Source organism: Amborella trichopoda, chromosome 6 (genome assembly GCF_054954075.1).
Source record: "Amborella trichopoda isolate Santa Cruz 75 chromosome 6, AtrichopodaSantaCruz75HAP2 v2.0, whole genome shotgun sequence".
Taxonomy (NCBI): Eukaryota; Viridiplantae; Streptophyta; class Magnoliopsida; order Amborellales; family Amborellaceae; genus Amborella; species Amborella trichopoda.
Window position 1 is genome coordinate 43033389 of NC_142341.1, and position 72089 is coordinate 43105477.

The 72089-nt window shown below is 33.8% G+C and overlaps 2 protein-coding genes and 1 pseudogene across 3 annotated transcripts; 2 read left to right on the forward strand and 1 right to left on the reverse strand.

Moving 5' to 3' along the window:
• Positions 1-3766: 3766 nt before the first annotated feature.
• Positions 3767-15677, forward strand: LOC18438708 (cytochrome P450 71AP13-like; annotated as a pseudogene). The gene is made up of 2 exons (XR_016058618.1): positions 3767-4748; positions 14731-15677. The product of XR_016058618.1 is annotated as a cytochrome P450 71AP13-like (transcript).
• Positions 15678-34595: 18918 nt separating this feature from the next.
• On the forward strand, positions 34596-46401 carry RBP31 (31-kDa RNA binding protein). The gene is made up of 4 exons (XM_006848894.4): positions 34596-35288; positions 35703-35804; positions 45100-45372; positions 45934-46401. The coding sequence occupies exons 1-4, from the start codon at positions 34749-34751 to the stop codon at positions 45997-45999; spliced, it is 981 nt and encodes a 326-aa protein (XP_006848957.1). The 5' UTR covers positions 34596-34748; the 3' UTR covers positions 46000-46401.
• A 10205-nt stretch (positions 46402-56606) lies between these two features.
• Positions 56607-58538, reverse strand: CYP86C1 (cytochrome P450, family 86, subfamily C, polypeptide 1). The gene has a single exon (XM_011626808.3). The coding sequence runs from the start codon at positions 58431-58433 to the stop codon at positions 56862-56864; it is 1572 nt and encodes a 523-aa protein (XP_011625110.1). The 5' UTR covers positions 58434-58538; the 3' UTR covers positions 56607-56861.
• Between the last annotated feature and the right edge of the window lie 13551 nt (positions 58539-72089).

The following is a 72089-nucleotide window of genomic DNA, read 5'->3' on the forward strand; positions in this document are numbered from 1 at the left end:
GACTATGTATTATTGACCTCAACAACTTATGAAATGACTTTATATCTCTCTCTCACATCATCGTCTCTCTCTCAAAACTCCATTCTCTCTAAAACCTAAACTTCATCTCTCTCTCACATCATCGTCTCTCTCTCTCTAAAACTCTCTCTCTCTAAAACCTAAACTCTATATCTCTCACTCTAAAACTCCATCTCTTTCTCACACATAAGAAAGAGCGCTCATGTTCGAGCTCAAGCTAAACCCCTTGGCTTATAAACTCATCCAGAAGCGAAGAGAGAGAGATGGAGTTTTAGAGAGAGAGATAGAGCTTGAATAGGGTATCATTTTAGTATTTGTTTGAATCAAAAATTTATGGTCAAAGGGATCTAGGGGATTGTAATATAAAAACGATGGAGACATTTTGCTTACAAGTAATATTTTCAATTATTGGATCTCATGAGATATGGAAGTTAAAAATAAGGGATAAGGAGATATTTTCCCTTTTTGTTTACTATAGTCAGCTTAAAGCATTTAATGAGAAATTTATGGTGTGATTCTTTAACCATGCCTTATCTTTGATTTCAAATTTTTCTAGTAAATTTTATATTTAATTTTGGCTGATAGGATAAAAATAATGATACATGAGACATCTAAATTAATTGACTTAATTATCTTAATTTAATAAAGTTTATATGGATGAATTAGTTGTTCATGACTTTGCAATAGTTTTATTTTTAGAATTTTAAAATTTCAAAATTTTTAAACTTCTCCATTTTTTTAACTTCGATTTTTTTAGCCTAATCCGATATATTAACTATACTTTTACCAAAAGTATTTATGCTGATCTGTATTTTTGAGACGATTTTTTCACCTGACGTTTTTAAATAATTCCGATTTATTTCAGATTTTATGGTGAACCGTATATTAATACTCCCCGACTTCCTAGCTATGGCCATACCTATTTCTCGGCGGCAGGTAAGCTGGATTCTAACTCCAATATGAACTTATTTTTGCATCACAAAGTGTCCAACTTTTTTTTTTTTTTTTTTTAACTTTTAGCATTAACCGTGAAATTGAGCATGTAACACGGATACATGTGTTTATGATTTTTGCACCCGTGTCCACAAGCTAAAGACGTCACACATTTGACTTCCTCTTTAAAAACTGTTAGATGTTTCTTCGGAGGGTGTGGTTTCTACAAGGATGCAATTTAAAATAATCAATTAAGGCGCACCTCCAAATCTTGTCATAACACAAATTTTTTTTTTTAAATTATCTGAAAATCTATTTTCATATCTAATTATACAATTTTAAATTTAAAAAATAGTTAAAATCTAATAGATCAATAAACATATGAAAATATTGAAAATTAACGGTCTAAATAATGTCGATACACTATTTTTAGGACTCAAAATCTTTTTATATATATATATGTATATATATATGGGTTTGTCTAGAGTTAACAACCCCTTAAAATATAAAAGTTCAAGTTAGCAAGAGTTGTGATGGATGTATTTATCAAAACAATCATTACTTTTTTATTAAAAAATTATTTAAATAGATAACCTTATCATTAAATAAAGGAAAATTTGAAATTTTCATAAAAATACAATGGCATTTTGAAAATTAGTAACCTGAAACTTTATTCGGAGAGTGTTAATGTATTTTACTTAAAATTTCAACTTTAACCTTTATAGAGGTGACAAAAGTACCATTTGTTTTGTAATAATATTTACAAAATTGCCCTACAAAAGTACCTGTTTTAAAAAAAAAGACTACAAAATTAATAAATCCACCATTCACAACTCTCTCTATCTTGAACCTTTGTAATTTGAAGGGTTGTGAAATTTAGATTATTCTTTTATATATATATATATATATAATTTTTCTAGAGTTAACAACCCATCAAAATACAAAAGTTCAAGTTCGAAGGGGTTGTGATGGGTGTATTTATAAAAATAACCATTACTTTTTGTTTCAAAATATATTTTAATAAGTAACTTTATCATCAAGCAGTGACAAATTTGAAATTTTTACAAAAGTACAATGACATTTTGGAATTTCTTATATAATACAAAATTAATAAATCTACCATTCACAACTCTCTTTATCTTGAACCTTTGTAATCTGAAGGGTTGTGAAGTTTAGATTATCTCATATATATATATATATATATATAAAAGTAATGACCCTATGAGACCCCCCCATACTCTTGTGTGTAGGATCCCAAAAGATCACCATTAAATTTGATATAGATCTCTAAAAAAATTATCACATGGGTGTGGCACTTAACTTTTCTAGAGATCTATGTCAAATTTAATGGTGATCATTTGAAGTCCTACACACAGGGGTGTGGGAGGGTCTCACATGATCATTAATATATATATATATAATACGCAACGCCTATAGATGAAAATGAACAGTGATTTCGCTTATGTTTATCACTGCCCAAAGTTCATAATACGCAACGCCTATAGATGAAAATGAACAGTGATTTCGCTTATGTTTATCACTGCCCAAAGTTCATCATACGGTCATCGTTGTCCAGTACTGTTTCAATTTTCATTTTTTTTATAAATCGGAATGATCTAAAATTTGGGGCGTGTGTTCATAAAAAATCGGAGAATGTAATAAAATATAAAAAAATAATTTATAGAATATAAATTGATCAAAATACCCATGAAAAATTATAGGGGTATTTTAATCAATTTATATTTTACAAAATATTTGTTTCATATTTTTATTATGTGCACCTCACTAATATGTACACACGTTCCAAATTTCAGAGGATTCCAATTTATAGAAAAAAAAAATGAAAATTGAAATACTACTGGGCAATCGTGGCCATGCGATGAACTTTGGACGGCGATGAACATAGGCGAAATCACTGTTTATTTTCGTGTATATTCCATATATATTTATATATATATATATATATATATATATATATATATATATATGAGTAATGATCTTATGAGACCCTCCCATACCCCTAGGACCCTAAGGATTACTGTTAAGTTTGGCACGGATCTCCAAAATAGTTAAATCCCATACTTATGTGATAACTTTTTTAGAGATCTATATCAAATTTAATAGTGATCATTTGAAGTTTTATACAAATGGATGTGAGAGGGTCTCATTGGATCATTTTCCTATATATATATATATATATCTATGTAATTTTTGAACATGAAAAACAACTTTTTTCAAGAGATTTACGAGGCGCACCTCTATTTCTAACTTTTTCCTTCTTCTAAAGAATCAATACTGTTCCACTTCTAGCCTCAACATAAAATATCAGGATTTCGATTAAATTCCCACGTTTTACCATTTTAAATGGTGGACGAAATACCAACGTGTCTGTCCGTGAGCCATCGGCATTTCTGAAAGCCTCGATTCGAGTCTACTACTTGCCCGAGTCCAAATAACTCAGCCGACAACGGCCGAGTACTTCAGCACTTAAAAATTATTAAAAATAATAAATATAAAAATATTTAAAAATAAAAAAAGTCTATGCAAAGTAATATTTAACATAACGGGTTAAAAATATCAAAAAAATAAAAAAATAAGTTTGTGACAGGAGGGTTTTTTTATTTTTTATTTAAAAAAGATAGAAAGATATAAAATAGGTATTTATGGCTTTTGAATCTTTGAAAAAAATGATAGAAAATAAAAATAAAAATATTAGAAATACATTGGTTATTTTCTTTTAAATTTTATAATTTAAAAACAAAATTTTAAATTTTATTTAAGATCCAGTCCAACTAGGGACAACCCTAGCAAGGGCCCGAGCACCTGTCGAAGCCGGTATATATAACATGGAGCTGAAGTAAATATAAGCATTCTTGAATCCCAATCCTCTTGTCTCCTCTCTGCTCCCCTCAATGGAGCCATCTTCCCTCTCGATGCCCTTCTGTCTGGCACTCTTATTCATACTCCTCTCCCTCTTCTGCCTCACGGCCATGAAGAAGAAACCATCGAGCCCCAAGCTTCCTCCAGGTCCCCCTAAGCTCCCAATAGTGGGAAACTTACACCAGCTAACGAACCACCCGCACCGCGCCCTGAGAGACCTTGCCCTAAAGCATGGCTCACTCATGTACCTCAAATTGGGTCAGATCCCAACCCTCGTGGTCTCCTCTCGATCCATGGCCGAAGCGCTCATGAAAACCCATGATTACAATTTCGCCAGCAGGCCATCTCTCACCACAGGGAATCACCTCCTCTATAACTGCACCGATATTGCCTTTGCACCCGCTGGGGCTTATTGGAGAACCATACGCAAGATCTGTGTGCAGGAGTTGCTCAGTGTCAAGCGCGTCGAGTCGTTCAGTGCAGTAAGAGAAGAAGAGGTTGGGAGATTGGTGAGGGCAGTCGAGAGCTCAGAGGGTGCAATAGATTTGAATAAGCTCTTCCTCTCTCATACAATTGACGTGATTTGCCGGGTTGCATTTGGGCGCCGATATGACGAGGGCGGGCCGAGTGAGGTAGAGCGTCTGTTCAGGGAGCGGACAGTGCTATTGGGGGGATTCAACTTCGGGGACTTGTTTCCCAGTGTAGAGTGGCTAGATCTTGTTTCGGGCCTCAGGAGGAGAATGAGGAGAGCTTTTGAAGAGATTGATGAATTTTTGGAGCATGTGCTGGAGGACCATCGTGGGGGAACTGCTGAGACTCAGAATCAAAGGGACCTGGTGGATGTTCTGCTCCAACTCCAGAAGGATGCCTCTTTGGATCTTCCTCTTTCAGATCAAAATCTCAAGGCAGTCCTCACGGCAAGCTCTCTCTCTCCCTCCCTTTCTCTCTCTCTCTTTCAGATATCTAACAGAACAGTTTGGTGGTGGGAATTTGAAACAATAAACTCAAACTCGTTGAAGGGATAAATCAATAGGCAGTATAACATCGATGAAATTAAATTGACGAACCTATTGATGTCAAAACCAACGTTTAGAAAATCAACTCGACTAAGGTACTTTGGCACTGCCTGAGGCGATTTTCTCATGCGATTTTGAGTAAGTCGCCCAAGTCGAGCTCAATTGTTTTTTACACAAAATCACGATAAAAATATTTTATATATGTAATGAGCGGCAATTTTAAGCTTGCCGCGTTGGTTATTTAATCGCAATAGGTTGTGGGATCCAATTTCAAACTTTTTTTTTTTTTTTTTAGGGGAAACTTTCTATTTAACCCCTGCAACATATAAGTTATATATGACAACTACTTAGCTGTTCAATCTGAATTGAACGGTTATGATTGTTCATACCTATGTCACCCAACAACATATAAGTTATACATAACCCACTACTTAGCCGTTCGATTTGAATTGAACAGTTATGATTGAACGTACCACAATATGATGCCTAATATTGTTTTATTCTTCAATTTTTTTTTCAATTCATTTTTGGATAAAATTTTAGGCATTCCAAACATGGAAAAAATAAAAAATAAATATTTCCCATAAAAATAAATGACCAAAATACCCTTGCGATTTTTAGGGGTATTCTGGTAGTTGTTTATCACTGAAAATAATTTTTTATTTATTTTTATCACGTATTGTCAGATATCTGCATGCCCCAAATTTTGATTTAAAATGATTTATAGAATCACAATTAAAAATAAAAAATTATGAGCCGTCCAATCAAGATCTGACGGTTAAGAGCTAACTTGTGACATTGTGACTCAAGCCATCTCAACCATCTACTCAGATCTAATAGCTGAGATCAGGGGTCACATATACTTAATAAATGGGTGGGGTTCTATAGAAACATTTTCCTTTTTTTTCCATAGAGCAAATAAAGTTTACGCTATAAATAATAGGGATTGTAAATAATGATACCAGTTACCTTTAATACAAAGTGGTCATAATTACTTACAACCAACCGATGTGAAATTTGATAGCTTGGATGTGTCACAAAGTTCGAGAAAATTTCTTTTGAAGTTTGAGTTTAGTTAATTGTAATAATTGCAACCACTCAATTTCAAATTTAATGGTCAAGATTAATGTGACTACCATGTACTAAAGGTAAATGGTCTCATTCTATACTTTCTCTAAATAATATATGGTCTGCCTTTGCTATTATATTTATGTGTGGCATGTTGGTTAGTGCTTTTGCCTTTTTTTATTTTTTTCATAGAGCAAAAATATAGGGTCCACCTTTATTATTATAATTATGTGTGGCATGTTGGTTAGTGCTTTTGTCGTTTAAATGTAAACAGGCAGTGAGTTCCATTCCATGGATGCTATATTTTTTTACTATTTTTCTTAATGGTTTGGATTTATTTTGAAGTTTTTATTTTTATAACTCTATTAAAAAATATATTTTTCTTAATGGCTTGGATTTATTTTGGAGCTTTTTGTTGTATATATATATATATATATAAACTCTTATGTCTTGTGAGGCTACACGAGGTCTTGAGTTCGACTGGGTGGTGGGGGGAGTACATTTTTTTTGGAACTCCTTTTATCATAACTTAAAAAAAAAAAAAAAAAAAACATATCTTATATCTTGTGAATTCTAAAAAAAGGACCTCTTATTTTTTTCATAATTGCTACTTTTTTGGAGGTTTTTTTTACAAGTCTTAAAAAAATAAAAAAATTAATAAAATAAAAAATAAAAAAATCTTACATCTTATGAGGTCTAAAAGTCATCGAAGTGATGAAAAATGCATGCGCACTCTAGCAAAAATAACATTTACTTTTGGAATTAATTAAATATAACTAATTTTAATAATTTATCTTGTTCACTAAATAAATATGTTTCCACGACAAAAATTACATCTAACATGCATCTTTTTCAGTAAATCAAAACAAAAAAAAAGCACTAGGAAAAAATGAGTGACAATGGAGTTAAGGCTCTGCTTGGGTCTCGCTATCAAAGTGGGGGACCTCGACAAAAAATCTATGACAATGAGGGAGCCGTCCCTATCCTGGCTGTACCACCCTGCCAATCTGGAACATTTGATAAATTGTTCCCTAAGCTATATTTCCTAAGACTCGTTTAGCCCTCACGTTCCCTCCCAGTTGGATTGTCTTCTTCACCGACATTGCCTTGCTCCTTAGCATATTGACTATGTTGTTTGCTACGACGGTGGCACAAATGCTTGCTGCAGCGCTCACCAAATGGGCTACAATCTCGATAACTACATCTCTCTATCGCATATGCATGCCGACCACCTTGATCCTCCTCCTCAGTGGTGGGTCCCATAGCCTTCCCCCCCCCCACCCACCTCTCTCTCCTGCATGTCCACCTGGATGTTCCCCAAGGCTGCCACATCATCTTCTAAATCTTGAACTTGTACTTCTAAATGGTCCATGTTCACTATCGGTGGCTGCCCCTCCCGTTGCTCCTTCTCTACTACCCATTCCTCTATGAGGTCCTCTTGAAATATATAGTTTAGGTTAATTGAGTCGTAACTTATAGATTCCCTTCTAGCATCTTCTGCCCTAGATTAAGATTATAGTGCACATAAACCTGATGCAGCCTCTCAGTTTTCGACATGTTCCTTCTTAGGGTATGAATCCATTGAACCGTGCTCCACCTTTTCCCATATCCAGATGATTGCGATCCTTTTCAGATGTGGGGTTTGGAGTGCATATAAATCCCACTATGTAGCTGTCATGAAATAAGTTAGAATATTAATCAATTGATAACTAAAATAAGAAATACAATTATTCCATGACTAGTTATATTAGAAAATAGTAATTCATGGAATTTGTTAACTAACCTGGATCTAATGTGCTTCTCGTCATTATAGCCATGGTAGTACCAAATTCTCCTTGTGTATCTGTATACATAGGAAGCTAAGGGCGTGTTTGATAAGTCGAAGTTTTTGGAAGTGGGAGTTAAATGTCCCACTTCCATGTGTGATATTACGGTGTGGAAGCTGTAAAGTGGAAGGGCAACCTTCCATGCAGCTTTGTTTTAGTGTTACAATGGGTTCATTTTTGGAAGACCTATCTTCCATAAAAAATGATGGAATAGCAATCTTCCATAATTTGTGGGAGAGTCCCTTCCACTCCACGTGTGATATTACGGTGTGGAAGCTGTAAAGCGAAAGGGCAACCTTCCATGCAACTTTTTTTTAGTGTTACAATGGGTTCATTTTTGGAAGACCTATCTTCCATAAAAAATGATGGAATAGCAGTCTTCCATAATTTGTGGGAGAGTCCTTTCCACTCCCAAAAACTCCATGTGTCAAACACACCCTAAAAGACAAAAATTCAACATCGGTAATAGAAGTAGCGCATAAGAAACTACATTGTTGCGTAACAATTAAAACATATCGACTAAAACTTACATCTTTCAACGCATTAATTTGGGACTCTTCATCAGGCTCAAATGGTTCAATAATGTACCTCACACCTATCATGATCACACCTATCATGATTTCTTGGTGATTGCTTTGACTCGATCTATAATGATAATCCGGGTTAAAGAAGAAGCATGAACATAGTGTAAGTATAAACATAGATATCCCAATAAGAATAAGAAATCTGCAATAAATTATGAAATAGAAATTTAAAATTAGAATTACTTGCTGCATGTATATGGTGATGCAAAAATGTGACCCACCTAAAGTCGATAATCTCCCAAGCCTTTTCATAAAATTAACAATTATCCCTAAGAGCTTGTTTTGCTCAGTCCAGTGCCTCATAGAGTAATCCCATGGTTGGCCTCCGGTCGGGATCAACCACAATCAGTACCAGCACTAGTGGTGTTGTCGCCCAAACGACCCCGTTGCATCTAGCCTAGCATCGACAGCTACTGATAATCTTATGTACATCCATTCCAGCCTCAGTCATTCCTTCATTTGACTCAGCCCACTCTGTTGATATCCCCCAACTCTCTCAATCCCTTTTGTTGCTTCAAGATCGATTTATTGTTAAGTATGACGTGATAAACCTTGTGATGGCAGGTCTGACAAGATCTCCATCACAATACGTTCTCATTCATGCAAGAATATAAGAGTGGTTGTATATAAATGTGGTTATCTTCACCACGTTTATTTCATTAATGTACTATAGTATTAGATCTATGGAGTGGCCAACGCCCGGGGTCCAAACTAAAAGCAATCTATTTATCAAAAAGAATTCCACTGCCTTGATATGGCTTTTGTGATTATCTATGATTAACTGAACCACTTTGTCTTCCCTAATATCTTCTACAACTTTCTCGAATTCAATGAATAATAATCTGCCTATCCTCCTCTTATGTGAATGATCTATACTAGAGTGGGAAAAAATACCCTTGGTATAACATATTAAAAAATTCACTATATGCCTCATTCATCTATCCTTCCAGTCATTTGACATAAGCGTGACCCCAATATTATCCTATGTCATTTTCAATTATTTAACGTGCGATTGTATTAGGGTAATCTCATCATCAAGGAATTTCTTTGTAAGCTCATGTGCCTTAGGGGGTCCAGCTCCTATCCCAACATCAGCTATATCATGCACCATGAGTCGAAAATATGGGGATTTAGCTACTATAAATGGGGGTGGCGGTATGATAAAAAAATCTTGCAATTGTCTTTCTCATAGTTTTGGCCATTTTTTCCCCTACGAGAGATTTAAGTTTCTTTTGAGGATATTGAGGTACATGGGGGTCAAGTCTAGAGGGCTCAGATCAGGTGTTGGGGTCGATGTATGATTGAGGGTCAGGAATAAGATGGGTCGGTAGGTAGTATATTGTAACAATCCTAAAATTTCAAAAAAAAAAAAAAAAAAAAAAAAAAGGATAAAATATGCTTTTAAATAGGTGATGTTCTGTTTGAATATGATGGTCCTTGAGGACCATCACTATTTTCAAAAGATTTGCCTTTGCCTTTACTTTTTCCTTTTGCCAGCTTTTGCCTCCTGCTGCTTGCAGCTGGCAACGTCCTTTAGCGGACGTGGTTTTCGTACGATAAAAGTCTGCTTTTAACGCGACACCTCAGGTATGAGGTAGAGCGTAATAAAACAATATAATAATACGTTATAAGAATTTAAATAGGGGATGTGAGCACTCCCACCCTAAAACAAAATTTTGAGATCTCTCTCTCTGGTCGAAACACAGTGAACTCCCCTCTCGAACCGAATTTTTTATCGGAAGCATCCTCTCAAATAATTGTGGGTAAGTGACATCGTCTTTCTGAAAAATAGTCTATTTTTAATAAATAGTGATATTTTCGTCTAGGATATTTATTTTATCAGTTTTGTGTGTAAGTGACATCGTCTTTCTGAAAAATAGTCTATTTTTAATAAATAGTGATATTTCCGTCTAGGATCTTTATTTTATCAGTTTTGTGTGTAAGTGACATCGTCTTTCTGAAAAATAGTCTGTTTTTAATAAATAATGATATTTCCGTTCAGGATCTTTATTTTATAAGTTTTGTGTGTAAGTGACATCGTCTTCCTGAAAAATAGTCTATTTTTAATAAATAGTGATATTTCCGTCCAGGATCTTTATTTTATAAGTTTTGTGTGTAAGTGACATCGTCTTCCTGAAAAATAGTCTATTTTTAATAAATAGTGATATTTTCGTCCAGGATCTTTATTTTATAAGTTTTGTGTGTAAGTGACATCGTCTTTCTGAAAAATAGTCTATTTTTAATAAATAGTGATATTTCCGTCTAGGATCTTTATTTTATCAGTTTTGTGTGTAAGTGACATCGTCTTTCTGAAAAATAGTCTGTTTTTAATAAATAATGATATTTCCGTTCAGGATCTTTATTTTATAAGTTTTGTGTGTAAGTGACATCGTCTTCCTGAAAAATAGTCTGTTTTTAATAAATAGTGATATTTCCGTCGAGGATCTTTATTATTTAAAAATTGACATTTTTGCAATTGATTATAGTATTGTTGTGAAATGTTTATTTGTGAACTGATATTCCATATATTGTGATAATTCCGTATTCTTGAATTTTTATAAGAGTTTTTCTATACATATTAAATTGGCAATTATGCTAGAATGGCTTTACAAACTGCTACCTTTCTAAATTTGAGCCCAAAATATTTGATTGGTTATTTTTGAAATATTATAGAGAGTGACTGTTATTAATGGTTCAAGTGAAATTCATATTAATGGTTTCAGTGATATGTTGAGTATATGATATTGCTGCTTTTGAATGTTTAAAGAGATTTAGAAATAATTTAAGTATGCAAGTGGACTCATCCGGTTCGCCGGTGAGGTATAAGTGGACCTATTTGGGACGCCGGTAGGGATTAAGTGGACTCATCCGGTACGCCGGTGAGGTATAAGTGGACCTGCAGGGATTAAGTGGACCTATCTGGGACGCCGATAGGGATTAAGTGGACCCATCAAGATGTTGATGGGGTATATAGGTGACCTACTTGGGACGCCAGTAGGGTATTTTGTGAAATCCTTTGAATTATGTACTGCCGTTAAAAGTGTTATAAGCATTTCAATTGCACGGATTTTACTTAATTGTGCATTTATTGAAAGTGAAACTATTGATGCATTTCTGTTAATAGATCTCATTTTGGAAAATATTGATATCTTTCAACCATGATTATTTTTAGGATTATGATGATCACTTACTGAGTAGCCAAACTCATCAAACTATGGTAAATATTTTTCAGGATAACTGCGGTTTCATTTGTGTTTTCGTCAAGATCAACTTTGGGAAGATATTGAAGTTGTGCTTAAACTTTCTTTTGTTACTTTTTAAAAATTCGTCATTGTAAATTTGTCCTAAAAAGAGATGTATATATATGTTTTGACTGCCACATCTCAGGAATATCAGTATTGTAAATTCTTGGGGTGTGACATATATGGTTGGTCAGTAGTAGCAGGCCGTGACGAAAGAGATCATCTCAAAACTAGAGACTCAGATATACTATAGGCTCTGGAGCGTCAGAACTAGAAACTCCTACCCATCTAGCAAACATCATGTCGATTTGTATCTACCTATCGTGATACTCTGCTAGACTAGCCTCTGCCTAGCCTGCTCCATCTGAGCATCAAACTCCTCCTCCTCGTCAGGGGAAGTGGGTTGATAAAATCCCCTCCCTACATCATCAACTATCATCTCTCTGTACATTTTTCCCTTTGGCAATCTCCATTGCCTTTTGAATCTCTTCTTTAACAACCACAAGCACCTTGCCACATGACTTTGCATTACCTTGAATTCCAACAAGATGATGTTTCAGGCGATTAATGCTGTCAGTCATCTCTTTCCACAAAAATTACACCGAACCCACCCATTCCCCTTACCATCGAGCTTATCCCCATAATGCTAAAATAGATCCTCCCTTGTTATCTCTTAGATTGTTAAAGCTGAAAATTATATCAAGAAAAATGTATACTGCAAAGTTTATGTTCTAGTTGCTTCCAAAACAATGCCTATGTCACTTTGGGTTAAAAATTTAGGTTTGTATTATCTCTATGATGCACTAAATCAATAGATATTGGAGCAAAAATATGCAAACCAATATAGGAGATTTGAAGTTTATTTTGATATCTTAAAAAATAATAATAATCATAAAATTATCGTTGAGAAATTAGAGATAAATAATAGATTTTGCAATTTTTTGGCAATTCATCGGTATTACCACTTTGATGCACGAAATCAATTGATATTTGAGCAACAAAAAGGACAAATCTATAGAGCTCTTTTGAAGCTAATATCAATAGATTCGAAACAAATAAAAACTCAAAAAACATTGTTGAGTAATTCGGGGGAAACAATATATTTAGTAGAACTTTTACAATTCATTTATATTATCTCTATGATGCATGAAATCAATCTATCTGGAGCAAAATAACGCAAACCAATATAGGGGTTTTCAAGTTATTTCAATATCTTAAAAAAAACTAATAATGACATTATTGTTGTGAAATTAGAGACAAATAATAGATTTTGCAATGTTTTGATAGTTCATTTATACTACCTCTTTGATGCAGGAAATCAATTGATACAGGAGGAATAAAACCAAGGATTTGTAGAGGGCTTTTGAAGATAATTTCAAAAGCATAAAAAAAAACTTTAAAGAAAAAGAAAAAAATTTGTTGAGTAATCAAAGAGAAATAATAGATTTGACATTTTTTTTACAAATTATCAATATTACCTCTTTGATGCGCAAAATCAGTCAATATTAGAGCAAAAAAAACCACGGATCTGTAGAGGGATTTTGAAGATGATTTCAAATGCTTCAGAATTAACTTAAAAAAAAAAGTTGATTAATTAGAGAGAAATAATAGATTTGATGATTTTTTTGACAGTTTATCGATACCTCTTTGATACATGAAATCATTTGATAATGACAAAACAAAATCGTGGACCTCATCCGATTTGGCACAGAAATGAGAGAGAACAGAGAGGTTTGGAAAAAAAAAGAAATTCACACAAAAACCCTAAAGCCAATAAATTTCTGATGAAAACTTGTTTGATTTGGCTTTTTATGAACCCAAATCATATCATATAGATTAGATTATTGTCAAAACACATAAAGGTTTTCAATAATCAGTCCAAAATTTCGATTTTCTGTTCAATAAACTTTCCATTTTATGAAAACCGAGACTTCTACCGGAAAATTGCATAATCTGGCGAGTCTTACTGATTTGGCCGTGAAAAATTCTACCGAGTCATGCTCATTCAATGGGTATGAACCATGCATAAAAGACTTGTACTATTGACTCGGGCTACTTGGCCGAGTCTAAGAACCCTGCATAAAACAGTGTGTCTCCAGGGATAAATGATCTGCATAACTTAAAACACTTCTCTTTTTAGGCACATCAATAACTGATCAATTGAGAATGGGGCTCTTGACTTGGCGGTAAGGGTGATGAAAGCCACAAGGTAACTTGTTTTAGGACTCCTCACAATCCACTTGGCGTATGGCCATGGCAAGTTTAGTCGCCAACAAAGGCCCTTTTTTGAAATGATTAAAAGTGCCTAATTTTTGAAAAAAAAAAAATCTTAATTAAATATTGCTGGGAATTTATCGTAATTGGGAATTTTTATGAAAATAATCTAATTTTTTATTGATTTATTTTTTTAATATTTTAAGGAATAAATCAAAATTTTCAAGCATCCATCTTTTATATACATTTTTTAAATTTTATGGACTTTCCTTTCTTTTTTTTCTCTGATCTTTAAGTATTTTAGCAAATTTCTTACATTTTTATCTTTAACCTTTGATGTTTTATATCATACTCGGCCAAGTCCACTCGTACTCGGCCAGAGTTTCTTGGCCCGGGCCTGGAGTGAGAGCGAGCCTCTATCCGAAGTTTAAAACATTGAATTATGACTCTCCATTCCCCTGCTTAAATCCTAGAAAAATGAATTGACTTGTTATCTCTTTTATGTGGAAAAAGATGAATGTCACAATACTGGACCAATCCGCTTCTCAATTAATGTTACAATGTCACACTAGCCCAAGACTCACAACCAAAGAGATAGAAGAAAAATAATCAAGATGAGGTGAAAGATAAACTTGCATTCAAAGATAAAAAATGAGATACACAAAGGCATTACAATCTTGACACACAATATTAACCTTAATACACGTGACCCAAATTTCCCATTACATACCTCTCCTTAAATAGATGGTCTTACGATCATATTTACTACAATAACCACCTACTTACTACAATAAGTACTAACCACCTAGTTGTTCGGTAACTGCTTATTATCCAAAATTATAAATACAGCCTCACTACATCACTCAAAATAAATTAAAATAAAAACTACTATGATTTCTATAAAACACGCTTTAACAATTTTAACATTTAATGTTCATATTATTTGTAGGACATGTTCATTGCCGGGACAGAGACGACTGCCACTGCCCTTGAATGGGCATGACCGAGCTAGTGAGGAACCCTAAAGTCATGGAGGAAGTCCAAAACGAAGTAAGGCTTGTTGCTGATGGAAGAGAGAGAATCGAAGAGGGGGACCTGCACAAGCTTGAGTACTTGCAATGCGTAGTGAAGGAGACTCTTCGACTGCACCCGCCGGTTCCCTTATTGCTTCCAAGAGAATCACTTGGGGAATGCAACATCAATGGCTATGAAATACCGGCTAGAACAAGGGTCATGGTGAATGCATGGGCCATAGGAAGAGACCCTGGAACTTGGGGGAAAAACTCTGAAGAGTTCAAACCAGAGAGATTCATGAATAGTTCAGTGGATTATAAAGGGACTGATTTTGAGTTTATTCCTTTTGGGGCAGGTCGCAGAAGGTGCCCCGGTATTTCTTTTGCAATGGTATCATTTGAGCTGGTTTTGGCAAATCTTCTCCTCCGTTTCGACTGGAAGTTAGCAACAGGAGCTGATGTAGACATGACTGAAGAATATGGCCTTGTATTGGAGAAGAAGGTTGCTCTCTTTCTCATTCCAATTGCATCCAAGCCAAGCAATAACCGAGATAAGAGGAAGAGAGATCCGGTTTAGATCTCATGATATGATGTTAAGAGAACAAAGATATAATTTAGGCTTTTAAATGTGCTTATACCTATTTGATCTTAGCGTGAGAGAATGAGTTATGCCATTACACCAACATATGCGAGGGAAATGAGAGAAAGACAGTTGCATATTCTCATTTACTCCAATAGGTTTGCTATATTCAAGTAGGTCCTTAAGGCTCCAAAACCTGGTGGTTCTTTTGAACATCTTTAAAGGATTGTATGCAAATCTTCCAATTTGCCCTTTGTTTTAGAGATGACATAACTGAAATGGTTCTATACATTTCTAATCTTCTATTCAAGTAAAATTATTTATTAGAAATAGGTTATACAAAGGTTGAGGCTCCAAACAATCAAATTAAGGTTGGTTGTTTCGATGTCGAAAAATTCTCAAATTGATCATCTTGACCTCGAGATATATAGATAAAAAAAAATGGATTTCAAATCAGAAATAATACCCCTTTCCATCTCATCCTCTTTCACATGCTCACAAACAATGCCCTAACTTCTTTTAACTGTTTCTCCTTAATGATTGATTCAATTTTTATAGTAACCTTGATTAGCTATATATGTGTTACATAATTGAACTTTATATATTCGTCGATATTGAACCCAATTCTTGCATATCCATTGAGGGATGTTCTCTTCAATTTTCACTTGTGGTGATTATTTAAAAAGATGCCCAATTTTTTTTTATAAATTCTTTAGTATTACCATAGTTTTTGTAAATATCACATTTTTATAAATTTATTTCTCATAATATGAGATAGTTTTTGTAAGGAGACCTACGAAGAAGATGCATCTTACTGGTCTACATTTAAGTTACAGTTAATGGATGGGCACTTGTCGCAATAATAAAAGGGGATTCTACAAAGAGGAAGAAGATATCTATCTATACCATATTCAGCAACAATTAAGGGGTGGATGAGTAGTGGTTCCTAAATAGGTATGATCTCTATATTCCAATTTTATTGATATCTAAGATTTTGTTTTCTATTTATATCACTTTCCAATTTCTGGGTTTATAAGAAAATTAAATACTATAAAAAATTATTTAGAGTAAGATAGAAATAGCGTGAGATCCTTATTCTTTTGGGATTTGTAAAGGATGAAATAAAATTCAGAAATGAAAATCTATTTATATAGAAAGCCTATTTCAAAAAAAAAGGGAAAAAAGGATGTGTTAATAAAATTTTAAAAAGTTAACTAATTGCAAGAGCCTTTATGCTTTGCTGTTGTATTTATATGATTTTAAAATAATTTACAATTAAAATGAATTTTCTTTTTAATTATTAATTTTAAAAAAATTTAAAAAAATTTAAAAAAATTGCTTAATTATTATTTTCTTTTACAATTTTTTCTTTCTTTCCTTTCTAATTATGATATAATCATATAAAAATGGTTTTAAAATATTTCATAATTTTAAATCTTGAATTTTTAACAAATTCGAATTTCATCCTTGAATAATTTAATAGTTTTCAAAGAGTGCTTTTCCATGAAGTTTTAATATTTAAAAATACTTTGCATAATTTTTTTAAGATATTAAATTATTTTTAAAACTGGAATGTTCAATACTTATAAATTTCATTTGTGCTTTTGAAAAACATAAAGACTAAAGTAATCTTTACAACAATAATTTCATACTTTGTAATAGCATTTGACCAATTTTCAAATTACTGGTTACTTTTATATATGTCACTGCTTATCTACATGCATCGCACATAAATCAGCAAGTCTAAAATGCATTATTGAACTGCAGATAAGGGGTTGACACATATCACAACAATAAAAAAAGTGCCTCTTGCTAAAAAGAATGTAGGTTTGGTAACTCTTGAAGAGAAATATCTCAAGAATGGATATAGCTCACATTCCCTATCTTTGGCAAGAGAGAGAAAAGAGAGAGAGAGCAACTAGTTTAGTTATGGGCATTCATTTTTGTATATTTAAATGATTTTTAATTTTTAATTTTTAATTTTTAATTTTTAATTTTTAATTTTTAATTTAAGATTTACTTCGAATTTGGCTTACGTAAGTGGGTAAGTTCTCTTCAATGTACACTGACACGAGATCACTGAAGTAAACATTTAGAGAGACAGTGTGTGAGAGAGAGGTGTGGATATGTATGTTCAACTTAGATCACTGAAGTAAACATTTAGGGAAACAGTGTGTGAGAGAGGTGTGAATATGTATGTTCAACTTCTAAAAAGTAACATGTACATATGATAGGGAAAAGGATGTCTCAAGCTTTTTATATATATATATATATATATTTTGTTAGCCCTTGAGCTGAAAGCTACAGTATTAGTCAACGGCTCAGATTCAATTTGAGCCCAATTCAATGTTCAGGACTTCATTCCGTATTTCAATTTTTATTTTTTTTATATATATCCAAATCACTTGAAATTTTGAGTGCCTATTATTTAACGATTGAAGAATCTATTAAAAATATAAAAACAATGATTTGAAAAATATAAATTGACCAAAATACCCTCAGAACATTTTAGGGGTTTTTTGATCCAATTATTTTTTGATTTTTTATTTTTATTTTTATTAGGTTCACTTTAATGATAAAAATAAACTCCTAAAATTTCAAGTGATTTGGATTTGTAGAAAAAAAATGAAAATTCAAATATGAAATGAGGTTGTAATCGTCAGATTGGCCCAGATTAAATATACACCACTGACTAACACTGTCGGCCCGTGGGCTGACATGATCTTTTTTAATATAGGGCAAGTTTTCTATGCTTCCCCTACAGCGTAAAATTATATGCTTCCCCTTATCTAGCCATCTATTTTGAATGGGGGGCTAAGATTTTTCCAATCACAATGTCACGTCTTTACACTATTTTATTTTTTATTTTTTTTCCATAAACTATTTTGACACTAAATTTTGTACGTCCAATTCTCTATTAAACTTGCATAAGATAAAAATATATAAAAATATTTCTAATAAAATAAAATGATCAAAATACCCCTGAAAGTTTTAAAAGAAATTTTCGTAATTATATTTTATCCAAAATTTATTTTTAATATTTTTTATAGGTGCGCCCCAATGAGAAAATGACACGTACCAACTTTTATATTCATAAAATTAGTATTAAAAAAAACTAAAAATAAAAAACTTTGAGAAATTAAATCTAATATCAAACAGTAAGTGGCTCTCTTGATCAAAATTGGACAGCTGGATGGTAGGGGAAACATATATCTTCTATGTTGTAGTGGAAATGTATATATATATATATATAATGATCATGTAAGACTCCCCCACACCCATGTGTGTAGGACCCAAAGGATCACCATTAAAGTTGGCACGAATCTCTAAAAAAATTATCACATGGGTGTGGGACTTGAATTTTCTATAGATCCGTATCAAATTTAATGGTAATCCTTTGAAGTCCTACAGACATGGAGAATGGTCCTATAAGATCATTATATATATATATATATATATATATATATATATATATATATATATATATATATATAAACGAAACAGTAGCTACACCATATAAACTAAATAATGCAAATTTAGCTCGTATAGAATTACTTCCACACATAATTGAACAAAATAATTATACAATAAATACGATAAATGATGGCTATGTTTTGAGAACCTAACATCATATTAAATCCTTGAGTTTTTAGATTTAAAGATAAAACATTTAAAATATTTGGATCTATAAGAGATACAGAATAATTTGGAAAACAATTGAAATATATTGGTCCACTACATAAACTAGATTCGACCATTCCTAGTAGTGAATCAGAAAATGGGTTTGTCTTGGAGTTAACAATCCCTCAAAATACAAATGTTCAAGTTAGAAGGGGTTGTGATGGGTGTATTTATCAAAATAATAATTAATTTTTTATTAAAAAATTGTTCAAATAGGGAACTTTACTATCAAACAAAGGTAAATTTGAAATTTTTACAAAAGTACAATGACATTTTGGAAGTTAGTGTTATGAAACTTTATTCGTAGAATGCCTTTGTCCTTTAGTTAAAATTTCAATTTTACCTCTTATAGATATAACAAAAGTATCATTTGTAATATTTATAAAATTACCCCACAAAAGTAACTTTTTTTAAATAATAGACTACAAAATTAATAAATTCCCCCCTCACAACTCCCTTTATCTTAAACATTTGTAATTTGAAGGGTTATGTAGTTTAGATTATATCTATATATGAAAAGTTTTCCTAACACCTATAGATAAAAATAAATAGTGATTTTGCCTACCCTCATCACCGTTCAAGTTTCAACGAGTGGTCTCCGATAGTGTTGTTTTTTTTTTTTTTATAAATCAGAATGACTTGAAATTTGGAGGGTATGTACATCTTACTGAGGCGCATCTAATAAAAATATAAAAAAAATTATTTGCAAAAACAAAATTGACCAAAATACCTCCGAAATGTTTCGGGGGTATTTTGGTCAATGTTTTTCATGTAAATATGTTTTTTATATTTTTCGAAGATTCCACTATTTTTTATGAATACACGCTCTAAATTTCAGGTCATTCTGAATTGTAAAAAAAAAGCGAAAAATAAAAAACTACCAGACAATCGTGACCGTGCGATGAAGTTTAGACGGTGATGGGGGTAGACGAAATCACTGTTCATTTTTGCCAATAGGCGTTGCGTAGTGTTTTTCATATATATATATATATATATATATATATATATATGGAAAAGGTTGTAATTTGCTCTATATCTCTCTCCCCTCTAACCCTCACTCTCTCCCCTCCACCTCTCATGACTTGCACTATCCAGGTAAGGATTTTACCTAACTTGTTTGTAGCCTTAGTTCACCAGATATTGTTCATCCTATTGCAAGACACAAATCACAATCTATTTTTTTCTTCTATTTTCTTTGTTCATGAATAGTAATCACGGAATGTTTACACTATTCCATCAAATACTTTGGTTTTTTTCATCGAGCTATTCTAAACGCATGTCCCCAACTGTTTACACCATTGCTTTGTATTTTCAATTAATATATTTGTGAGCAGACATCATGAACCTTTTTTTTTTCTTGGGGTTTTTGACATAAAACGACGCCTTATTCTTGATTTACGATATTTATGAATTTTGTTACTTTTTTCCTGTATGATTTTTGTTGAAAATATAGCCACAACAGATTTGAAGAGATTTGTTTTCTAATTGCGAAATACCTTCCCAACTTATATATCTGATTTCACTGATTTTTTAGCTGATTTTTGGGAAGTGGCAAGCAATAATATAGATAGCTGTAAAATGCTCTCCGAAAGGGTACATAAGCGGACACATCAGATTGAGAAGTGAGTTGAAATTAGTTTCAAACCCTCTTTTATGTTTTGCTTGAGTATATTTTCATCCATAGAGAGAGAAAGAACTGTTTATCATGTTTTCCTGATGTTGAAAAGGTTCAAACGCCATGGATGTAAAGTAATTTGCGCTCTGATAGATGTCGATGTTTTATTAAGATTGAAATTTTTGTGGTTGTTGATATTTGTGGAAATTCACATTATTTAGAAATAAAAATTACAAGGCATCTCATTTGAGCATACTGGACTCCTTGTTGCTCCTATTGAAAGGTATAGATGCATTTGTTCTATCTTTTTTCAAACTTTTCATTCCATCTTTTGCAAATATTATGTTTGTATTCCATCTGTTCCTTATATTATTCTTATCTTTTCCTTATATTATTCTTTGGTATTTCCTCTACTGTCTGTGCTCCTGTAACATGAAAATAGATTTGAAGAGATGGTCTAAGGAAGCTTTAAGCGTTAGAGCTAAGTGCTAGTATGAACTTACCCAAGTATGAATCTTTGAAGTTGAAGGGCCTCTCTTTCCTGTTCTCAGTTATTGTTGGAGTATTGAGAGGACCAAGTGAATGGTTTGCAGAAATTAATGAAGCTTTTTTTGCGTTATTTTACTGTCTAAACTTGGTAAATGGTCTTTGTAGTTGGCTCAGACAACACAAGTTCATGCGCGTAGTTGATCAATATGAATGATGTAACAGTCCATTCATTATCTATAAATTTGAAAGCATTTGATGTTGAGGTGGTTCGAGTCTTTATTTGTCAAGTGATTTAATCTTTCTATTTATTAACATTGTCCAAATCCATCTGAAGAAACGAAAGCCATATAATGTGTTTTGGAATGAGCATGGTGATGTAATCACATGAAAATAACATATCCAATGTCAATGAGCATGTGCATGCATATACCCTTTTTGCTTGATTTTCTTTCCTTAGTTCGCTCACACAGTTGCTGCACAATGATGCAACCATCCACTCCTACATGCCTAAAGAGTGCATGGATGCAGGCATGGTCATAGGTATGCATGGATGCATACCCCTCTCTCTCTCATACATGGAAACGAATATAATGAACAATTACAAAAAACTATATTAGGACCATTTGTTGGATGAACAATACATGGAAATGCATGGTGCATGGATGCAGGCATGCTCGTAGTAAAGGGCAATGATTTCATGCAACTGTTGTATAGTAATATAATACGATAATCTTCAAAAACCATATTAGGGCTATTTGTTTGATCCAAATTTGAAATTATACACTATTTTCATTCTAATGAACAATCACACAAAAAAAAGAACAAATTGAAAACACAGCGTAGAATGCATTATTTTAGCCCAATTAATATAGATCGTCCATTTGATAAGAGGCTTAGATCTAGGCCTTAGAAGGATTTTTTTTCTTTTCTAACTTTTTAGATGATTTTATTATCATTAGATGAAAAATGTTAAAAAAAAAAAATCATTTTGAGTTTGTAATGATTAAGATCTTGAAATTCACTAAATAAATGGTTTAGATTTGTTATTGGAAGAGACTCATTTTGACCATAATTAGGGTTCAAATTGAACTTTTATTTTTCTGAGATGGATTATTAAGATAAAGAGCAAGTTTGGTACAAAGCGCCAACAAGCATCATTCAAATGCAATTTGATCGAAAATAGGGATAGAATTGTAATATACAATAAAAACAAGAAATACGAACAAAAGTTCTCTTTCTTCATTCCCGATACATATCATCAAAGATCATCTGCATGATAACTTTCTTGAGATACAGGACCCATGGAATATTACACTTGCATAGTTTTGGTCATTTGGGCTTGAAAGCCTTGACAAGATGAGCCTCGCCCATAGCGCCAATGCTTTTCATGGTATTAGCTGTATTTTTAAGAGTAGAAAATGGTCCGGGACAAACTCTCGGACTTGTTTCTTACTGGGCTTGAAAGCCTTGAAAAGATGAGTAATGTCACAAATTTCCATGATATTAGCCCCAATCTCAAAAGACTAGATGTAATGCAAAGTGAAATTGATCCAAGATCATTAGGGCAAAGACATTCAATGCAGATCATCATCATTATAGCTTTTTTCTAATTAATTGGGGTCGGTTATACGAATTCTAGTCCATCCAAAATTCATGATAAGTTTTGACTAAATTTTATGCCGGTTGGTTACTTAACACAACCCAGCCTTTTTACCAGGGCATAGGAGGGGTTAAGGGAAAATTTAAAGTCCTCAACCTTCTTAAGACATCCAATGTAAATGAGCAACCGAATTTGTTTTCACCATCTGCTCTCTAACAATGTGAAACAATTATTGGAAAAATTACCATTTGATAATCTATAGTGTGTATTTATTGCCAAGCCTGAGTGCTTAAAAAGAAAGAATTGTACTTCGCCAAAACAAAGAGATTTTCTTTGAAGATTTACCAAAAAAGAAAAAAGAAAAAAGAAGTGACATTTTCTCTGTCTTTGAAGTGAAATGGTTTCAACCATAAGCTTACCCTATTGAAGTATACGAGGTCGAACTGGATTTTGAAACTTACCCTATTGAAGTATATGAGGTCGAACTGGATTTTGAAAGGAGATTTCTATAATTGTGCTCATCAAAAAACATGTACAGGATAAATCCCATGCAGCCATCAATACTAACATTTTTAGTAAACAACATAAATTAAGAAATTGGTTTCTTTAATGCCAAAAAGGTCGAAAATTCTCTCTTAAATTTACCAAAAAAGGCAAGAAGACTTGAAAAAGTATGAGTAAATAACAATACAATACATGTTCTTTTTAGAACCCTTAGAATCTATAGATAATTAATTTAAACCTATTATATTGATATTCTTTTAAACCATTTTTTAGCTCCAAACATTTTCTTTGAGCTTAGAAAACTTAAAAAAAATTGAATAAATCAATATGGATAACGTAAAAAATAAATGAAATCTGATAACTGATTCTATTAAAAAAATTAGCCCATTTGAATGTTAAAAAGTTTGGAAGTGACTTTTAGTCGCTCCGAAAACTTGCATTAGTGGGAAATGCTTAAAACATTAAGACTCCAAATTGAAGGAACAACCAAAGGGCTAACATAATCAGGGTTGAGTTTACCTTCATGTTTTTATTATGGAAACAAGGGGTTTTACATATATATACTGGTTACTGTATAATTATTAGGGAAAATATATCCGTACCACCTATTTTTAAGTTTCATATCTCAATAGACCCAAAAAACATGTCTTGCACCATTGAGTTTCTAGATGTTATATCTTCTAACCCGTTAGATTAATTTTACACACTTTAAACCTAATTTTTTAGCCCAAACAAATCTGAGAAAGACATGCACTTTCCACCATATCCTTTTTATCTCTTTACATGATATTTCTAAATCGTTTATATTTCTCTCTCCTGGTGATTCCCAAACCCTATCTCTCTCTTTCTATTCCCCAACTCTCTCTCTCTCTCTCTCTCTCTCTGTTTCTATCACTCTCTCTCCCCGTGTCTCTCACTCTATCTCCTGCATTTTTCCCCAAATCCTTCTTTCTTGAATTGGTGGTATGCCAAGGACTTTCATGGATATTCCATGGAGGTGAGAAGTTACTGTTCTATTTAGTGGCATTAAGGCCTTCCTTATTTCTTTTTTAACCAACAAATGATGTATGGGGAATGTGAACATGATTTTATGTATTGGTATGGTTGGCCCTAACAATGGAGATTGGTGGATGTGTTTAAGGAGATTATGGAGATCTATAATTTGTTGTTGATCTCATATTCACCATGTTCACTGAGAAGGTGATTTTGTTTCAAAAGATATAGCCTGTTTTTGGTATATAGAATGGATCCATATCTCAAGACTTTGAAGTTGCAAATTATGCAAAAGCTAGAAACCTATTTGTAAAATTATATTATTGCTTAGGTTCCCTAGAAACCTATTCACCAAAAGCTATGCTAAGTCTAAAATGATGTTAAATTGTGCAGTTCTTCCAAGTTCCAACTCTTCTATTGATATACATGTTTATGTAAAGATGGAGAGAGACAGGGGTAGGGAAACACAGAGAGAAAAAAGTAAGGGAAAAAGAGAGAGAGAGGGGCTTGTGGAAACATGGAGGGAGAGAGAGAGCGACAGACATGGGGAGAGAGATAGAAATTTGGGGGGGAATAGAGAGAGAAAAGGTTTGGGGAGAGTTGACCAAGAGAGAGAAAGAGAGAGAAAAGATTGAGGAATATCATGTGAAGAGAGATAAAAGATATCATTTAGAAATATATGTCTTTGTCAGATTTGGTTGGGCTAAAAAATATGTTTAAAGTGGGTAAAGTTAGTCTAGAGGCTTCAAAGATATAAAATATAGAAACTCAATGCTGCAAGATATATTTTAAAACTTTGGGTCTATTGAGATGTGAAACTTAAAAATAAGGGGCATGGAGATATTTTCTCTAATAATTATTGAAGAATTTGAACATTTAAACTACATAACTATTGGGACTATCATATTCTTGTTGAATTGTTTGCATCAAAATTCTAAGTCATGAGTTGCATGCGACACATAAAAGGAAATTCAAAAATATATACACTACTAACGACTATTTTCATACTATTGTTGACTTACATCATTTTAGAAAATAAAAAATTCAAATGATTAACTTGATTATTTTATTGTATTTGTTAATGATAATTCTCTAACTTATATCAAACTTTGTGGTGTTAAAGTTTATTTCCTCCTATTATCAATGTTTCACTCTTACTCCTATAATGATATTAGATTCTCCATATCACACTATAATTGTTTGCTCAACAGACTTAGCTGTGCAAATGTTAGCTCAACCAATTTTTAATGCTGCCGTTCCTATTTTTATTGTTATTATTCTTCAAAACATAACTATCATTAAAGGAGTTCAAAAGAAGGAGCAATTTACTATTATGACCATGAAACTCTTACTAAGTATATTTGTGATTGAGCTAATTGTTTGCTCAATGGACTTATTGTCCAAATGTTAGCTCAACCAAATTTTCTCATTGTCATTCTTATTCTTATTGTTATTATTCTTCAAAACATAATTATCATTTAAGGATTTCAAATAAGGACCAATTTGCTATTATGGCCATTAAACTCACACTAAGTATATTTGTGCTTGAGCTAATGAGATATAATTTCACTTTTATGAATGTCAATTGCAAATGCTCAACCTATTTTTATCACCACCATTCTTATTGTTATTATTATTATTCAAACATAATTATCATTGGAAGGATTTCAAAATAAGGATTATTACGTACATTATCCTCTTAAAGAAAGGAACCTCATAGTTAAACAACACAACCAACAACCTCCCTATAAAATAGTTATGCTCGAGCTAATTAGGTATACTTCTACTTTTATGGATGTTAATTGTAGTGAGGTCTATTTTCAATGATATAATGATGTGTATTGATTGTTGTCGATTATATATGCCTATTCAATTTTATTCTTTTTTTTTTTTTTTTTTTTTTTTTTTTTTTTTTTGTGTTTTTATCATGATTGTTTGTGTGATTTTAGCTAGAAATGGTGATTATGGATGTCCATGATTTCCTTTCTTTGAAATGTTGATTATGGATGTCCATGAATTCCTTTCTTTCTTCCTTTCACTTGCATAGTATCGTCTCCAAAAATTAGAGATGATACACGTAAAAGAATTGATTCTTGATTAATGGGCAATTGCAATATTGTTTTTCGTCACAAAATTTCTTTCTTGAGTTTTTTTTTTTTTTTTTTCTATATATATATATATATATATATATATATATATATTGGCTAATTTTTTTAACAATAGTTATATATTAAGAAAACTTTTCAACATTGTATTATGATTTTACTTTAATTAAGATGACTGATAGATTTTCATCTTCACCATACTAAATTGCTACTTAATAGAGCATGGTTTGTTTGTTTCTCTTTATCAACTTTGCTCTGACTGTGTTTGGGATCTTTGCATCTTATGCAACTAAACAGATTTAGGTTTATAAAGATGAGAACTTGTTTTTCATATTTGTAGACCCACATCACAAAAAAGAGATGAAGCTCTGCCTACCCCATGAGATAATATTTTATTAATACCTAGGACAATCAAATACTTTTTGGCTTTTACCATTATATATTCCACTTTCGGTCATTATCCATTTTTATTAAACAATGCATTTGCTGCTTTGGTTATTTGAAACTATAAATGTTAGTTTTGGATCCCCCATAATTCCCCCCCTTTCTCTCTTATACTTCGATTATCTTACTATGAACATCAAGCTCTCTTTCAACATATTTGTACTTTACCTAATGATATACATTTTTCACCTTATAAATTTGGCTGCTAATGCATCAGTAGTTATTTTAGATTATGAATGTATATTCAATTATATTTATCTCTTATCTCTTATAATAATTGATATGTTGTCTGTGTATATAATTTCAAATGATAAATTCCATATGAGGTAATACGATATTTGTTTTGGGTAAGTCGGTGGGGGAGAAGGCCATCTACCCAGGTTTTTATTAATAATGAAAGAAATTACAACTCATAAAGTTATAACCCTAGAGTAGGGCATTTGTGCGACATCATGAAGTAACACAAGAGAAAGAAAATCCAACGGTCTAGATCACCAAATAATGGTATGTGAGAAAATTGTAGCTTTCTTAGCGAGTGTATCAGCTACCATATTGACCTCATGATAAATGTGGAGTATGGAATAAACACGATCAGAAAGCTTGTATCGGCAATTAGCAGCAACAACATTGAGGACGCATGAAGCTCTTCAACTATTATGGATTATATTAACTAACAATGATGAGTCACTTTCGATCTATAAAGGGAAATAGTTAAGCTGGATGGCTAGGTCCACCCTTGTTTACAAGGCATGAAACTCTAAATAATTATTTGATGTTATTCGAAAGGGGTTGGCAAATGCAGCAATAAAGGAGCCAGTATCACTTCTAATTATGCCTCCACCACCTGCAAGTTTAGGATTCTGGAATGAAGCCCCATCAACATTTAGCTTAAAATGACTTTGACGAGGAAAAGACCATGTAACTAAAACATGGTGTCTGACTGTCTATTGGCGTCATGTAATCTAAAAGTTATCTACGATTGCTCTCTTTGACAATTTGAAGGTCCAGGCTTTAGCCTCTTCCATCTCTTTGACATGAGAGGTGATTCTCTTGTGCAAGTGTTCTTGTCTGGATATCTTCCCCCAAAAAAATCGATGGTTTCATTCCTTTTATAACATCCAAACTGCAGTGAAGAAAAGAGATAGCCAAACATTGAGTAGACCTTTTGATTTGAATATAAAGTCAATCTAGTTTTTTAGTATGGTTGCAATGGATGTATCCAAAGTCGGTCTTTTGCTACATCTCTAGGCAACCAATCTCCAAATACCCTGTAAAAGAACACAATGGAAAAGAAAGTTCAAACACTATCACCATTAGAATAGCAAAAGAGACACACGTAATCTGTTGAGATCGCTCTTTGTTAAAGAAGAAGAAAAGTACAAAGTCAATGATGAATAGCCAGTCAAGCGAGTCATTTGGCAAGGCCTTGAAGATTAGCTAAATGGAGCCCATATGCGTAATAAAATTCCTCGCCTCCTTGATAAAGAGTAATCGATTAGAAGAATGGACCCACACTAGAAAATCTCATTGTGGTTATAAAGGGATTGAAAATGCTTCTCTCTCCATTCAAATTTTAGTTAGAGAACATAAGGAGGAGAATGAAGCCGGGCAAATAATCAACTACCTTAAGTTTAGAAAAAAACTCCAAGATCCTCATGAACCTGGTCACCATAAGACTCCCAAATAAAATTTTCTGAAAGCTAAGGATCCGCCCAAAAATTTATTGTTAGGTCTTTCCCAATAATCCACATGACATTAGATCGTGGATAAGATAGTCACATCTGAATACCTTTCTATACATGAGAGCATTGTAGATACCTCATTTTAAATCTAGCAAATTCTATGGTTTTCTAAACCCTTAGGACCATATTATCCTAGTAGATCCAATTTAGTTACTCCAAAACTACCTAAATCCTATCCCAATTTAAAGTAGAGCCCAAGAGATTTCCAATGGTTTAAGAACTGCCTGAATCGGACCTACGGATAAAGAGATATAATAAATAACAATTTAGCCCCTATGAGACCCAACTATCGGGCCGCGGGCCGAGCTTTAATGGGCCCGACAGGCCCAGACGTGGACTGATGATACAGTCAATGCATCTGATGATGCTGTAAACACGTTTTCTTTAATTAGATAAGGCTAAAACTTCAAGATAAATCCAAAAAATTCACAAAAAACTCTCAAGTTTTAGAAAAAATCACCAATTGAATCTTATAAATACCCCCTCTCCCTAACTCAAAAGAAGAAAGAAAAAGAGACAAAAAAAACCTTAGAAATTCCCAAAATTAGGAAAATTATCCAAAAATACTAAAAATAGGAAAAACCCTTAGAAAATTCCTAAAACTTTAAAACAAATCCCAAAAAATTAGAGAAAATCTCAAAAATCATATTCAACTAATGGATATCACAAAGCCCTTATAAAACTAAGTAATTTCTCCTATATACCCCAAGAAAGACCGACAATTTTAAAAAAATCTCTAGATTGAAAACCCTAGAAAAGATAAAAACCCTAGCCTCCTTAAGTCCTAACCCCTAAGATTGAGAAAACCTAGACCTAAGGCACAAAAACCCTAGATCAAACTAGAATTAGGGTATAACAACCCTAGATCTAACCCTTCACACCAGAGATCTGCTGGTCAAAATCTGAAATAAAAGAGGCAAAGAAGACCGATTCTGATACGGGTAAGCCTTCGAAGGCTCGGGAGTCCCAGGCCATCCGGCCTGATTTGGTATTATTTCTTCCTCTCGCTTTCTTCTTCTTTTTCATGTTTTACTTCTTTTATTTATTTTTTATTTTTTAACTTGTCTTAAAAATCGTATTTTAATGCTCTGGATCACGTTTGCTCTGCAACAGATCTGGGAGTAGATCTGCTCGTTTCCGGCAAATCTAGCCTCAGATATGAATTCGATATGTCCCACCTTCTGTACCACTTTATTTACATCTTTTTAATTAATTTAAGGTGTTAAAATTTGAGAGATCTTTATCAGAAGATCTGTCAGATTTTCATTGTAAACAAGCATATTTTCTTTTTGACCCCCCAAACAAATGAGCCTTTGAAGTACTTATGTTTAAAAAACTATAATATTAAAGATGATGGATTTTCCAGAACTCTCCATGCCAACTTCATCATACCTGTGATATTAAACTCTAAGATACCAAGAATCCTAAGATCCCCTTCCTCGATAATAAAACATACATATTTCCACTTGACCAAATGAATTCGCTTCTTAGTCGTATCTGCCCATAAAAAACTATGTTGAAGCCTCTCCACCATATTACAAGTATGCCTACGTAAGATAAAAGACATAATCCAGAAGATAACCAATGAAGAAAGAACCGATTTCAACAGTTGTAACCGGCTTGCACAAAATAGTGATAAAGCTTGCCACGACCAATCTTCCCATAACCTTACCATCTCGATTATGGATTGTGTTTCAAATTACCATGAAAGAGAGGAATATCTAACTAAAGGAAATCCCTCATCGAAACCAAGCTCCCTCACAATAATTTGTTTAAACAATGAGCCACCATGAAGAACATGATTTTACTCTTTGGAACATTGAGTTTATGTCTTGTGGTCTTTTCACAATTAGATAGAAGAGAAGTCATACCACTAGCCTCTTTCTAAGATGCTTTACAAGAAATAATTGCATCATTAGCATAAAAAAGGTGAGAAATCCCATAGTCACATCTAGAAGGGAAAGTGATGCAAATAAAATTTGGGATTATTTATTTTTATTTAAATTTTAAGAATTTAAGGAATAATAAGTGAGCTGGGATAATTAGTAGGGGCATGAGGATTTTGGTACATGAGTTTTAGTAGGGCGTGAGTTGTCACCCAGGAAGGTCTATCTTTTTAGTTTAGGTTATAACATATAGATAAGGTAAAGATATTTTGGTTTAGGAAATAAGGTAAAGATCTCTTAGTTTAGGAAGTAATAAATGGTAGTTATCTTTTACTCTTAGAAATGCTAATGTGGAAGTTAAGAGAAAATAAGTATGTGAGAGAGAGAAAATAGGGAAGTGATATAGGTGGTACGTACAGAGAGAATGAGAATTGAGTAAATTTGATCTTATACAAAGATCTTCTTAAGTTGGATTCCCTTGCAGATATTGAGAGATGATATATTATCTCAAATTTTTTTTTTTCTTTTTTTTTATATACTTCTATTTTTCTAGTTTGTTATTTCTCCCTGCATCAGTTGATATCAGAGCAACTAAGATCCGGAGATGCAGTTTTTTGTAATGCCACTCAAAGCTAATTTTGCTATGGATAATCGCTTGGGACAAACTTTAGAAAGTGACCAAAGTCATGGAGGATATTCGAACTGAAGTACATGAAATGAATCAACGATGGTTGCAGGACACCATCCATCGAGAAGAGGGCGCTCGCATCCCCGTGGATTTGGCGCCAAAACTCATTGTAGAGATGAATCAGTTGCCCGACCGACCCGGGCTGTTGATCCCGATTGTAATGAAGAAATTTACTAACAAGATCCACATCCTATGGAGCATCAACATAATCTTAGTATTCAGTTCAATTTTTTCAAGTATTACTAGGAACATGAAAAAGAAAAAAAAATAATGATTGAGCCTGAGATCTCCGTGTTCTACTTCGATATAAGAGTGAAGCAAATTGAAGAAAAATACCAATGAGAATGGTGAGACTACGTCACCAATTATTGATTGGCTTCTGAAGGATATAAGCTTGAGGTCGAGCTTCTCCCTACCCTAGAAGAATGATGCAAATAAAAATTGAAATTATTTATTTTTATTTTTTATTTTTTTAGTTTTAAAAATTTTAGGAATAAGAAGTGAGCTGGGATAATTTATAGGGGTGTGAGGATTTTGGTGTGTGAGTTTTAGTAGGGCTTGAGCTGCTACCCAAGAAGGTCTATCGTTTTAGTTTAGGGAATAACATATAGATAAGCTCAAGATATTTTGGCTTAAAAAATAATGTAAAAATCTCTTAGTTTAGGAAATAATAAGTGGTAGTTATCTTTTACTCTCAGATAGGCTAATGTAAAAGTCAGAAAGAGAGAAAATAGGGATGGTACTAGAGAGAGAGAAAATAGAGAAGAGACATAGGTGGTACGTAGAGAGAGAATGAGAATTGAATAAATTTGATCTTTTGTGAAAATATCGTTTTGCGGTGGATTCCCTTGCAGATATTGAGATAGGGTATATTCTCTCTATCCTTTTCTTTTTTTATTTTTTTTATTCTGGTTTTACTTTCTCCAAGCATCAGAAGCTAGAGGAATTGAACATTGGGTTACCACATGATCCAGATGTCTACTAAAGAAATCTATAACCAATAGAAATAGATAGGGAGATAATGGGTCCACTTACCGTAAACATCTTTTACCTCTTAAATGCCTTTTTGGAGAGTTGTTATGTAACACTAAAAAAGAGGGGGTGGTAATAATGCAAAGACGAACCCAAGAAATAAACAATAAAGGAAAACCAAAAGACTGAAGTCTAGCAAGAGTAAATTCCTAGACACACAGTCATAAGCAATGCTTAGATCTACCTGCAAGCATATTTTGGGTTTCGCAAAATATATATGACATCTAGAGATAAGTTTGTTTGCCTTTATAATAACAAAAGAATTGTTCTTGGAATGTTTAGTAGTAATGGTTATTTCTATTTTAAGCTCTCTCTCTCACTTGTTATTCTTTCTTCATTATTAGTGAAATTGTCCTCTCTCATTCTCTCTTCACTATTTGTTATATTTGTGCTTTCTTCCGTTATGATTCCCTAAAGGTAAAGAAGAAAGTATCCATTTAGAAAATAATCTATATTTTTAGAGATTATGATAGTATTGTAAGCGTGACCTGACCTTATAATTCTCTGTTGGGTACAAATTATAAGATCAGAGATTATATGCTCTTATGGTATGATATTCTTATTAGAAGCATAACAACACTAGCATCAAGTTCAAAGCTATAGTTATGGTTAAAAAAAGAAAAAAAGAAAGGAAAAATAAGATGAGAACAATTTAAGATCATCCTTTCTCTCAAATTATTTTCCTCTTTTCACATTTATTTCATTCATAAACCTATGCTAAAAACAAGCCAAAAGTGCAATTTGCTAGTCTCTATAATACTTACAAGATTATAATTTTGTCACCTCCGATATTGTATATATCCTCGAGTACGCTCATAGTTTTTAGTTGAATCACGTAAACTTTGTGTGTGCCTTTAATTTGTGCTTGTGCTTGTTATAATCTTATTTTTATTTTCAATCCTTTTTATATTTTTTCCCAAATCTAGTGCATGGAGTATTATTCGTGGCCATTTTGATTTTTTTAAAATCGACTTGAAAATAACTAATTAGTTGATATATGAGGTATGGATTTATTGCAGTGGAGTGTTCATGATGGCAAGCTAGAATCAAGACTGTATCAGTTTGACAATAGCCTGTGGTCTCACCATTCCCCTTTGATATATCCGTTAAGATAAAAAAATGTCATTACTTCTTATATTACAAAATAATCTTTCCATAATTTTCTTCCTTTTATCATAGCAACCATTACAAACATTATTAATGATACCAGCCTTGCTTGTTACAGTCCTTTGGATGGGATTTTTAAGCCTTGGCAATGCAAAATTTTTACGGAAAAATATAGTTCTTAAAATATAAAACTATATTTTAAGGTTTCATACGTATAATTAATGTTCAAGGCTTACTCAAAGGCTCGAAGCAGTTGAGATAAGCCTTCACTCAAAGCAATGACCTCCATTAGCTATCAATTTTTTTTAGCAGTATTTAACATGAAGTTTGCATGTTAACATGGTATTATATTACAATAAAACTTTGCCTAAAACAAATATATCGCACGTTTACACGCCATATGTGTAGATGCAGATCAACAAACATCTACGGTTGATGGAAAGTTAATCACACTCCCCTTTTTTACTCGACCAAAAAAAATAAATTTGGAGCTCTAAAAATAATCAACACGTTTACATGTACCCATAGGTTTTGGTCTAGGTCTTAGATATTGGACCCAAGAGGTTAGGTTTGGTTCTACTAGACCTAAACCTAACCTAGATTAGGTTCACGCCGGATCCAACTTGGGCCGGATCTTATCGGGTCTGGCTCCCATGACCTAACATAGACCCACCCACTTTGACCCTTGTACAACCCGACGTTTTAAAAGGGGAAGTATAGAATGAGGCCATTTACGTTTGGTATAAGATGATCACATTAATTAATTGGCTGCAATTATTCTATTGACCAAGTTCAAATTTGACCAAAAAAAATTCTTATTCTTAAACTTTACGACTCATCTAAACTATAAAATTTTACACAATATAGTTTTAAGTAAGGGAAAAGTTTATACAAGGTTGCAACCTTAGAATGTAGAATCACGGACGCACCTCAAAAATCTATCAAAAATGTTGTTTTCATGTTGAAAAACCGTCTAATCGATCATCTCGATATCAAGATGTATGAATATGAAAAAAGAAAGTTTTTGAGTAAAAAAAAATAGTGCATCTTGCAACATATTATCTTGACCGTCTATTTTCAAAATTTTCATATACTTATAGATCTACTTGATTTTAACTATTTTTAAAATTTAAAATTTTATTATTAAATATAAAAATAGATTTTAAAAAAATTCTAAGAATTTTTTACAATAAAATTACATATTATAATAAAATTGTGCCGTGCTTGTATCAAAAGAAAATGGTGTGATTGTGTACTATCCCAGTTTAAAACGACCCATGAGAGCACTTAATAACTGGACTTATATGAGGGCAGTGGTTTTTGGATCATCCGCCCATGAGGCAAGGGCGCGCTCCTCTCGTATAAACCCCCTCCCCTCACTTCCTTATCCTCTCCCTTTCCCTCTCCTCCTCTGCTAACTCTCTCCCTCTCTTTCTCTCTCTACCATCTCTCCCCAAAACCCTATTTCTCTCCCCACTTCACAGCACCATGCCTGCAATACCAGCGCTCAAGTCCTTATCTGTGGCAGATGGGTGCCTAGCTTCTCTCCCCACCCTCCTCACTGGAAGGGATTTCTATCCAGTTGCTTCTCTCTCTAACCAAACCCACCTCAAACCCAACTTTGTGCATTTTGTTGGCAAAACCATTTCACCTTCACATTTATCTTGCTCTTTATCCAGTTCTCAAACATGGGTTTCTCTTAGGAAAAACAATGGAGTTAGCTTGGTGGCTAGAACCTCCGATTGGGCTCGGCAAGAGGAGGGAAATGAAGTTGGTGAAGGGGGTTTTGATTGGGAACAAAAAGGGGGGGACGCGGGTGAGGTTGTAGCTGAGGCCTCTGATTTAGAGGGAGAGGGGAGTGTTGCAGAGGAAGGGGAGGAAGAGGCAGGTGTAGAGGGGTTTGAGGAGGAGACTTATCCTGAACCACCTGAAGAGGCCAAGCTTTTTGTGGGGAATTTGCCTTATGATATGGATAGTGAGAAGCTGGCTCAGCTCTTTGACAAGGCTGGGATTGTCGAGGTTGCAGAGGTAGGGTATCACTATCTTTTGATGAATATTTGTTCTTTTACTTGTCAAAAAAAGGAAATTTGGAGCTTTTTACTTTGATATAGTTTTATAGCTTCTGTCTTTAAGATTCGAATGGGTGTTGTTGAATTGTGTTCTGCATGGAGGACTTATGGGGCTGTTATCATTGATCGAAGTCTGGGAACTTATTTATCGATTTCTTCTTCTTCTTCTTTTGTCATTGTAATATTTTTTTATCCTTTTTTGGTTTATTTCATGTTTTATGGGTATACTGTTGTTTGTTGGTGTTGATAGGATGGTTTAATAAATTTATTTGAAGTGCTTGAGACTCATGCTGCTATATCTTTTTCCTTTTTTTTTTTCTTTATTTTGTTTTCTTTTAATTGATTGTTCTTTTTCTTTCTTCCTTTGAAACAGGTTATTTACAATAGGGAAACAGACCAGAGCCGTGGGTTTGGATTTGTGACAATGAGCACTGTTGAGGAGGCTGAGAAAGCAGTGGAGATGTTCCATCGTTACGTAAGTATTTTCTATTGCTTTTCTGGAAAAGCTTATGACTATGTGACTGTTATTTTCTTTAATTGCTGTCTCTGTATTTTTAAGTCTTGTCCTCTATCAACTCTTCTTTCTTCACAGAAAATGATTATTATATGAATCTATTGAGGCTTGATGCAAAGGTGCATTGTCGCTATATCGAGGTTTATTGAGAGATGGGGTTCTTTTTATTATTGGAAGTTCCCTAATTGATCTTATAGCGGTTTTTTGTACTTCAGGGGATTTTATGCTGAGCCAAAGAAAAGTTCTGATATTTTATATCTTGAACAGCAACTTGGATTATATATTTCAAGGAAGCATACCTTTTTGTGTATAATTTCAATGTTAAATTTCCTTCATTCTGTTTGCTTTCTGAAAGATCTGTGCTTTATAGGGACTAGAATGTTGAATTTCTTTTCAGTTTTACGCTGTTTGATTGTGTTTCCCTCAGGTATTGATGTTTTTATTGTTTTGGAAAAATAAAATTTTCTTATATTCCAAATGCTATTATTCCATAGTTTTAAGGTAGATGCTGACTCTTTTTTATGTGATTTTGGAATTGATGTCTTGTTTTAACTTAGCAGATTTTAGGCATGCAGATCAGATGGCATCCCATTGACAATGTCATTCTAAGCAAATTTAATTGAATAGTAATATTCATTTGTTAGAAAATAAAATAATGAATTATTAAATGAATATACTGAGACCTAATGTAATGGTGTTTGAGCTTTTCTTCACCGGTAAACTTTCATCTTTTTTTGGTCATAACTTCTTCTGATCAACTATGTAAAATGTTGTATCTTGAGTAAGCACACCATCTGTCTAGCTTCCAGGTCTGCTGTAACTTGGATCTCAGAACGTAAAACTGTCATTTCTTTCTTCATGGATAAGCTAAGTTATGGATATTCTGGTTTTGAGCATTCATAAATGGTGGAGCTTGCTGAAGAGTTTATTGTTCACTTCTATTTTCTAGAACGAAGGGGGCTTTGTTGAGGATTTCCCATTTCTATTTCTTTTTTATTAGAAGGCATGAGGTTTGAGACAAAGATTTACTTGGACATCACACTTCCTTGCAATGTATCTGGGACACGTGTCCTTGGTACTTGACATGTGGACACTGCAAGCACATAATACATATCAAGCACTTTGGAAACTTTGACACTTAGAATTATCATCCCACTTCCCCGCCCTATAATTGACATGAGGATGTGTCATGTCTCAACGGCCAATAGTGGGGTTTGTGTCTTTGAAGCACATAACTGTTGCAGGCTGTACACATATCTGTGTCTTCGCTATGTGTAATGCTCTTGCCCTAGTATTCTCAACTTTGGAATTTTGATCGGATCCAAACCCTTTTGGATACGTAACTGTTTCACCCAGTTTTGGTATACCAAGCAAGGGCACAACCAAGGATAGTATGTTCATTCTGTTCTAATTGTAATCTATCGTTCCCAATTCCTAATTTCTTGGACTCCACCAACTCTTCTTCTGTCATCTCGGCTCACCCATCAAATTTGAGACTGAACTTAGTGGTTTTGTCTTTTAAGGACCCGTCTATGTTTCGGGGGAGTTGTGGAGGCTTAGGCAAGTCTCTCCTTTTTAGCGTTTAACCATTAACTCAAGCAAGTGTATCTGAAATTTGGAAAAACAAGAAACAAAACAAAGTTTTCCTATTGTCATTGTTGTTTTTACTCGTAGTTATCATTGGATGCATTTCCTATTTTATGATAACGGTTTGCATTCTCGTTTGGATGCAATTCCTGTTTTATGATAAGGGTTTGCATTCTCCTTTTACCCTTATACTATATTATGCAAGAAAGATGATCTGGTTTCATAGAGAAACTTCATGAATTTTCAATTTTAGAAATTAGAAGCCGCGTCTAATTTCTTAAATTAAAACCCATGCAGTTTTTCATTATTCAATAATAAAAAATTAGAGGCCACTTGATTATGAATTGTTGGGATTATCAGCTTGTACATACATTAGCAAAGGATATAATCCAAGAATCTCCCTTTCTTTATAGAAAACCTAAAACTAAAAACCGGTTCATTTGAGGGGAGAGAAAACACAGTGACACAGATCCCCTGTTTGCTGGATGGTTAGATATTTGGCCTTCGGGATAATTGTTGCATATGGCCATGATCACAAATTGAACATTTTTTTTAAGATTTTGTATTCTTAAAGGCCTAATATAAATTGGATGGCCGGTGTTCACCATATTTTCTCTGTCCTTATGAAATTTTATTTTCCATATATATATATATATATATATATATATATATATATATATATATATATATAAATTGTCTTTTTGAGATTTTCCTTGGTTCAAGAGTGTTTGTGGAAAATTTGGAGTCAAACACCGAGATGGGTCTGAGCTAATAGTGATGAAATCAGCTCATGGGTGTAGGACATCGTATCGCTCTCTGCACGCGCACATGTGTGTGTCATTGCGTGCGTGTGCGTTTGCATTATATAGTATATAGAACATGTCTGTATAATAGTTAGGATTGATCCAACTAGTGTGTGTGTGTGGTGGTGGGGGGGGGGGGCGGGCGTCCGTGCCCGTGCGTGTGCGTGTGTGTGTGGGCGCACATGCAAGTGCATGTGTGTGTGTTAGTTAGTTAGTTAGTTAGTATATGTAATATGCATATATGATAGTTAGGATTTTAATCCAACTACAAAATTCCTATATTTTGTTGTGAAAACTAGATTTGAATATATGTCTTGATGGGAAGTATAGTGTTGCAAGAATCCCTATGTGCATGACAGTAAGATTCTATATGAGGAGAAATATCTTGACAGTAAGTGACTGTAGAATCCTCTAGAACACCAGTGCTCCTTGCCTCTAAGATCTAGGTAGCCTTTAGCCTCTTCTTGCTGTTGCCACTTGCCCCATGGAAGGATTGTGATGAATATGAATGTGGCCAAATTTCTCTTATGTTCAAATTTTAAACTATTGTGAAAACAAAATAAGCGTTGCAGACTTGCAAGCAAAATCATGGGAAAGACTCAAGATATTCAAATTAGCCCTTTCTTTTTCTGATTGAAAATACCAAAATTAACCTTGGACTGAAGAAGTTGTTCCCTTGAAAGTTGAATGGTATATTGCTGTCTTGCTGCCCTTGATGATCTATAGAAAAATGCCTATCTGAAGGAGCATGTAAGGGGATACAACCGTTATTAAAGCAGTGTCTGGACATCTTGGTCCCTACCACTATTCGTGGGTGACAGACAAATGAAAGGAGACAAGATTGGGCATGGACTTGCCCCTCTGGGCAAGCTGAGTGACTCGGATGACTCCGAGTCGACTCGCCCGAGTCTACACCGAGTCCCCTAAAGCCCTAGAAAGTAGGAAATATGTTTGGAAAAAATATTAAGAAATTGGTAAAAATCAGCAAAATCAAAAGAAATGAACAGCATAAAAAGTTATAGAATATGCAAAAAGGTTTTCCAAAATTAGAAAAAATAGAAAATTGGTTTAAGATCATTTTCTCAGGATTTCTGAGGGAAGATGAGAAAAAAAAATGAAAACATAAAACATATTAAAAATCACACTGTAAAAAGTATGTAGAAAACTAGGCAATTGTAATTGGTTTAGTCAAGGATTGAATCAATTATAAGTTAGCTATAATTAATTATTAAGTAAATTATACCCGAAGTTGGGCCATGTTCTGGACTTGGCAGCCTCCCAAATCCACTGAATCGGTGATTTCAGGTCGACTCGCCAAACTTTTCTTTCACTAAGAACTGTTGCAATCTCACTAGTTAGTAAAATGCTGCCAAAACTTTCATGACCTTGCAAAAACCTTGAATAAAATAAAAAGTAATAGAAACTGTTTCTTCCAAACAATTCAAAAAAAAAAATGAAGAAAAGAAAAAGAAAAAGAAAAGACAAAAGAAAACCTGTTTATGAAGTTGTTCCGCTGACATCGAAATGGGATCTAACATATATGCTAGGTGTTTTCTTCCCAAAGGAACACCAGTGGTGTCAACAGCTCACATCTGGAGTTTGTAAAGACACATTAGCAGTTACCAGTTGTAACCATTCATTTTTAACACCATCCACAGGTCCTCCTCTGGTCACTAGAAGTTCGGCAGCAAGATTTTCTTCTTGATGACTTTAGCCTATGTCCTTGCTTCAGGATCCTTCCAGCTCCCTCATAACCATATGATAACCTAAAGGAATTTGCTACAACTCAAGCAGTGTATTGCAGCCTTCTTATGCCTCCCCATTTGGAATATGTATAAAGTGCTTTCGACCATAAGTGGCTCCACTTCATGTTTCTTCTTTGCGATGTTTTAGCCATAAAAACACTATTTGAAAGCAAGGACCTGAGGGCACGATGTGATGTGTATTCCTTCCTCAAAGCCTAAGTACTAGAAGAACCCTCTCTTCACTGTCATGTATACTGTGTTATTAAAACAATCATGGAAGATTGCCTCTCTTGCTTCTATGCCTTACATGAAAAGAAAAAGACACTACTTCCAGCAGGTCACTCATTTCTTCTCCATTGAACTCTAATCTGAGAAAAGCAGAAAACTAACAACTTCTGGATCTTCCATGTATCAGTCAGCCACTTGCAATCTGTATCCTTCATATCCTTTTAATGCCTTTATGAACGCCTCCCTGCACCAAACTATGCAGAAAAAAAGCCTCCCAGCACCACCTAACTAACCAATTTGACCATCTATATGTCGAAAATGTCCACCTTTGCACATTCCCGACAGCCATATGAATACCACTTCTAAGCTTTACCAAGCTAGTGTTCTCCATCCAAGCCCCACAAATTTCTCCTTCCACCTTTTGTTCCTTGTTCCACTTTTCTTTGTGTAGTGTTAAAAAACAGGATTGAACCTTAACTTGGTCATTTCCTATTGAAAGTGTGTCCTCCAATTTTTAATGCTTTCTGTGTCATTCCAAATCCCCTTGTTGCACCTCCGTTGCTTCTAGCCATTTACCTTCTCCTTCATCTAAAGTTCTGTCTCCAGACAGGTCTTGCTTTCTTTTATAGTTGTTGGGAGAGGAGGAGGATTGGGAGTGGGGGTGGGGACCCTTTCTTGCCAGAAGCTCCCTAGTAAAGGAGCACCCATGCAATAAATCTTAAAAAGAAACAAATAATGAAAGATAAGATAGACTTCCCAAAAAAAAAAAAAAAAAATGAACAACTTTGTTGCCAGAGTTCTCTTTTAAAGTTTGTCTAGAATAAAAAATGTTCTCCATCAAAGCTTATGTATGGCCCCTAAAAACTATTGCCCCCCCCACAAAAAAATAAAATGTTCCTTGTCTAAATCCTGTAATTTATTTTGTAATCCCACAATTGAGCCCACCGAGGGACAGATGATGCTCTTTGATAACAACAATAGTTGAAATAGTTCCCAAAGATCAGGGGACGTGTTCCCAAAAGAATGGGAACGTGTTGTTAATGAGTTCTGGCTCCCAAGGGGTGTTCAAGGAGTGCGAGCTCCAACTTAGAAGCTCTCAATAACTATTCATTCTTCTCTCTCATCCAACTTTTCATCCCTTTGCATCCACCTTCTTGTAGGAACCCAATGTTTTTGTCCTCCACTGGCCGCCTTATACTTTCTTTTCGTTTCTTTTCACCCTTATAATCTTTACTACAAGCATCATTTGCAATTCTTAAATGCCATCAACTGTTGCTTGACCTCTATACATTCTGTTGACCTGTACCTTTCCTACTCCTAGGACTACCACCTCCTTGCTATGTTCCTTTCCTTCCCTACAATTATTCATCCACTCCCTGAGGGAGGGACTGCGCAAGATCCTTTCTGTTTGTGATGCCCACATCAACAATAAACTTTTGATGCTTAGCTGTGTTCCTCTGATCTTGACCAGAGTGTCAATGATCTGGGGTTTTTTTGGAATTCAAACTGTGTCGAATTTCATTAATGTAAATGGAATATACCAGTAAACATGTACAAAATGTATACTTGAATGTATCGAAATTGATGTAATGGATCATGGTCTAGCGTGAAGTTGAATTGGAGCAGTGGGTAAAAAGTGAGGTTCTTTTAACTTCCTTATTAGCTTAAATCTTCCGGGACTAATGCATTTCTCGGCTTTGTGGTCTGACCCCTTCTATGAAAACCCTTTGATCATATCTCTTCAGTATAAAATATACCCCTTTTCTGTCATAGAATCATGTAGGACACATCCATCCTCTTCCCATTCCAAAAGGCCCCCGGAGCTCGATTTTTCTCATTGATTGTGTTCACCTCTCTCCCTGGTTCTCTTAGCTGTGCTATAGCTGAGGGCAGTAACTCCAATATTCGCATTAAGTTATGCAAAGTGAGAAACAAAACTATTTAAACAGACACAGAAATGAAAATATAGGAACAACAATGCAAATTCCAATCTGAGATTACACTTACCAACCAAAAAGAAAAACGAGAAATGAAACTAACTCGTCTGTGAAACAGGTTTCTTGATGGAATTGGTTATGCCAAATCATTCTTGAGGACATCTCATTGGTAAAAGAATACTGTGTCATGCACCTTCTAAATATGTCACTCAAGGATTTGTGACACTTGAAAGAATAGCAATTCTTCATCTAACAGTTCATTGACAAGTCGTAAAACTCCCCTATATTTATTACTTGCATAAAATTTTCCTTACTCCACTCCCCATTATACTAACCTCAAAATGCCTTCTATGGATTTTTTGACCCAAAATGTGGGGATGGTCTTAAAAACAATAGATAAGAAAAAAAAAAAGTGTTTTGAGCACATCTATCGCTAGATCCAATTTTCACCAGAAGAGACGATTGGCATTAATCAAATTTTCCTTGAACTAACTCCGCTCAAAGTTTATCAAAAAATTTGATGGAGTTTGAGGGGAGAACAAAAATTCCCAAGCCAATGATTTTTGATATTGGACTGTCAGTGACTTATTTGTAACTAGTGATTTAAAACCTGGATGGCAATGTTAAAAAAAGCACAGGCGGGTGCCCAAGAATAGGGACAAGTAGGGACTATTCATGTAATCAATTTCATCCAAAGTTTATGACTATTCACAAAATATAAGTCCAAATCGGTAAATCTTTTGGGTGTCGCTAGATTGGTGTAGATTGTTGGTTGCCCCAACCCCGACTATGTGGAGAATGTTGAAGGGGAGGTGCTCATTGCAGGCTACTTGCATGGATTAGTTGGGTGCTTGGGTAGTTTTTGGTGTAGAATTGGCGAGGTTTATGGGATTGTTCTGCTCTAGGAGTTAGGATAGGTTAGTCTTGAATTTAAGGAGTGCTCCTCCCTATTTCTTCTTCTTGTACTATTGTATCTTCGGAGCTTTTCTCTGCTATCTAATGGAATTACTGTTATCATTTCAAAAAAAGCGTTCCATATGCAAATAATTAAAAATATAAAAAAAGCAAAACAAAACTAATAGAATATTAAAACAAAACTAATAGGATATCATCAAATATTGTACAAAATAAGAACCAATTATTCATAAAAGAATTCAATATAGGGCCAATTTCATCGTCCAAATGAGTTAATAATCAATTAATCACAACAAAAAAATCAATCTTTCATCTACAAACATGTCAATTTATCATAAAAGGAAAAAAAGAAAAAAAAAAAAAATCAAATGATTCAAAACACGATACATTCTAGCAAAAAACAAAACCTTATTCAAATATCATAATGGCATAGTGATCTAAAAATATCAAATTGAAAACAATGTTGGCCCAAACCTCATTTATCCTATCGCCAAAAGTCCTTACTATTTAACCACTAGAAGCGCTCTGAAAACTACCACCAAGCATTGCCTTTGATTTTGGAAGAAATTGAAAAAATTAAAAATTTATTGATCTTTCGATAAATCATAAAAAAGAAGTTTTGGGGGAGTTTTTCTTTCTCTAGATGGCATAGATTTGGTTTTGGGGGTTTAGAATGTCCTCTAAAACCCTTTTCCCCCCCTCTCCCCCAATTTTGACCGTAGCCAAGGGCATTTTTTCACCCTTGACAACCTGCGTTGAGGTAGTGCCTAGGCGGGCCACCTTGATTGTAGCGTGTAGACAGTGCCTTGCCCGCTTAGGCAAGCGCCTAGACGCAAGCCGCCTAGGTGCCCTTCCTAGGTTCAGTCTAGGCGTTTTAGGCGATTGGCTGCCTAGGCAGATGGGCGGCCAAATTTTCAAACACTGCCAGATAGGGAGTCTAGATTGGTTACCCGTTAGACTAATCTAGATCATCAATCTTGGCTAGATTGGCCGATTCTTTGTTGTGGGAATCAGTCCCCAAAATAAATAATAATAATAATAATAAAAATATATATATATATATATATATATATATATATATATATATATATATATATATATATTTATTTTTTTTTTTTTTAATTTAAAAATTTCAAAAACTAAAAAAACAATCCCCACCGATTCCATCTGGTTAAGATTGACATCCAAGAAATACCAAAAAGAGCGCATTTTCAATATCTTGGGTCGATAATTCAAGAAAATGAAGCGATTGAAGAAGATGTCGCACATAGAATTGGAGCTGGGTGGGTGGAGTGGAGATGTACAGCCAAACTTTTATGTGATCGCCCGCAAGTTCTATAGGACAGGTGTGAGACCATCTTTGCTGTATGGGGTAGAATGTTGGGCGGTGAAAAAACAACATACCATAGAATGAGTGTAGCTAAAATGAAGATGTTGAGATGAATGAGTGGCAAGACAAGAAGGGATAGAATTTGAAATGAATACATTTGGGAGAATTTAGATGTAGCACTAATATGATAAGATACGAGAAAGTAGACTTAGGTCTATTGGCCATGTGCAACGCAAACCCAGTATAGCACCTTTTAGGAGGTGCAAGTTGGTTCAAGGCTAAAAAAATGCAAGGGGTGGGCCCAAAAGGACATGGTTGAAAGTAGTGAGAAAATATGGTGCTTATGACCTCGTTAAGGGTATGACCCTTGATGGAGAAGAATCACCTACCTTGTTTTTTTTTTTTGCTCTTTTTGGCTTGTGTGGGGTGGGGGGGGGGGGGAGAATGTTTGGGGATAGGGTGTGAAGATAAGTGGACTTTATTTAATGTGCAATTCCTCACATCTGATCTTTTGGCTGCTTCTTTATTTCAAATTGTGATCCTTTTGACTGTTGGAATTATGCCTAGTTTAAAATTTTCTAGTGTTGAAAAATGCTGTGATATACTGGTTGAGTAGGTTTAACTGTATATATGAGAAGTTTTATTAGAGACTTCCAATTTTGCCTCCATTCTTAACTAGCATTGTTGTTTTTTTCCACTGTACTATGACAGGATGTCAATGGCCGGCTCCTCACCGTAAACAAGGCAGCCCCAAGGGGATCTAGGATAGAGCGCTCTTCTGAGCCTTCACTGAGAATTTATGTGGGGAACCTGCCATGGCAAGTGGATGATACCCGCCTTGAACAGGTGTTCAGCGAGCATGGCAAAGTTGTGGAAGCAAGGGTTGTGTATGATAGGGAAAGTGGTCGCTCACGTGGCTTTGGCTTCGTTACCATGTCCACAGAGACTGAGCTTAATGATGCCATTGCTGCCCTTGATGGACAGGTGCCCCTCCCTTTTATGCAAGCACCTAAGAAGTTTTTTTTACCTTTAAAACTAGAAAGACATGCTATTTTCTTGATTATCCATTTGCTTTTGTTTTTGCATCCCTCATGTCTTTACACTATTATTTGTGATAAACTTTCTAGTTTTCTTGTTACCCCCTCTCCTTTTGCTTTTGCACCCATCAATCTTTACAATTGATGTCAACAAGCTTTACTAAGTCTGATTTTGCTTTAGCACCCATAAAGCTCAAGTCTGATTTTGCTTTAGCACCCGTAAAGCTCTAGTAATGAAATCATAATGGCTAAAACTATTTTCTTGATTAGCATATAATTTTGCATTAGTACCCATATGTCTCTGCCATTGGAATCAGAAAACATGACAATTTTCTAGATTACTTTCTGCTTTTGCATTAGCACATGAAGCTTGCCTTCTTTTTTTTTTTGAAACTGTTAGACTGTTCACATGAAGCTTGCCTTTCAAACCAGAAGTATAACTACTTTATTGATTATGCAATTCTTTTTTAGTTTTCTGAAAATTTTTGTTACTTAAATGATTATACAGAGTCTGGATGGGAGGGCTATAAGAGTCAATGTAGCTGAGGAGAGGCCTAGGCGCAGCTCTTTCTGATCTCACAGTTGTGATTCGTTTTGAATCGTGTAAGCTGCATGTTTTCTCTTTTGGGGCTGGTCTGAGATTGTGGGGTTTTGTTTCATCTCTTTTTAGCTTATGGTGCAGGTCAGAATTGATAAAGTATTTGAGGATAGGAGTTCCTTGTCTCAAGGGTTTTCTTAAAATTGTCACATTTCATTCTTAGCCATTACTATCATGTTAGTCAATATCAATTTTACCCAGCAAATACATTGATTAATCTTGTGTGGTCCTCTACATAGTGTATGCTAGCTTACAGCAAGGGGGCAAAATGAGACTGTGAATCTTGGAAAAACATAGAGATGTTGGTTCTTATTATTTTTAATTGTGGTATTTTAGCTGAGAATGATCTTCTGTGGAATACAAAATCCAATGTTTCCACCTCCTCTCTTAAAACTGATTTCCCTTAGATATTTTCTTGAGGTGTATGTTTTCTGTTTTAGGACTGTCTGAGATTGCAGGGTTTTGTTAGCTTGTGGTGCTGGTCAGAATTGATAAAGTGTTTTGAGGATAAAATTCCTTCTCTCAAGGGTTTTCTTCAAATTGTTACTTTTCATTCTTAGCCATTACTATCATGTTAGTTAAATATCAATTTCACCCAGCAAATGCATTGATTGATCTTCTTGTGGTCCTCTATATATTTTATGCTAGCTTACAGCAAGGAAGCAAAATGAGACTATGAGAATATTGGAAAAACATAGAATTGTTGGTTCTTATTTTTCTTAACTGTGGCATATTTGCTGAGAATAATGTTCTGTGGAATACAAAATCCAATATTTCCACATTTCTTCTCTTAAAAATGATTTCTCTTCGATTCTAAGATATCCAAAATGAGCACGCTTACTCCGATGTTTCTACTTACTCCTCTCTTGAAAATGATATTTCCTTATAATTATTTATTGATTAACCCCTGCTAATACAATGATTAATCTTTTGGCCATCTAGTAGCTTACAGGAAATATCTTCCAGAGGGCGCAAAATAGAGATATCCATATAGGAAAAACATAAGCAATGGATGAGTCAATGATTCCCATTACTCTTAATCCTTGGTGTCGCGATGGTGTCAGGACAAAATTATTTTCTGTGAATGAAAGCACCCTCTATCTAATATTCCCATCCAGTATCTTCGCTCAAATAAAATGTTATTTCGTTATAGTTCTTTCATGCTCACCTGAACTCATCCCGAAAGCATTGGCGGCCAGTAAGACTCGAAAATTTTCATTGAAGGGCTAATATTAGCTGATGGTGCTGATTGTATAGAGCCTAGGCTATAAACAATCAAATTAGAACCTTACTTCAAATATGGTGAAGAAATGTGGTTTCAATACTGAAATCTTTGTGATAGCTTTAAAATATATTTTTATTTTTATTTATAAAATTTAAAGCTTAAAAAACAGTTTAGATTGATAGATCTATGAAAACTTGAAAATCTTGTAAATTGACGGTCCAAAAATGTGTTATAAAATACACCATTTTCAAAACTTGAAATTCATTTTGTTTTTTCATGTCTATGTATCTTGATGTCGAGATGATCAATTTGATGTTATTTGGGTCTCAAAAAACCTCTTTTAGTGAAATTTTTGAGGTAGGTTCAAATTTGATTGTTTAGCGCCTTGCCTCTATATAAAATTTTTCCTCATCTGATATGGTAATATAATATGTTAGAAACCTCAGAAAATCCCATATAACATTGTAGGGTTTTAAGTTTTAAATTTGGGGAATGATCCTATGTATTAAAGATGACGGTATTGAACTTTTTCTACCCTTGCTTTTAAAAAGTTCATCGTCTCCTCCAAAAGCTCTGCCGTGTAAAGTTCCGGCTCCCAAAAAACCCCATCCCTCTCATCCCTCTCATCTCTCTCTCTACCGCTTGCTCCTCTCTCATTCTTGCTGCAAATTCAAAAGCCACTGCCTCCTTTCTTTCGCTTGCTGCAATTTTAGAACTCATTAAAACTAGGTTCATGTCCCAAGAACCGACCAAAATGGGAAACTCCTCCACTAAAACCCTATTTTCTCTTCAATTTTTGAAAACCATATGTTGCCCTATTTAGGTGCTCAATCTAAGAGTCATATGCCCTAATTATCGTGCCTAATAGCAGGAGATGTTTTGATCACCAATCTGAAGGAAACAGGTTGAAGAATTTTCTTCTTGATTTTTTAGTGGCCTGAATTTTGTGAGAAGGGAGGATAGTTTTCCCTCATATATTCCCCCTCTAACCTCGCTCTTTATCACCCTCTCATACTCCCAACTTTCTATTATTTCTATTTGCTCTCTCCCTCTTCCTTCAATCTCCTCTCTCCCTCCTACACGATTTGTCTTGATGTGTTTGCAGGTTGATCAATCTCCTCCCTTTGTCTATGCACTATTTTTCTTGATGGGTTTGCTGGATGTTGAAAACACCATTGTTGTTATTTTGGATTTGACGGGTCCGAAAATTGAAGAATTCGAATGATTTGTAGAGAGAGGTGCAAGAGAAATGGAACTGTAAAGAGAGCGAAATGGAGGATAGGCAGAGAGAACTCGACCTAGGTCTAGGTCGGATCTGAGTCTAACCTAAACCCAGTCAGGTCAGGTCTAGGTCCAGGTCGATCTGAACGCGATATGATCCATTCCAACCTTATTCTTAAGGAAAACGTTTATATAAGTGCGATGCTCTAAATAATCAAATTAAGGTGCAACTCAAAAATTCATTAAAAAAGGTGCTTTCGATACTGAAATTTTTTTAATTCAATCATCTCAAACGCAAGATGTATGGATATGAGAAAACAAGTTTTGAAGTATTGAAAATAATGTATCTTGTAATATATTATCTAAACCATCAATTGTCGAGATTTTCAAGTGTTCATAGATATGCTCGACCTACACTAATTTTGAACTTTAAATTTTATGGGTGCGGTTTGTATAGAGCCGAGGCTCTAAACAATCAAATTCGAGCCCACCTTCAAATAGTATCAAAAAATGTGGTTACAAATAGTATCGAAAATCTTTGTGAAAGCCTTAAAATATATTTTCATCTTTAATTATAAATTTAAAGCTTAAAAAATAGTGTAGATTGAGCCGATTTATGAACACTTGAAAATCTTGAAAATTGACGGTCTAAAAATGGGTTACAAGATACACGATTTCCTAAACTTGCATCTTGATGTTGAGATGATCAATTTGAAGATATTTAGGCATCAAAACCATCGCTTCTAATAAATTTTTTGAGAGGGGCTCCAATTTGATGGCTTAGAGCCTTGGCTCTGTATAAACTTTTCCCAAATTTTATTATTGGAGATAAAAATAAATTTTCACGCCATTATAAAGATCTCTAATATTAAAACAACATATTTCGGCAATATTTAAAGATGTGTCATATTTTGATTGTTTAGAGCCTCGGCTTTATACAAACCCTACCATTTTCTTAACATTGAATAACTAGGGGTATTTTCATAATTTGACTTGAGCCAATTAAATGGATACCATCCCTTACTTAAATACCCTTGGTTGTTTGGCATCCTAATTTTGAAAGGGGCAACCTAGAAAATTTCGCCAATTTTTTGCAGAGGTACTCTTATGAAATAAATTTTAGGTATGCTATTGAGAAATCATATCTCTTTTAGCCCTTCCATGATTTTCTTAATACATTCACTGCCCAAGTAAAAAGACCTTCCAAATCTAGAAAACTAAAACATAAAATTTAATAACTGTATTAACATCTTTAAGGTGACGCTAGAAAATTTCTAAAAATTCATAATAGGGAAAGAAAACAGTTGGAGAAGATATACATGAAGTTTTGAAGGTACTTATTGTGACCCATAGTTTTGTAATGAAACAAATAAAAGCATCGGGGATGAAGTACTTGTTGTGACCCTTAGTTTTGGAAAGAAACAAATAAAAGCATCGGGGATGAATTTGCATTGCATTCAGTTTAGCTATCCATCTCATTAAGGTGATGTAGGATACAGATTTTACTTTCTTTTTTTTTCTTTTTTTTTCTTTTTTTAACAAAAATTACAGACAACTCCCAAGAGGAGGTTTCTTATGCAACTTACTCCCAATTGAATTTTTATTTATCACTTTTTACCTCAAAATATCCTTTACTACCAAATACCCCATAATTAAAAAACGACATTTTTTTTACAAAAATACCTTTTTTCGTACACAAAAAATTAATTTTAACCTGACATTCACGTGGGATTACGAATAGTACCAAAAGCTACACGGGCTGCCGGCCATGTACCAATTGTCAGACCCCGTTAAACTAAAACAAGTGTCGGACCACATTTATTATCTGTCGAACCGCCTTTTGAATATGTCAGACCGTCATATAGATTTGTCGGACTGCATGTGTCGGACCACCATATAGATATGCCAGACCGCATGTGTCGAACCACCACATAGATCTGTCGGACCGCATGTTTGTCCAGGAGCAGAAGTGCCGGACCGCATGCGTCGAACCACCACATAGATCTGTCAGACCGCATATGTCGAACCACCACATAGATCTGTCGGACCGCATGTTTGTCCAGGAGCAGAAGTGCCGGACCGCATGTTTGTCCAGGAACAGAAGCGTCGAACCACCATAGAGAACTGCCGGACCTCATTTTGTCCAAAAAAAGAGCATAGAGAGATGTGAATAAAAGTCAAGGGAGGGTAGGTTAGTGTTTCTTTTATTTATTTTTTGTTGGTTGGGGGGGGGCGGCTATTTGTTAAAAAAGCATATTTTGGGGTAAAAAGTAAGCAAAAAGGTTTAATCCTGGGTAAGTTACATGTGAAGTCTAATTTTAGGGGTTATTTGTAATATTTCGTATATTTTTCTTTTTTGAAAAGTGGGGTACAGATTTTACTTTGCACTTTATTGGTCCAATTAAGATTGTCTTCATCGGTAGCAGGCAGTTGGGGTTTAATCAAAGAAGCAAACTGGTCCCATAAAATATTTTTAGAAATAATAGTATTGCAAGAATGAGATAGAAAGTAAAATAAAGAGTAATTTATATACGGGCTTTTAAGTAAAATATGAAATACTTATATGTGAAAATTACAAAAAAAATCGGTCAACTCATCTTTTTTAATATTTTTTCAAATTGTCCCTTGGTTAAACTGAATTTTGATTTTTTTTAGTAATTTTCAGTTCTTTTGAAAAGTGCCTTAGAGTTTGGGGCATTGCTCTACTAAAAAAAAAACTAAAAATAACAATTAAACAATTAAAATTTCGGTTGACTAAGGGTTAATTTGAAAAAAAAAAAAAACTGGTTAACCGACCTTCTATATAATAAACATTTTGTATTTTACTTAAAATTTTAAGATCCATACCTAAATCACTCTAAAACAAAATATTTATAGTAGACGTCACGTTGGGTAAACAGGAGAACATTTTATCACATTTCTCTCTCTCTCGCTCTCTCTCGCTCTACGTCACTTTGAATGAAGCTGCCGGCTCTTCAGTCTTCAATTTCATTGACTGTCCTTTCACAATTAAAATTAGCAGTTGTGCAGGCCTAAATGAATTCACTCCACGTTCTTTCTCTCTCTCTAACGTTTTAAGTTCAATTATTGGAAGCATTCCTTTTTTTTTTTTTTTTTCTCTTTTGGGCGGGGACCTGGGGGGGGGGGAGAAGCGGGGTGGGGTTGGGGTTTGTTTTTTTTTTCTTTGGGGTGGGTGGGGGGGGGGGGGGGGGGGGGGGGGGTGTAACACCCGACAGATTTCATTTTATGGACCTTGCGTTTTAACATCTATCTATCGGTCTACAACGATTGTGTTTTTTTATACCAAAAATAAATGACCTTATTTGTACATATTTCCATTGGATCACAATGTTATTTGCATTGCCATTAATTGATAGCGAGAGCCTGAAGGCCCGGGATACACATATATGTATAGAAAACATTTGCTTTGCTCCGCCCACTTTAATGGTACCTACCTTCTCCGTTTTAGGACCTTGGGACACTTGGTTCTCGTGAAGAAGCAATAAGAAAAGTTGGACTCATAACATAATTTCCTTGACAAAATGCGGTAAATATGGGTGGTCCAATTTAGGAAACAAAAAATATGTTAGATTGAGCTCGAAGGGCATTTGTGTAACCCCCAAGTGCTGTAGATTGTTTTATAGGGCTGAGAATTTTTCGGATTGGGATCAGATCCACCCAGATACAAATCCAGATCAAAAAATATACATGTATGTGGATGCGGATCCATAATGTTTGGATCCGGATTTGAATCCAAAACTTAAATCTAGGTCTGATCTAGATCCAAAAAGTATACATAGAATTTGGATTAGGTCTTCTAAAAGTATAAATTTATATATAAATTAATAGATCAATATTATATATAGGACCCGGTTTCTATGCGGCCAAGCTCGCATATGTAGAAATGTGGGCCTTTTAATAAATTTATTCTTGAGATGGATTTTAAGACTTAATTTTTAAGGACATGTAATATCTAACATGGAGATCATGAATATGAATAAATAAATAAATTTTAAAAACATTTGGGCCGTCAGTTTCCATTGTTTTTAGATGGAACACCTATTTGCATACATCTTTAAGATGGATGCTTTACACTTTCTAGATTGCATATGTAGGAATGCGGTCCAGCCCGCATGAAACAATTTTCCTTACACACACATTAATATTTAAAAAACTGAGTCGGATCTAGATTGCATCCACTTACTAACCCAAAATCTCACCTCTCTCGAGGAGGCTATGTCTATCTCTTGGAGACTTATCTACTTCTCGGAGATCCCTTCTCATGACCCAAAGGTGTGACCCTTCGAAAGATGTGTATTATGTCTTTTTCACCCTTTTTTTATAGAGATCACTAGGGTTTCTTTCTTGCTTCCTAAGAAAGCCACAATTACTTTTTACTATAGTACCATCAGACTTTGTAAAAATATAGGTGTGATGATTTTGACTATTACCAAACATAACATAAATAATTTTTAAAAAGCAAGATCCAACTGTCCATGAAATAGATGACCGGTATTGAGTTTTGGGGATGCCTTACATTCTTTTTTATGGACTATTTGTTGGGGGCGTAGAGAAATGTCTGCACCTAAGTTTGAGAGAGAGGACATGCTCTTAAATCAACCGAATATGGGAGACGGCATACCAATGTAATGATGGTCGGTGGGTCGACCCGACCCAATTGCAACCCCTATACTTTTACCAAAATTTTAAAAAATAAAATGAAAAAAAATAGCAATCCTTTTGACAAAAAGAGGGTCTTATTGCCCGAAAATGTAACTAATAATTTTCTAAGGGTAGACTAGAACCAAGGAGAGCATGTCTATTTATGTATTTTGCATATGTAAATTAAAAAAAATAAAATAAAATGTTAGGTCGACCCTTAACCTCCTTTACCCATAGCGATATATATTTACCACTGAAACAAAGCCAAAGGTACAAACCAACTCACTAAGAGAGTGTCTCCAAATTTGAACCCGACATTTGGGATGCCATTGAATTGTGGGTGGGAATGGGTTAGGTTAGGCCTTGGTAGTCCTGGACACAGACCCGACCTGGTTAGGTTCGTGGTAGACCCAAACCTGACTTAGGTCCAAGTTAATTGGACCTTGACCTGACGCATAGGGTTGGGTTTGGTCTAGGTTTGGGTCTAAAAAACTAAACATATAAAAAATCTATTATATATTTTGCACTATATAGTTATTATATGTAAATAACACATATCAATACCTGGTCGGGGTGACCCTAAACCAGGCCCAACCCGACCCATAAGGGTTAAAGTAGGTCTAGGTATGGACACAACAATAGTCAAGTGGACCTAAACCCAACTTATCCATACATACCTACACCGAGTCGGGTCAACCATCATGCCCACAAGTCGACCAACCAATTTTCCACCCCTACATTGAATTTAGCCGTGTTGTTATCTTATTCTCACTTTCCAAGAAAGTTGAAAGAAAAAAGCAAAGTGACCTTATCAAATCTATATAAATGGCTCAAATGATGACAGTCCGGATCAGATTGTTAATCCAAATTGGAATCAGCTGGGGCTGATCACTTCTGGGGAGGTATCGGTGCCAGAATGGTCACTCTAAAACCTCCTAAATCCCCCTAAATCCCCTCTACATAAACCCCTGTTTTCTTTTTTTATTTTTAGAAGACAATAACTGAGATCGATATAAAATATCAAAATAGTATCGAACTTAATAGCTTTCTAATTATGAATCCACCATCGATTCAATTCCTTGCAAATTGTTTTTTATTTGCATTATTTAAATTTTAAAGCTATTCTAGTAAAGTAAGGAAAAAGTTTATATAAGGTCGCAACCGTAAAATGTAGAATTACAGTTGTTTTAAAAAAGTTTATATAAGGTTGCAACCGTAAAATGTAGAATTACGGTTGTTTTAATGTCGAAAACCCTCTAATTGATCATCTCGACATTGAGATGTATGAATATGAAAAATATATATATATATATATCTTAAAAATAGTGCATCTTGCACTACATTATCTAAACCGTTTATTTTCAATATTTTCATATGTTTATAGATCTACTTGATTTTAACCATTTTTAGAGTTTAAAATTATATAACTAGATATAAAAATGGATTTTGAGATAATCCTAACATTTTTTTTCACTTAAATTACATGTTATGATAAAGTTTGGAGGTGTCTTAATTGAATTGTATAAGGTTGTAACCTTATAGAAACCGCACCCTTCTAGTAAAGTTATACATTTTCATTTGCTTTCAAAATGCGTCCATGTTGCACTCGTGTTGCCACAAGTAAAGCTTATATACCGTGGCCTTCATAAAAGGGATGGTATACATATTGTGCAGCACGAAGGGTAACAATTCATATTAAACCATGCCACATCTAACGGTTGAAATATTTTTTTATTTTTATTATTAATTTAAGAATTATTTTTACCAGAAATTTAAGGAATATATTTATTTCAACATAGCACATTAAAAAATAAAATAAAAAATATTTTTAATAAAATAAATTGATCAAAATATTTTTGAAATTTTTAATGGTATTCCAGTCAATTATTTATTAAAATAAATTTTTTTATTATTTTTATATACTGTGACTAAAAAGAATCTACGCCTTAAATTTTGGGTAAAAATATATTTTAAACTAAAATATCATAAAATAATAAAATTGTAGGGTGAGAATTGACCCGATCCAGATCCAAAACCTGGATTCCAAAACCTATTCGGATCTGGGTATGGACCCAAAATTTGGATCTGAAATCCAGATCAGGACCCAAATGTTAGGTTTGAATTAAAGTTCGGATCTGTGGGTAGGTGGATCCGATCAGGATCCAGCCCCGATACGACGCTGTCTCACGCCTATAAAATTGTATTTTAATCATTAGATGTGGCGTGGTTCAATTTGAAATGTAGGTCGATCCACATCATGTGAACGTGAGAGTTTCTGTTCATAAAAGGCTTTAATACATTGTAAGAAATTGATTTTACAATCATCAACTTATCATTGAATCCATCTTTTCCACTTTTCAGGTGGTAAATGCTTTTCAAAAACTGTAATAATAATCAAACCATGTTAGAAATGAAAGTGAGGTACTAACGGAAGTTCTTACCTTCTGAATAAGACTGATAGATAGATTGGGATACCAGCAAGTTCTTCCCATCTGAATAAAATGTACTAGGAAAAGAGCCTGAGCTTAATTTATTAGCTCTTGATGATTTGCAACGCTGTCTTAAGTTCAATTTTTAAAAACAGTAGGGCCCCTTCCTATGAAAGGTAGGATCCTCTCCCCCACATACTCACCCATAAAAAGAAAAGCAAAAAAAAGATGTATTCATATTTGAGAAAGCCTGAAAAGGATAACTACAAGTTTGATTTATGAGGTGGACCCAGCTTCTCCATAAGTTACAAACCAATCCTCTTTGCCTCGTATATTTCTTTTATTCATTAAGCTGCCGCAAGTGACAGCAACTTTAGAGAATTGGAGGATTCGGGTAGCATAAAATAAAGATTGTGGGAAATAATTTTCACCAAGGTAGTTAGCACATATAACTCATCCATAAGTGCCATTGTACACACATCACGGGAGCTTTGAAAGGTAGATATAGCGAAATGTGGAAGTGGAAATTACACTCTCTTCTTCTTCTTCTTTTCTTTTATTTTTTGTCTTTTTTTTCTTTTCTTTTTTTATTTTTTATTTTTTGTGTGTGTATTTTTGCTGCAGTTTTTAAAATTTTAGATAAAATACGAAATGCTCCATTTATATATGGGAATTACAAAGAAGGTCCAGGCAACCCATTTTTTTTTTTCAAAAACTATCCCTTGGTCAACTTGAATTTTGATTTTTTTTTCAGTTTTTTCGTTAGTAGGGCAATGTCTTAAAGCTTGGGTACTGTCCTACTAACGAAAAACTAAAAAAAACTAACAAGAATAATCAAAATTCGAGTTGACCAATGCGAAATTTTAGAAGTAAAAAAAAAAGACTTGGTTAACCGATCTTCTTTATAATTTCTGCAGATAAGCGAAGCATTTTATATTTTACGTAAAATTATGGGGTCCGCACATAAATCACTAAAAAAAAAAGGTAATAAAAAAAATAAGCCAGTAATATGTCCATCCTTTCAACAAGAAACTACGTACTTCACATTTGATGCTTTAAGTTACTATACTCCATTTCATTTTTGAAATTTAGGAAATTACAGTCTCACATTTGATGCTTGTGAGTTACTAAAATACATAGAATATCACTAGACTTTACATTTGAACACACACATAACCTTAAAGATTTCCATAAGGAGTACCGACTCTGCAATGACTATTTTTATTGCAGCCCTAAGAGACTCCTGTCTCTCTATTGAAGGTCTGGACCCTATTATGAGACCTAAAAACAGGACTATTTTTTTATGGAAAAGTTGAAACTCTTGGGTGGAAGGTAACTAAGAGGCCATGCTTCATGTACAGTGTGGTAGTGAGCTTAGGAACCACAGGATGGCCCTTCACGACATGCACAGAGTACCTCAAAAGGATGGAGGCTGCCACCATCTTCATCTGTGTATAAGCAAACTTCTTCCCAACGCAGAGCCTTGGCCCTGCATTGAAGACAGCATACTTGAACTGGTTTTCACTCACAAATGCACCATCTTTCATCCACCTCTCAGGCTTAAACTCACAGCAATCCTTCCCCCAAATCGATTCTATCCTCGCCATGGAAAAGACTGAGTAGATGATCTTAGCGCCTTTCTTGACGGGCGTCCCGTTTGGTAATATATCGTCCTCGAGAACTTCCTTGAAATCGATGGGCACAGACGGATACAACCTCAAGGACTCCGATAATGCAGCATGGAGATATTCCATCTGCTTTAATTCATCGGCCGTAAAGATGACATCGTTGAGATGTTCGGGACCCAAGTTATTTCTTCTTTTGATAATGGCTCGGATCTCGTCGAGAATTCGGTCTTCAATATGAGGATGCTCATGGAGTAGCCAGAAGAACCAGGCTAAAGCAACCGAACTGGTGTCTCGCCCTGCTAAAATGAAGCTTATGCAGAAGTCCTTCAAGAACTTATCCGAATAACATGGAGAATTATCATCGTTTCGCACCTGAATCAACCGTGTCAAAAGGTCAGATCGATCAAGAATGCCGCCACTCCTCTGACACTCGAACTTCCTATCTGACACCGTCTTCTCGGCAAACTTGTGAACCACCTTAATAACTTCTCTGAGCCGCCTCTCGGTGCCGATGTCAAAGTATTTCATGGGTTTCCACACAAAAGGAGGCACCAAGAACCTGAACAATGTGAGTTCAGTCGCCTGCTCGAACGCCCTCGCGAAGGGCACGTCCGGCAGGTCCAACCCCAAGCACCCGGGATCGACCCCAAACGCGGCCATGCATATGTTATCGAATGTAAACCGCAGGAAAACATCCTGTAAATCCACCATTTCATGGGACACTGCAAGCTTCTCGGTCAATTTAAGAAGCTTGTTACACACCAAATGCTCAATAGTCTTGAAAGAGAACTCCACAAATCTGCTAGAATGCATTTCAGCATTAGCCACCCTGCGCTGTTCTTTCCAAACATCATCATCTGCATTAAAAATGCCATCACCCAAGAAGTCAGAAAACCTCTCTCTGTAATACTTACCTTTTGGGAATTTCTTGAACTTGGATTTGAGAATGTATTCGAGGTTAGCGGGATCTACGGTCACGACACCAAAGAGGCGGCCAGGGCTAACGCCTCGGTAGGAGAAGGTGCCTCCGCTCTGTCGCGAGGCATTAGTGGCCCATGCATAGACGTTGTCTATGTGAAGGATGAAGGAGGGTACAACGCCGAGGAAGGGCCATATAATCGGGCCCTTGTGGCGGAGCCTTTGGGAGACGCCGCTGAAGATGAAAAGGCCGAGCAAGGCCACTGCCAAGTCCCATAGCCGAACCTGTACTAACAGGTCCACCGCTGTACCTGCAAGCCTCCACATTCTCTCTCTCTCTCTTGGGACAACTCTCTATCTCTCTTTAAGAACTAATCACCCGCCGAGGATAAAGAGTAACAGGTACAGGGCTCAGTTGCCATGAATTGTTCTGGTTTTCAGAGAATCCTGAGCTGCTTTTAAAATATACGTCTCAGAATGTATGGTAAATGCCTCTCTCTCTGGATGTGGAGGATTCTCACCAAATCAATTGACCTATCATTCCTCGCATTTAGTTGCAGGGTCCCTCCCTACAGGTACACTTGCTCCTGAGCTGTTCCCTTTTTAACACTTGCCTCCGGAATAATAGCCTTTTTTGGGAAAGGTTTTTAAGCTTCTCCTACGACATAGTACTACACTTTCCCTGCCGTTCAAATTTGATCAATAGAGCAACTCACCGTCTGATTTTAGATCCGACATCTTCAAATATTTTATTTTTATTTATTTTTATACAAATTGTATGGATATGAAATTTAGTACGTATCATCTTCTCATTGGGCACACCTATAAAAAATGTTAAAAATAATTTTTCGTTAAAATATCATGATCAAAATCCACTTTAAAATTCTTAGAGGTATTTAGATGATTTTATTTTATTGAAAATTTTTTGTTTTATTTTTTATTAATGCGAGTTTAATAGAGGATTGGACATACAAAATTTGGTGTCAAAATAATTTATAAAAAAAAATATTAAAAATAAAATAGTATAAAGACATGACATTGTGGCAATCTTTAACTCTCCGTTATGAATGGAAAGTTGGATAAGAAGAAATATATAAATTTTGTGTTGTGGGTAAGCATTTCCTTTTTTTTTTCTTTTGAGCAATTGCCCTAGAATAATAGTTTCTCTCATCATTTATTGCCTCCAACTAATTCGTAGTGCTTTAAGAGTGTAGGCTAGTAAGGGACAGGGGGAAGATTTCCTTCACTCGCTCTATCTTGTTGCCTGACTTTCTAAGAGGATAAGTCACTTACGTAAAAATTGAACTGGCTTCGGAAACCGGCTAAGGGTTGAGTACGAATAATCGATAAACCTCGGTCAACCAGTGTAACCAAGTAGGTTCCAATCGGTCCTAAAAGTATTAAAAAAATATAAAAATTACAAAAAAAAGATGTCAAAGTAGTATATTTACAGAACGGTTTAAAAAAAAGCACCACCAATGAAGTTGAAAAGTAATTAAAAAAAAAAAAAATTTTAAATAATGTAAAGTCATTTATGCCAAAACACTTTCGTTAAAAAGGAAAATTGTTCCATGCGGGTTGGTATGCATTTCTACGTATGTAAATCATAAAGTGTAAGGCAGGTGTTACATCTAAAAAAAATGGAAACTAACAGTCCAAATTTTTTTTTACTAAATAAATTAATTTTTTTACTATCTTTAGACCGAAAATTAATTTTAGAAAAAATAAAAAATACTTGACTAAACCTCTACTTAATTTTTTATCAAAATTGACCGTTTTTTATTTTTGTATTTTTGTGTCCGTACATAAATTATTCATTCTAACAAGAGTGTTTTTTGCAAGGAAAAAGATAAAGAAGAGAGAGGACGTGCTCACACTTTCGTCACCTCAGTTAAGCCGTGTTTTAACAGGCACTCAAGTTACTGCGAAATCTCTCTCACCATTATTCTTTTTCTCACTCCAAAAATAAAACCTTTCGCCATATGTGATGTTATGTTTTGAAATGTGGCACTCAACAACCAATGAATATCAATTATAAATGATGGGAACCTCAATAGAAACCCAAAAAACAGTTCGGACGTCTTTTCTTTTTTTCTTTCTTTTTTTTCTTTCTTTTTTTTTTTTTCTTTTTTTTTTACAATGTTATGCTATTTTATTAATAGAAATGGTTTAAACATGAATCAAATCATCTGAAACTAAAAGACATCTTTCCTACGAGTTGTTGATGAAGTATAAAATTTACCGACAAACAATACCAACAAAATTAACCGTATTTTAGAGGAAAATAAAAATCGTAAAAAAAATCACAAAAATAAAGAACAAAATGCATAGATATGAGTATTCCAACATGAGATTATAAACACAAGAGAAAAAACAACACCCACAAAAAGACCTCTCTCTCTCTACGATATCAACGATCAACCTTTTTCATTAACAAAATTCAATACCCCTCTCCTCAATCCAATGCGGGGCTTCCCTTTTATACATTTACACCTTTCATTTGAAAACTCCCTACTAAAAGGAAGCCATTATCCAATATATGAAAATATGGGAAGCTTTTATCCCATAAAAAAGGAAATAATTTATTAAAGCATAGAATCTCACGTGACTCAAAAGATAATTCTTAATATATCTCCCTACTAAACATTAAAAAATGATAACTAATTAAACTAAATCTATGTTTACATTATTTCCATATCTTTCTAAAATAAATCTTTATATTCGTAAAAATTTGCTTACTAAATGAAAACCTTTTTATCCTACCCACGTTAATATTGATGCTAACTCTAAAACTGATCCAAAGATTTGCTCCAAGATTTACTACAATCGACTTTAAAGAAATATAACCACTTATCAAACACTAGATTGACTTTATCAAACTAAAGATTGTCTTGCCAAAACACGGAGTCAATCTATAAAGATGGACTTTATCAATTAAGCCAAAAAAAAACCATACTAATCTTATTTTTCAAAATTGATCCTAATAAAATAAAAATAAAAAATACACATAACTTCTAAAAATATAAATAACAAAAATAAAAATAAATTTTTAATCAACCAGATTTTGATTTGCTATCATTCTCTCCTGGTTGGAGAAAGCTCGACTTCAAGTTTTAAGATGTGAAAAAATCAAATTTTCTTCACATCCTTCTTCAACTCAATCTTCAATTCGAACATTATAAGCACAATCATGTGACCTGTCTCGGTCTTCAATTTGAACACTACAAACATGATCCTATAACATGGGGGTTATTGCGCTAAACAAACCATAACGATTGTACTTAGAAACTGACCTGTCTCGATCTTCAATTTGAACATTACAAACACGATCCTTCAATTTGAACGTTACAAACATGATCCTGTCACCTGTGGGTTATTGCAATGAATAAATTATAATGATTGTACTTAGAAACTGAGACACCCTCGAGGAAATGGTCATCGAATGTAGATTTTTCAGGCTCATGTACTTTCTGATATTGCTAAAACTTCACCTTGGGTAGCAAACTTCACCTCAAGCAGACCACGAATGCATCAATTTCTTCATCATACATCTCCATAGGCTGAATGCATCAGTTTCTTCATCATACATCTCCATAGGCTCGATCTCCTCTAGGATCAAATCGATATCTTGATACTTCACCTCTCTATCGATAAGAAAATTAGATATCATTATTGCCTCAAATCAAAATCTGGTTGATTAAAAATTTATTTTTATTTTTGTTATTTTTATTTTTAGAAGTTATGGATATTTTTTATTTTTATTTTATTTATTAGGATCGATTTTGAAAAATAGGATTTATTTTTTTGGTTTAATTGATAAAGTCCATCTTTATAGATTGACTCCATGTATTTTTTCGAAAGATCATCTTTAGTTTGATAAAGTCAATCTAGAGTTTGATAAGTAGTTATATTTCCATAAAGTCTAATTGTAGTAAATTTTGGAGCAAATATTTGGATCGGCTTTATAGTTGGCTTCAAGATTAGCTTGGGTAGGATAAAGGGGTTTTATGTTAGTAAGCAAATTTTTAGGAGCATAAAGATTTGTTTTAGAAAGATAGGGAAATAATCTAAATGTCGATTTAGTTTAATTAGTTATCCTTTTTTTATTTTTAGTAGGGAGATATATTAGGAGTTATCTTTTGAGTCACATGAGATTCTATGCTTGAATAAATTAATTAATTTTTTATGGGATAAAGGCTTCCCATATTTTCTTATATTGGATAATGGTTTCATTTTAGTAGGGAGTTGGATTAAATGTATAAAAGGGAAGCCGTACAATATATTGAGGAGAGGGGAATTGAATTTTGTTAATGAAAAAAGATGTTGCTCTTTGGGGAATTGAATTTTTGTTAATGAAAAAGATGTTGATCTTTAAGATCATAGAGAGAGAGACGCCCCTTTGTGGGTGTTGTTTTTTTTTGTGTTTATGGACCCATGCTGAAATACTCATATCCATACATTTTATTCTTTCTTCTTGTGATTTTCTTCACAATTTTTATTTATCTCTAAAACAAGATTAATTTTGCTGATTTTGTTTGCTGGTAAATTTACTGTGTTAGGTGGTATCAGTGTCTAGATTCTTGTGCAATCGCATGCTCTTGACAAGGCATCATGGTTCGTGGACATCCTCTACAACAAGGTGCCAGGAATGAGCCGATCTAGCAAGAGCGGGACATCTGTGAGATAGAGTTCAAAATTTTGAGAAGGCAAGTAGAAGAGCTGACCTAGTGCTTGGTGTAAAATCCAGCCCCGACACATTATGATAACGGTAGTGAGTCGGAAGCTACTTTCGAAAATCCGTTCCAAGTACACGCTCCACATCAGGGGCCCCATATTTGGGATGACATATCTTAGTATTAAAGTCGATCTACCAGCTTTTGTAAAAGGATTGCAAGAGGAAGAATTTCTTGAATATATTGATTCCAACGAGCGCATCTTCAAATGCTAAGAGGTGCTCGATGATAGCAAGGTTAAGCTTGTAGCTATTAAGCTTAAGGGCCGTGCATCATCATGGTGGGAGCATTTGAAAAAGACTAGGGAAAAGGCAAGGAAAATCGAAAATCTCTGATTGGGAAAAGATGAAGAAAAAGTTAAGGGAGCAATTCTCGCCCTTTAACTATTCCCAAATGATATTTCAACGACTTTATACCCTTCGGAAATGGGGGTGGTCCGTTGATGAATATACTGAGGAGTTCTATCAACTAGTTACACGGAACAACTTGTCTGAAACTAAAGAGCAACAAGTTGCCCGATATATTACGGAACTATGCCAATCAATTCAGGATGTCCTAAGTTTATACTCTTTATGGACTGTATCAGAAGCCTATCAACGAGTTTTAACTGTAGGGAAGCAACAGTCCAGGAGTAGGGCTAGTACTGCCACGAGATGAGATTTGGGTCTCCAAACAGGCCGATTTCAAGATCGTGGTGCGAGGCCTAAAGAGGCACCATCTGTGGGCCGTAAAGATGTCGTTGTAGCACCTATTAATCATCAAAATACTTCTGGTCCAGGTACTAGAGTTCAGGGCAGCAGCTCAACTCTTCGTTGTTTCAAGTGTGGGGAGGTGGGTCACAAGGCTGGAGACTGTTGAAAGCCGAATAAACGTCCTGATAAAAGCAAGGAACTGATGATTGTGGATGAGAACCTAGATGATGTTGATGGATATGATAGTGATCCAATTTATGATGGAAAGCCATATGAGGATGATCTTGTCTATGGAGACGTTGGAAATTCCTTAGTTATTCAAAAAAACCACACTAATCCTATTTCTCAAAATTAATCCTAATAAAATAAAAATAAAAAATACTCATAACTTCTAAAAATAAAAATAACAAAAATAAAAATAAATTTTTAATCAACCAAATTTTGATTTGCTTCAATTCTCCAGAAAATCCATAAGAAATCTATTCTTTTGAAATTCAAATAGAAAATGTAAGCCTAAATCTTTTGTTTGATAAGCAACTGTAAGCGTATTGTAGAAGAGCATGAAATTATCAGAGGGCTTAGTTGTATCCTGAAGGTATACTAGTAAGGACTCAATTGCATCACCAAAAATCCAAGTCCAAGGGCCCTTGATACTTTCAAGATCCAAGTCTAAGGGCCTTTGATACTTTCAAGATGAGGATCTGGTGTCTATTAATTCTTTAGTAGAAGCACATGGCTTGTCTTATTTTAGAATTTTGTGGTCGTGTATCAACATTGGATAAGCTAATTCTCAACCAAGTGCTTCGAAAGATGATATATGAGAGAAACAAGATTTTCAAACCAAATACAAGCAAAATCTAGAGAAACCTAGGGTTTCTTTGTCACCCCAAATTCCAAAAGCCTATGCTCTTATTTTTCTTTTAATTTGTGAAAACTCCTCATGCCCCACGTACCTTTTATATATTATAATATAACATCAAAGACATTAAATCAATAATTAATATGGCCCAAAAAGTTCTAACTTAAGTACAAATTTATAATGACAAATTTACTCTTGAGAACAGTAACCCAATGGACAATATTGGTGAATAGTAAATAAAAAACTGTAGAATTTTTAAAAGAAAAATCTAAAAATAAACCCTAAAACTAAATCAAAATTAATAATTTATTATTCAAAGACATTAAATCAGTAAGTAAAATGACCCAAAAAGTCCTAACTTAAGCACAAATTCATAATGATAATTTTACCCTTGGGAATAGTAACCCAATGGACAATATTGGTGAATAGTTAATAAAAAAACTTTAGAATATCTAAAAAACCTCAAAATCCTAAAAATAAATCCTATTACTAAATCAAAATATACATCATTTGAATATGAATGAAAACTAAAAATAAAAATAATTTTGCCCTGCAACATTCTGCCTTGGTTGGAGTAAACTCATCCTCGATTTTTCAAGTGTGCTAAGACAAATTGAGCCTCAAAACCATTGTCTTCAACCATCTTCTTCTTTATTGGCTCAAATATTATTCATGGTAAGAAGAATCCCCAAGAAACGGATCTTGGTATGCATAGTAAAGAATTGATAGTAGCTTATCAAATTTGGCTATCCCTAAACTCGTGTTGAAAGTTGTGTAGAAATCTTCGCACTCAGTTTTTTGTCTTTTATAGGCTTTCTCGACATCTATTTCATTAGTCTATAAAACCATGGCCACAATTTAGCTGGCCGCACTTCTATTATACTATTCTGATTCCAATGCCCTAAATCTCTTGAATGCTCCTGCCCTTCGATATTTTGAGATTTTCAAAGGCCATGATTTTGATCAGTCCTCTGTTGCCTTCTCTTCATATTTTGCACGAGCATGATCCTCTTCTGAAACATCTTCATCTTCACGTTCATCTTGATTCTTATCACAGATTGGATCTCTTAAGAGATCTTGTTGTTCATTTGAGCATATATCGAAAATTGGTAGCAAACCCCAATCTACAATTTACTGATTTTTTTATATACAACTTGCATCAAAATCAAGAATATCCTTAAAATCAAAAACTCTATAATGATGTTCCCCACATCTAGGTCTTCTATCACTTTTCTCTTCACTCAACTCTTCATGTGGAGCATAGAGGTGAAAAAAGTTGTGCTTGACATCTTCTTTGGTGAAAAGATCACCATCTTGCCCATAAATGATACTCTTAAATCCCTACGACAGCTGCTGAAGTTACCTTTGAAGTTATCCAATTTCTTCATCTTTGGGATGAGGAAGTAAATTTTTTAAAACATCCTTCCCTGGCTTCTGTTCACTAATATGGGTTCACAAAAATCAGATACCCTAGGTAAGTAATCAACAAAAACTCGCTGAAAACAATAGATCTAGCCTTATTTGACAAAACTTGACCCAAAATCTACAAACCCTGGCTTCGTTGTAGTTTCTTAAGCTTTGTTGCTGAAGAAAACCTGAGCTCTAATACCACTTGACACACAAAAATTAGAAAAAAACAAAAAGGCAATACTTGGAGAAACCTAGGGTTTCCTCCTCACCCCAAACTGGGTTTCAAAAAGCCTAAACTTCTATTTCTCGTTTAATTTTTGAAAATCACATGGAATGACACCCTCTAGGCCCTACACACCGCTTATATATTATAATTTAATGTTCAACTATATTAAATGTCCAATTCAGTGTTCGTAAAATCAAACCGAAACGGTAAACTGGACATGGGGCCGAAAGCGGTTTAAACCAGCCTAGCCAGTAGACTCGCCGATTCAACCGTTCTAACCAGGCAAATCCCTGATGGCCAAAAAATTGTTGAAAAAAATAAAAACTGTGCAAAAAAAAATCTACTAAAATATGAAAAACACATAAATAATGATTAAAATAAAACGTATTCAAATGAAGTTGAAAATTAATGAAAAAAATGGATTTTAAAAGTGAGTATTAGTGACCAAAATAATTTTTAATATTTACCATAATGTAAAAATATATTACAAATCAAATTCCTTATTTTTAAGATAATATATATATTTTTTGAATTTTTATTTTTAAAATACCAACCAATCACCAAAACCGCTCGAAATCGGAACCGGCAAGGGGCCGGTTCCGATCTAATCGGGCAGTTACTGGTTAGATCGCCCGGTTTTTCCAACAATGACCCAATTTAATAATTAAAAATGACCCAACAAGTCCAAACTTAACCACAACATTCATAATACTAAATTTATTCTTGTAAACAGTATTCATGAACAGTACATGTGAATATCAATAAGAAATAAAAAATAAAAAATAAAACACAAATTTTAGAATCCCTAAACAACTTAAAAACACTAAAATACGCTCTAAATAATTTTGTCCAGCAAAAATAAAGAAGAGAAGTATGAACACGTGTGGTGAAGTTGATAGCTGGGTTATTTCATATATTTTGCAATTGTTGAGGGGATTACGTTTCTCACTGGCAGTCCAAAGAATTTGCTTTGTCAACTTGGATAACTCTAAATTGATACTCCAGCGACTGACATAACTCCTGTCATTTAAGAAACAGCCCCTAAATTTAGCCCAAAAGCCACATAAAGAAGTAGTACGATCCTTGTAGTTAGAAGTCAGCAGCAAGTAATCAATTGATAAGCAACGACCAGAAATTTATGGTGACATTTATGAATTAGAAATATAAAAAGGAAGATGCAAAACATGAGGCAAAAGGATGTGAAGAGTGCGAAGTTTTTCATTTGGGTGAGATTTGCATAAGGTGTGTACCCAATACTATTAAAGTAAGGTGCACCTCACAATTATACCGAAAATGCAGTTTTAGTTCCTCAAAGCCTTGCGATGATATGAAAATCTATTGGTGTCCCCAATTATAAAATTTGAAGTTTTAGAAATGGTGACGATCAAGTAGATCTATAAATACTTGAAGATCTTGAAAATGGATGGTTTAGATAATGTGTTAGAAGATGAACTATTTTTAGGACTAAAAATCTCTTTTTTTTCATGTTTATGTATCAAGAGGTTGAGATGACCAATTTGAGGGTTTTCCAACATAGGAAAAATCATCTCTAGTGGGTTTTTTAGATGCACCTTAGTGGAGTATAAAGTTGACACCTCATATAAAATTTTTCTTTTTCATTATTGAGTAGGAGATAAGAGTTTAGTAAGTTCCATCACGCCAACTGCCAACTTAACTCCACCCAACCGTGCAGCTAACTAATCGCCTCAATTAGTGGAGTTCACAATTCCATAAAGTTATGTCATAAAGAAGTCGTAACATGGTTACTTGAAGTGGTTTATTGGTCAATGCAAGATAGGGGCTGCTTTATTTACATGTATAGTCATCCGCATAAGTCAAGGGTTCCAACTCCTCCTTTAGGTTTCTGAAAGATATTTTTTTGAAAAGTTGCATATTTTAAATTTTTTGGAAAGTTAGAATGTTTAATTTTGAAAAGTTTAAATAAGTTTTAGGTACTGTGTTTGATAACCTACTGAAATATTAAAAAAGCTCTGCGTGATATATATATATATATATATATATATATATATATATATATATATATATATATATATATATATATATATATATATATATATATATATATATATATATATATATATATATATATATATATATATATATAAAGTAACGATCCTATGAGACCCTCCGACGTCCATGTATGTAGCACCTCAAATGATCACCATTAAATTTGACACATATCACTATAAAAGTTATCACATGGATGTGAGATTTAATTTTTTTACAGATCTGTGTCAAATTAAATAGTGATCCTTTGAAGTCCTACACACATGGGTGTGGAAGTGTCTCATAGGATCATTACTCTTTTATATATATATATATATATATATATATATATTGAGAGAGAGAGAGAGGAAAAGACTTCCCAACACCTACAGGTGAAAATGAACAGTGATTTCACCTATGCTCATCACCATCCAAAGTTCATCGCACAGTCACAATTGTCTGGTAGTATTTTAATTTTAATTTTTTTTCCTATAAATCGGAATGATTTGAAATTTGGAGCACATGTACATCTTAGTGAAGCGCACCTAATAAAAATATAAAATTTTTTTTTTATAAAATATAAATTAACCAAAATACCTTCATAGCTTTCAGGGGTAGTTTGGGTAAATTATATTTTACGAATTATTTTTTTATATTTTTATTAAATTCTACTATTTTTTTATGAACACATGCTCCAAATTTCAGATCATTCCAATTGTAAAAAAAATAAAAATGAAAATTGAAATACTACCAGACAACTGTGACCGTACGATGAACTTTGAACGGTGATGAGCATAAGCACAATCATCATTCATTTTCGCCTATATGCATTACATAGTATTTTTAATATATATATATATATATATATATATATATATATATATATATATTAGCAATGATCCAATGCAACGGTTGTATTATAGTATAATGCAACGACACTTCTAGAAAACCATGTTTATGGTATTTGTATGACCCCAAATTTTGCACACACACTCTTCATCTAAATAATCAATCCCAAAAAAAAAAAAGTTCAATTTGTGCCCTAGATATGGTCCAAATGAGTCCCCTCCAAAACAAAGTTAGACCATTTATTTTGTGAATTTTAATATCTTAGTCTTTATAACTCAAACTCTTTTTTTTTTTTTTGAAATTGTTTATCTAATGATAATAAAGCCATCCAAAAAAAATAGAAATAAAAAAATCATTCTAAGACCTAGATCTAAGCATCTCACCAAAATGAACGGCCTATGTTAATTGGGCTACAAAAATACTTTTTAGATTGTGTTTTCAATTTTATCTTTTTTTGTGATTGTTCATTAGAATGAAAAGAACGGTTGCATGAAATCAATGCCCTATATATATATATATATAAACATTGATTTCATGCCCCGTTGTATAGTAATATGATGTAATTATCTTATAAAACCATCTTATGGCCATATAGGCCGTTCATTTTTGTAAGATGCTTAGATCTAGGCCTTAGAAGGATATTTTTCATTTCCAATTTTTTTTTGATGGCTTTATTATCATTAGATGAACAATGTTAAAAAAATAAAAAAATGATTTTGAGTTTATAAAGGCTATGATCGTGAAATTCACAAAATGAATGGTCTAGATTCGTTTTTGGAGGGGACTCATTTTAACCATATCTAGGGTTCAAATTAAATTTTTTTTTTTTGAAATTGATTATTGAGATGAAGAGAGTGTGTGTACAAAATTTGAGGTCATACAAATACCACAAACATGGTTTTCTATATATATATATATATATATATATATATATATATATATATATATATATATATATATATATATATATATATATATATATATATATATATATATATAGGGCAATGATCTAATGCAGCGGTTGTATCATAGTATAATGCAACAACCTTAAAAAACCATCTTATGCCCATTTGTTTGATCCAAATTTTGAAATATACACTCTTTTCATTCTAATGAACAATCACCAAAAAAGAAAAAATTAAAAACACAATTTAAAAAGTATTTTTTTTAGCCCAATTAATATAGACCGTTCATTTTGGAGAGATGTTTAGATCTAGGATTTAGAAAGATTTGTTCATTTCCAATTTTTTTGGATGGTTTTATTATCATTAGATGAACAATATTAAAAAAGAAAAAAATGATTTTGAGATTATAAAGGCTAAGATCTTGAAATTCACAAATTAAATGGTCTAGATTTATTTTCGGAGGGGACTCATTTTGACCATATCTAGGGTTCAAATTGAATTTTTTTTTTTTTTGGGGGATTGATTATTGAGATGAAGAGAGTGTGTGTGCAAAATTTGGGATCATACAAATACCACAAACATAGTTTTCTAGAAGTGTCGTTGCATTATACTATAATACAACTATTACATTGGATCATGCTATATTTATATATATATATCAACATTTTTTATATCAGTCGAACATGGGGCATGAAGTTTCAGCAAGGGAAAAAAAATTTCGCAAAGAAGCTATCACATGGATTTATATTTCATATCAATTTTATTTTTTTTAAAAAGGGATATGTCATAGTTTTTCTGAAGGGGGAAACGATCAAATATTATCTACAAATCAAGCAAAAAAATTTAGGGAACCTCACATAATTGTCATTATAAGTTTCTAGGAAATTTTAAAAATGCCAATTTAATATACTTGAAAACCAGCTGATTTGGATTAAGAATTGGTCTTAGACGAACCACTTCTTGGTCGGAATCAGCAGCTGGTCTGGCTTGGGCCTACGCTTTATCCTACGGGAGCCCGACATTGTTTTTTTTATTACTTTTCCTTATTAAATGCTTTTCTATTTTTTATTAACCAATTCCCACAATGGAGAGTTGACCAGATCGCCGGTCCATATCAACAATTTTTCGATCCGGACTGGTTCCCTAGAAAACCAGTTCACACAATCAATCCAAGTTTTACGACATTGAATGTAACTATTCATACGAATCCATATAATCACGATAATATGCCAAAATGTATAATTACGTGTTAGTAAGCTTATTTCATTTTCGTTTATTTACACCTTCCATTATTAAAATTTTCTCATTTAAATTTTATAATTCACGTTCATACCCAAACTTTTCTATTTTTTTTATTTGTTTCAAAACTACCCTATTTTGGACCTTCAAAGTACGAAATTTTATAAAATAAACAAATTTTCGTATTGAGTGAACCTTTATTAAAAAAAATACCCTTTTGGACCTTGAAAGTCCAGAATTTTACATATTTTAATTTTACAAAATAGACTTTCCTTTTTTCTATTTATTTACCTTTTTTTAAAGATTCAGATGGTGGACTTTCTGATTTTAAGCATTCAAAATTTCTCCCGGTCCCGAGGAACTTATTTTGCATTGGGATCAGATTTAAAGTCGAAGATTCAAATTTTTCAATATTATCTAATGTTGAAAATCCAAAACTTTTTGCAGTCCCATAGTCCCAAGACAATTGTTGTCTCCTAGAACCATTGCTATGAAAATTCAAAGTATATTAATAATTTTTTTATTAAGAATCTGAAATTTCAAAATCAGGCCAAAATTTCATAAATTTTAGACATTAATTTCATATTTTTCAAAATATAAAATTTTTAAAAAATAAATTTAAATCCTAAAATGTTTATTTTCGGATGTTGAAGAGCTGAAATATGGTTTATTTGGTAATTTTAAAAACTACTTGAAAATGGGTACAAATGTAATAATTTAAAAAAAAATTGGTAGATCTTAGAAAACGGAAATACTAAGTGATATGCACGTAATTTTTCTAAATGTAACGGCCAAGGACTGTTCAAAGGGTTTTTACATATGGGCCTTTTGATAATAAGGGAAAATTCTATCCGTTATTTGCTCGGTATTTCTGTTGGCGCCAATTGGAATTAGAACAAAAGTCTTGTTGTTTTTTGAAAGGGTGCGGTTTGTATAGAGCCAAGGCTCTAAATAATCAAAGCAAAACGTACCTTCAAATAGTGTCAAGAAATGTGGTTTAAAATATATTTTTATCATTAATTATAATATTTAAAGATTAAAAAATAGCGTAAATCGAGCAGAT

Bases quoted from the DNA above. Each gene is read 5' to 3' on its own strand.
- RBP31 (XM_006848894.4), top strand. From the start codon at position 34,749: ATGCCTGCAATACCAGCGCTCAAGTCCTTATCTGTGGCAGATGGGTGC. The intron at 35,289-35,702 runs GTAGGGTATCAC...CCTTTGAAACAG, and splicing joins GGATTGTCGAGGTTGCAGAG to GTTATTTACAATAGGGAAAC. The intron at 35,805-45,099 runs GTAAGTATTTTC...GTACTATGACAG, and splicing joins TGGAGATGTTCCATCGTTAC to GATGTCAATGGCCGGCTCCT.
- CYP86C1 (XM_011626808.3), bottom strand. From the start codon at position 58,433: ATGTGGAGGCTTGCAGGTACAGCGGTGGACCTGTTAGTACAGGTTCGG.